A 72,089-nucleotide genomic window follows, 5' to 3' on the forward strand; every position below is an offset into this window, starting at 1 on the left:
TATAAAACATATAAAAAAATAAATAACAACTTCAAAAAAATGAGTATGAAAAGATGCTCAACATCACTAGCCTTCAGAGAAATGCAAATCAAAAGCACAAGGTACTACACTTCACATACATTAAGATAATTATTTTTTAAACAGAAAGCAAGTTGGCAAGGATGTGGGAAAAACTTGTGCACTGTCGGTGGGAATGTTAATGGTTTAGTCACTGTGAAAAAAAATAGTGTGGCAGTTCCTCTGAAAGCTAGATGTAGAATCCATATGCTCGAGCAATTCCACTCCCTGGTAGATGCCCAAAAGAATTAAAAGCAGGGACTTAGAGTTATATATAAGTTCTCATAATAGCATTTATGATCACCAAAATGTAGGAAAAAAAAACAAATTTTCAAGAGATGAGTAGATAAACAAAATGTGGTATGTACAGGCAATGGAATATTACAGCCTCAAAAGGAATGAAATTCTGAAATATGCTGTAACATAGACAAACCTTGAAAACTAATTGAAATTAGCAGAAATAAAAGGACATTTTATGATTCCAGGTATATAAAGTACCTAGAATAGACAAATTTATAGAGGCAGAAAGGAAAATAGAGATTACCAAATGCTAGAGAGAGGGAGAAACAGAGTTATTTATAATGGGTACAGAGTTTCTGTTTGGAATCATGAAAAAGTTATGGAACTGAATAGTGGTGAAGACTGTATAAAATTATGAATACCACAGCTCCCCCTTATCCATGAAGGAAACATGACTCCCAGTGGATGCCTGAAACCATGGATCATACCAATCCACATATACACTATGTTTTTTCTTATATATGCATACATATGATAAAGTTTAAATTATAATTTTATTATACCTAACTTACCACAATACACTAAGTTACATGAATGTGGCCCCTCAAAATTATCTTATTGTGCTTTACTCATCCTTCTTGTGATGATGTGTGATAAAATGTCTACAGGAGAAGATAAAGTGAGCTAAATGACATTGTGATGTAGTGTTAGGCCATTATTGACCTTAAAAAAATACATCAGGACAAGCATTATCTGCTTCCAAACCACAGCTGACCAAAGGTAACTGAAACCATAGAAAATGAACCTGTGGATAGGGGGGTGCTACTGTATACTTAATGCCACTGGATTGTACACTTAAAAGTAGTTAAAAGGGAACCAGAAAAACATCAATAATGAGAAAGGAAATTTGAACAACAGACCAAACATATACAGAATACTCAAATACAGAAAACACATTTTTCTTGAGTGCACATGGAACATTCTCCTGGATAGACCATGTATTAGGCCACACAGTAAGCCTTAATAAACTTTAAAACACTGAAATCACTGTATCTTCTCTGATCACAATAGAATGAAATTAGAAATCAGTAGCAAAAAGAAAAATATGTAATCCACAAATGTGAAAATTAAACAATAGTCTTAAACAACTAAAGTGTGAAACAAGAAACTGCAAGGAAATTAGACAAGAGCTTGAGACAAAAAAGATGAAAATGTAACATACCAAAACTCAAGAAAGGAGTACTAAGAAAGTAATTTAATTATAAAAGCTCCTAGGTCGTGATCCTGAGATCAAGTTCCACATCCTCTCCCTTCTGCCTCTGTCTATGTCTCTGCCTCTCTCTGTGTCTCTCATGAATAAATAAAATCTTTTTAAAAAGCTCATAAGAAGAATAAAGATCTTAAATCAATAACCTAACTCTAAACCTTCAGAAACTAGAAAAAGAACAAAATAAACCCAAAGCTAGCAGAAGAAAATAAAGATTAGAGCAGATAAAGAAAATTTAAAAATAGAAGGAAAAAAAATCAGTGAAACCAAGAGTTGGTTCTTTGGTGGAAAAAAAACCATAAAATTGACAGCCTTTAGCTATATTAACTGAGGAAAAAAAGATAAGAGTCAAACAACTAAAATCAAAATGAAAGAAGGGACATTACAATTTTACAGAAATAAAAACAATTATAAGAGAATACTATAACCAGTTATATACTGACATATTGCATAACCTAGATCAAATGGACAAATTTCTAGAAACATACAACCTCCAAGAGTGAATTGTGAATAGCAAATAGGAACAAACCTGTTACTAGTAAAGAGACTGACTCGGTAACCTACCTCCAACCCCCACCCCCACCCACCCACCCAAAGAAACCCCAGGAACACATGGCTTCACTGGTAACTTCCACTTAACATTTAAGAATATTACCAATCCTTGTTAAATTCTTCCAAAAAATTGAAGAAAAACTTCCAAACCTATTCTAGGAGGACAGACAGTATTACCCTGATGCCAAAGTCAGACAAAAACAATACAACTATAATATCAATACAGATATTGATCCCTAATGAACATTGATGCAAAATCCTGAACAAAATACTAGCAAAGAGAATTCAGCAGCACATTAAAAGGATCATCGTGACAAAGAAGGACTTATTCCTAGAATGCAAGAGTGATTTAACATCCAAAAAGCTATCGGGCAGCCTGGGTGGCTCAGCAGTTTAGCACCACCTTCAGCCCAGGGCATGATCCTGGAGACCTGCGATCGAGTCCCACATCAGGCTCCCTGCATGGAGTCTGCTTCTCCCTCTGCCTGTGTGTGTGTGTGTGTGTGTGTGTGTGTGTGTGTGTGTCTCATGAATAAATAAATCTTTTTTAAAAAAAGCTATCAATGTAGTATACTACATTAACAGAATGAAGAAAGAAAACTACATGGTTATCTTAATTGATGCAGAAAAAAATATTTTACAAAATTCAACACCTTTTGAGTGATAAAAACTCTCAAACTAGAAACAGAAGGAAACTACCTTAACATAATGAAGGCCATATATGGAAAGCTCATAGCTAACATACTCAGAAGTGAAAACCTAAAAACTTTTCCTCTAAGAACAGAAGACAAGGATATGTTTTCACTTCTATTCAACATAGTACTAAAAGTCTTATTCAGAAAAATAAAGCAAGAAAAAAGGTCTCTAAATTAGAAAGGAAGATATCTCTGTTCACAGATGATATTATATATATATGTATATATATATATATAAATCTTAAAGATATACACACATGCACTGTTAGAAGAAACTAATTAGCAAAGTTGCAGCTTAAAACAAATAAAAGCAGCTGCATTTTTATACACTAACAAATGAATAATCTGAAAAGGAAATAATTCCATTTACAATAGCATCTAAAAGCATAAACTGGTTAGGAATAAACCAAGGAGGCAAAACCCTTGTACACTGAAAAATATAAGACATTCTTAAAAGACATTAAGGAAGACACCAGTAAGAAAAGGTATTCCATGTACATGAAAGACTTAATATTGTTAAATGTCAATACTATCCAAAGTGATATACATATTCAATGTAATCCCTATCAAATTCTCAATAGCAGGAGGGGGAGGGCAAGATGGTGGAAGACTAGGTGCCTCAATTCACCCAACCCCACCAACTTACCTAGATTACTGTCAAATCATCCTGAAAACCTACGAATTCGACCTGAGATTTAAAGAGAGAACAGCCGGAATGCTACAGAGAGAAGGGTTTTCACTTCTAACAAGAATCATCTAGGGTGAAATTTCCTTAGGTCATGGTTGATATTCTTGACACAGCTCGCTCATACAGCCACTCTGCACTGAGCAAAAGGACTAGAAAGAAGAACTCACCACAAAAGAAAGAATGAGAAACAGTACTCTCTGCCACAGAGTTACAGAATTTGGATTACAATTTGGTGTCAGAAAACCAATTCAGAAGCACAATTATAAAGCTACTGATGTAGTACTGGAAGTCCTAGCCTCAGCAATCAGACAACAAAAAGACATTAAAGGCATTCAAATTGGCAAAGAAGAAGTCAAACTCTCCCTCTTCGCCGATGACATGATACTCTACATAGAAAACCCAAAAGTCTCCACCCCAAGATTGCTAGAACTCATACAGCAATTCGGCAGCGTGGCAGGATACAAAATCAATGCCCAGAAGTCAGTGGCATTTCTATACACTAACAATGAGACTGAAGAAAGAGAAATTAAGGAGTCAATCCCATTTACAATTGCACCCAAAAGCATAAGATACCTAGGAATAAACCTAACCAAAGATGTAAAGGATCTATACCCTCAAAACTATAGAACACTTCTGAAAGAAATTGAGGAAGACACAAAGAGATGGAAAAATATTCCATGCTCATGGATTGGCAGAATTAATAGTGTGAAAATGTCAATGTTACCCAGGGCAATATACACGTTTAATGCAATCCCTATCAAAATACTGTGGACTTTCTTCAGAGAGTTAGAACAAATTATTTTAAGATTTGTGTGGAATCAGAAAAGACCCCGAATAGCCAGGGGAATTTTAAAAAAGAAAACCATATCTGGGGGCATCACAATGCCAGATTTCAGGTTGTACTACAAAGCTGTGGTCATCAAGACAGTGTGGTACTGGCACAAAAACAGACACATAGATCAGTGGAACAGAATAGAGAATCCAGAAGTGGACCCTGAACTTTATGGGCAACTAATATTCGATAAAGGAGGAAAGACTATCCATTGGAAGAAAGACAGTCTCTTCAACAAATGGTGCTGGGAAAATTGGACATCCACATGCAGAAGAATGAAACTAGACCACTCTCTTTCACCATACACAAAGATAAACTCAAAATGGATGAAAGATCTAAATGTGAGACAAGATTCCATCAAAATCCTACAGAAGAACACAGGCAACACCCTTTTTGAACTCGGCCATAGTAACTTCTTGCAAGATACATCCACGAAGGCAAAAGAAACAAAAGCAAAAATGAACTATTGGGACTTCATCAAGATAAGAAGCTTTTGCACAGCAAAGGATACAGTCAACAAAACTCAAAGACAACCTACAGAATGGGAGAAGATATTTGCAAATGACATATCAGATAAAGGGCTAGTTTCCAAGATCTATAAAGAACTTATTAAACTCAACACCAAAGAAACAAACAATCCAATCATGAAATGGGCAAAAGACATGAACAGAAATCTCACAGAGGAAGACCTAGACATGGCCAACATGCACTTGAGAAAATGCTCTGCATCACTTGCCATCAGGGAAATACAAATCAAAACCACAATGAGATACCACCTCACACCAGTGAGAATGGGGAAAATTAACAAGGCAGGAAACAACAAATGTTGGAGAGGATGTGGAGAAAAGGGAACCCTCATACACTGTTGGTGGGAATGTGAACTGGTGCAGCCACTCTGGAAAACTGTGTGGAGGTTCCTCAAACAGTTAAAAATATACCTGCCCTACGACCCAGCAATTGCACTGCTGGGGATTTACCCCAAAGATACAGATGCAGTGAAACGCCGGGACACCTGCACCCCGATGTTTATAGCAGCAATGGCCACGATAGCCAAACTGTGGAAGGAGCCTCGGTGTCCAACGAAAGATGAATGGATAAAGAAGATGTGGTTTATGTATACAATGGAATATTACTCAGCTATTAGAAATGACAAATACCCACCATTTGCTTCAACATGGATGGAACTGGAGGGTATTATGCTGAGTGAAGTAAGCCAGTCGGAGAAGGACAAACATTATATGTTCTCATTCCTTTGGGGAATATAAATAATAGTGAAAGGGAATATAAGGGAAGGGGGAAGAAATGTGTGGGAAATATCAGAAAGGGAGACAGAACGTAAAGACTGCTAACTCTGGGAAACGAACTAGGGGTGTTGGAAGGGGAGGAGGGCGGGGGGTGGGAGTGAATGGGTGACGGGCACTGGGGGTTATTCTGTATGTTAGTAAATTGAACACCAATAAAAAAAAATAATAAAAAAAATAAAGATACTGATGGCTCCTGGAAAAAAGCATAAAGGAATCAGGAGACTTCATAACTGCAGAATTTAGATCTAATCAGGCTGAAATTAAAAATCAGTTAAATGAGATGCAATCCAAACTGGAGGCCCTAACAATGGGGGTTAACGGGGTAGAAGAAAGACTGAGTGACATAGAAGACAAGTTGATGGCAAGGAAGGAAGCTGAGGAAAAAAGAGAAAAACAATTAAAAGACCATGAGGAAAGGTTAAGGGAAATAAATGACAGCCTCAAAAGGAAAAATCTACATTTAATTGGGGTACCAGAGGGCGCCAAAAGAGACCGAGGGCAAGCAAGCATATTTAAACAAATCATAGCTGAGAATTCCCTAATTTGGGGAAGGAAACAGGCATCAGATCCAGGAGATAGGGAGGTGCCCCCATAAAATCAATAAAAACTGTTCATCACCTCAGCATTTAATAGTGAAAGTTGCAAATTCCAAAGATAAAGAGAAAATCCTTAAAGCAGCAGGATACAAGAAATCCCTAACTTATACGGGGAGAAATATTAGGTTAACAGCAGACCTCTCCACAGAGACCTGGCAGGCCAGAAAGGGCTGGCAGGATATAGTCAGGGTCCTAAATGAGAAGAACCTGCAGCCAAGAACACTTTATCCAGCAAGGCTCTCATTCAGAATAGACGGAGAGATAAAGAGCTTTCAAGATAGGCAGAAACTGAAAGAATATGTGACCACCAAAAACTCTGCAAGAAATATTAAGGGGGACTCTAAAAGAAAGAGGAAGCCCAAAGAAACAATCCACAAAAACAGGGACTGAATAGGTATTATGATGGCATTAAATTCATATCTTTCAATAGTAACTCTGAACGTGAATGGGCTAAATGATCCTGTCAAAAGATGCAGGATTTTTGACTGGATAAAAAAGCAAGAACCATCTATTTGCTGTCTACAAGAGACTCATTTTAGACAGAAGGACACCTACAGCCTGAAAATAAAAGGTTGGAGAACCATTTACCATTCAAATGGTCCTCAAAAGAAAGCAGGGGTAGCCATCCTCATATCAGATAAATTAAAGTTTATCCCAAAGACTGTAGTGAGAGATGAAGAGGGACACTATATCATACTTAAAGGATCTATCCAACAAGAGGACCTAACAATCATGAATATTTATGCCCCGAATGTGGGAGCTGCCAGTATACCAATTAATAACCAAAGTAAAGACATACTCTTTTTTTGCTATTTTATTTTTTTATAAATTTATTTTTTATTGGTGTTCAATTTGCCAAAATATAGAATAACACCCAGTACTCATCCCATCAAGTGCCCCCCTCAGAGCCCGTCACCCAGTCACCTCATCCCCTCACCCACCTCTCCCCTTCCACTACCCCTTGTTTGTTTCCCAGAGTTAGGAGTCTCTCATGTTCTGTCTCCCTTTCTGATATTTCCCACTCATTTTTTCTCCTTTCCCCTCCATTCCCTTTCACTATTTTTTATATTCCCTAAATGAATGAGACCATAAAATGTCTCTCCTTCTCCAATTGACTTATTTCACTCAGCATAATACCCTCCAGGTCCATCCACGTCGAAGCAAATGGTGGGTATTTGTCGTTTCTAATGGCTGAGTAATATTCCATTGTATACATAGACCACATCTTTATCCATTCATCTTTCGATGTACACCGAGGCTCCTTCCACAGTTTGACTATTGTGGACATTGCTGCTAGAAACATCGGGATGCAGGTGTCCTGGCTTTTCATTACATCTGTATCTTTGGGGTAAATCCCCAGCAGGGCAATTGCTGGGTCGTAGGGCAGATCTACTTTTAACTCTTTGAGGAACCTCCACACAGTTTTCCAGAGGGGCTGCACCAGTTCACATTCCCACCAACAGCGCAGGAGGGTTCCCCTCTCTCCACATCCTCTCCAACATTTGTGGTTTCCTGCTTTGTTAATTTTCCCCATTCTCACTGGTGTGAGGTGGTATCTCATTCTGGTTTTGATTTGTATTTCCCTGATGGCAAGTGATGTGGAGCATTTTCTCATGTGCTTAAGGCCATGTCTATGTCTTCCTCTGTGAGATTTCTGTTCATGTCTTTTGCCCATTTCATGATTGGATTGTTTGTTTCCTTGCTGTTGAGTTTAATAAGTTCTTTATAGATCTTGCATACTAGCCCTTTATCTGATAGGTCATTTGCAAATATCTTCTCCCATTCTGTAGGTTGTCTTTTAGTTTTGTTGACTGTATCTTTGCTGTGCAAAAGCTTCTTATCTTGATGAAGTCCCACTTTTGTTTCTCTTGCCCTCATGGATGTATCTTGCAAGAAGTTACTGTGGCCAAGGTCAAAAAGGGTGTTGCCTGTGTTCTCCTCCAGGATTTTGATGGATTCTTGTCTCACATTTAGATCTTTCGTCCATTTTGAGTTTATCTTTGTGTATAGTGCAAGAGTGGTCTAGTTTCATTCTTCTGCATGTGGATGTCCAATTTTCCCAGCACCATTTATTGAAGGGACTGTCTTTTTTCCAGTGGATAGTCTTTCCTGCTTTGTCGAATCTTAGTTGACCATAAAGTTGAGGGTCCATCTCTGGATTCTCTATTCTGTTCCATTGATCTAGGTGTCTGTTTTTGTGCCAGTCCCACACTGTCTTGATGACCACAGCTTTGTAGTACAACCTGAAATCTGGTTGTGATGCCCCCAGCTATGGTTATCTTTTTTAAAATTCCCCTGGCTATTCGGGGTTTTTTCTGATTCGACACAAATCTTTTTTTTTTTTCTTTTTTTTTTCCACACAAATCTTAAAATAATTTGTTCTATCTCTCTGAAGAAAGTCCATGGTATTTTTATAGGGATTGCATTAAATGTGTAAATTGCCCTGGGTAATATTGACATTTTCCCAATATTAATTCTTCCAATCCATGAGCATGGAATATTTTTCCATTTCTTTGTGTCTTCCTCAATTTCTTTCAGAAGTGTTCTGTAGTTTTTAGGGTATAGAACCTTTACCTCTTTAAAAACCAAAGACAGGGTATCCCTGGGTGGCGCAGCGGTTTAGCGCCTGCCTTTGGCCCAGGGTGCGATCCTGGAGACCCGGGATCGAATCCCACGTCAGGCTCCCGGTGCATGGAGCCTTCTTCTCCCTCTGCCTGTGTCTCTGCCTCTCTCTCTCTGTGTGACTGTCATAAACAAATTTTAAAAATTAAAAAAAAAAAAACCAAAGACATACTTAGATAATACACTAATACTGGGAGACTTCAACACGGCACTTTCTGCAAATGACAGATATTCTAGGCACAACATCTCCAAAGAAACAAGAGCATTAAATGATACACTGGACCAGATGGATTTCACAGATATTTATAGAACTTTACATCCAAATGCAACTGAATACACATTCTTCTCAAGTGCACATGGAACTTTCTCCAGAATAGACCATGTACTGGGTCACAAATCAGGTCTCAACTGATACCAAAAGACTGGGATGGTCCCCTGCATATTTTCAGGCCATAATGCTTTGAAAGTTGAACTCAATCACAAAAAGAAATTTGGAAGAAACTCAAACACGTGGAAATTAAAGGGCATCCTGCTAAAAGATGAAAGGATCAACCAGGAAATTAGAGAAGAATTAAAAAGATTCATGGAAACTAAGGAAAATGAAGATACAACCATTCAAAATCTTTGGGATACAGGAAAAGCAGTCCTGAGGGGGAAATACGTTGCAATACAAGTATCCCTCAAAAAATTGGGAAAAAAACTCAAATACACAAGTGAACATTGCACCTAAAGGAACTGGAGAAAGAACAGCAAATAAAATCTACACCAAGCAGAAGAAGAGAGTTAAGATTCATGCAGAACTCAATGAAATAGAGACCAGAAGAACTGTAGAACAGATCAACAAAACCAGGAGTTGGTTTGTAAAGAATTAATAAGATAGATAAACCATTAGCCAGTCTTATTAAAACAAAAGAGAAAAGACTCAAATTAATAAAATCATGAATGAAAAAGGAGAGATCATAGCCAATACCAAGAAAATGCAAACGATTTTAAAAACATATTATGAGCAGCTATACACCAATAAATTAGGCAATCTAGAAGAAATGCACACATTTCGGGAAAACCACAAACTACCAAACCGGAACAGGAAGAAATAGAAAACCTGAACAGGCCAATAACCAGGGAGGAAATTGAAGCAGTCATCAAAAACCTCCCAAGACACAAAAGTCCAGGGCCAGATGGCTTCCCAGGGGAATTCTAGCAAACGTTTAAAGAAGAAACTATACCTATTCTACTAAAGCTGTTTCGAAAGATAGGGACGGAATACTTCCAAACTCATTCTATGAGGCCAGCATCACCTTAATTCCAAAACCAAAGACCTCACCAAAAAGAAGAGTTATAGACCAATATCCCTGATGAACACAGATGCAAAAATTCTCAACAAGATACTAGCCAATAGGATCCAACAATACATTGAGAAGATTATTCACCATGACCAAGTGGGATTTATCCCTGGAATGCAAGGCTGGTTCAACATTTGTAAATCAATCAATGTGATAGATCATATCAACAAGAAAAAAAACAAGAACCATATGATCCTCGCAATAGATGCAGAGAAAGCATTTGACAAAACACAGCATCCATTCCTGATCAAAACTCTTGAGAGTGTAGGGATAGAGAGAACATTCCTCAGCATCTTAAAAGCCATAACGAAAAGCCCTCAGCAAATATCATTCTCAATGGGGAAACACTGGGAGTCTTTCCCCTAAGATCAGGAACACGACAGGGATGTCCAGTCTCACCACTGCTATTCGAAATAGTATTAGAAGTCCTAGCCTCAGCAATCAGGCAACAAAAAGAAATAAAAGGCTTTCAAATTGGCAAAGAAGTCAAACTCTCTCTCTTTGCAGATGACATGATACTGTACATAGAAAACACAAAAGACCACCCCAAGATTGCTAGAACTCATACAGCAATTCAGCAGTGTGGCAGGATACAAATTCAATATGCAGAAATCAGTGGCATTTCTATACGCTAACAATGAGACTGAAGAAAGAGAAATTAAGGAGTCAATCCCATTTACAATTGCACCCAAAAGCATAAGATACCTAGGAATAAACCTAACCAAAGAAGTAAAGGATCTATACCCAAAAAACTACAGAACACTTCTGAAAGAAATTGAGGAAGACACAAAGAGATGGAAAAATATTCCATGTTCATGGATTGGAAGAATTAATATTGGGAAAATGTCAATGCTACCCAGGGCAATTTACACATTTAACACAATCCCTATCAAAGTACCATGGACTTTCTTCAGATATTTGGAACAAATCATCTTAAGATTTGTGTGGAATCAGTAAAGATCCTAAATAGCCAGGGGAATATTAAAAAAGAAAACCAGGGGATCCCTGGGTGGCGCAGCGGTTTGGCGCCTGCCTTTGGCCCAGGGCGCGATCCTGGAGACCCGGGATTGAATCCCACATCAGGCTCCCAGTGCATGGAGCCTGCTTCTCCCTCTGCCTGTGTCTCTGCCTCTCTCTCTCTCTCTCTGTGACTATCATAAATAAAAAAAAAAAAAAAGAAAAAAGAAAACCATAGGTGGGGCATCACAATGCCAGGTTTCAGGTTGTACTACAAAGCTGTGGTCATCAAGACACTATGGGACTGGCACAAAAACAGACACCTAGATCAATGGAACAGAATAGAGAATCCAGAGATGGACCCTCAACTTTATAGTCAAATAATATTTGACAAAGCAAGAAAGACTATCCACTGGAATAAAGACAGTCCCTTCAATAAATGGTGCTGGGAAAATTGGACATCCACATGCAGAAGAATGAAACTAGGCCATTCTCTACACCATACACAAAGATACACTCAAAATGGATGAAAGATCTAAATGTGAGACAAGAATCCATCAAAATCCTAGAGGAGAAGATAGGCAACACCCTTTTTGAACTTGGCCACAGCAACTTCTTCAAGATACATCCACGAAGGCAAGAGAAACAAAAGAAAAAATGAATTATTGGGATTTCATCAGGATAAGAAGCTTTTGCACAGCCAAAGAAACATTCAATAAAACTAAAAGACAACCTACAGAATGGGAGAAGATATTTGCAAATGACCTATCAGATAAAGGGCTAGTATCCAAGATCTATAAAGAACTTATTAAACTCAACAGCAAGGAAACAAACAATCCAATCATGAAATGGGCAAAAGACATGAACAGAAATTTCACCAAAGAAGACATAGACATGGCCAACAAGCACATGAGAAAATCCACCGCATCACTTGCCATCAGGGAAATACAAATCAAACCACAATGAGATACCACCTCACACCAGTGAGAATGGGGAAAATTAACAAAACAGGAAACAAGTGTTGGAGAGGATGTGGAGAAAGGGGAACTCTCTTGCGCTGTTGGTGGGAATGTGAACTGGTACAGCCACTCTGGAAAACTGTGTGGAGGTTCCTCAAAGAGTTAAAAATAGACCTGCCCTATGACCCAACAATTTTCCTACTGGGGATTTACCCCAAAGATACAGATGCAGTGAAACAGCAGGGTACCTGCACCCCAGTGTTTATAGCAGTGAAACAGCAGGGTACCTGCACCCCAGTGTTTATAGCATTAATGCCCACAATAGCCAAACTGTGTAAGGAGCCTTGGTGTCCATCCAAGGATAAAGATGAATGGATAAAGAAGTTGTGGACTATGTATATAATGGAATATTACTCAGCCATTAGAAACGACAAATATCCACCATTTGCTTCAACGTGGAGGGAACTGGAGGGTATTATGCTGAGTGAAGTAAGTCAATCGGAGAAGGACAAACATGATATGGTCTCATTCATTTGGGAAATATAAAAAATAGTGAAAGCAATTATAGGGGAAAGGAGAGAAAATGAGTGGGAAATATCAGAGAGGGTGACAGAACATGAGAGACTCTTAACTCTGGAAAACAAACAAGGGGTAGTGGAAGGGGAGGTCGGGGGGGGGATGAGGTGACTGGGTACAGGCTCTGAGGGGGGCACTTGATGGGATGAGCACTGGATGTTATGCTATATGTTGGCAAATCGAACTCCAATAAAAAATATATACACAAAAGAATTCTCAATAGCATATTTTTACAGAAATAAAAAGAAATCCATCCTAAAACTTATATGTCATCTCAAGAGACCCTAGAGAGCCAAAGCAATTCTGGAGAAGAATGCAGTTGGATGTGCTTCACTCATGTTTTTTGAATTCAAACTTCTTGCAAAACAATATATTATCATCAAAATAGTCATCAAAACATATTTTCATACAACAGTCATCAAAACAGTATATTACCATAAAAATAAATATGTAGACCAATGGAATAAAATATTCCAGAAATAAATCCTCACATACATGGTCATATGATTTCTGGCAAGAGTTCAAAGACCATTCAATGGGGAAAGGATGGCCTTGCAACATAAAGTGTTGCAAAATTGAATATCCATGAGCGAAAAATAATGAAACTGGATTCTTCCCTTATGCTATATACAAAAAACTAAAATTGAATAAAGACCTAAATGTAAGAACTAAAACTATAAAACTCTTAGAAGAAAAGAGAAGAGTAAGTTTAATAACATTAAATCTGGCAATAATTTCTCAAATAGGACCCCAAAAACATAGGCAACAAAAGAAAAAATCAATTGGGATTATTTCAAAATTTAAAACTTCTGTGCAAAGAACACAATCATTAGAATGAAAGACAACTATAACACTGGGAGAAAATATTTACAAGTCATCTGCCTGACAAGATGTTAGTATCTAGAACATATAAAGAACTCTACAACTCAATCACAAAGTGTGTGCCGTGTTTAAAAAAAATGGTAAAAGGCTTAGATTGACATTTCTCCAAAGAAGATCTACAAATTGCCAATAAGCACATGAAAAGATGCTTAATAATACTAATAATTAGGGAAATTAAAATCAAAACTCTAATGAGATACCACCTCATACCAGTAAGATGGCTACTATAAAAAAAAAGAGTAAGTTTTAGAAAGGAATTGGAGAAATTAGAATGCTTGTGCATTGTTTCTGGGAATGTAAAGTGACACAGTCACTAGAAAAGACAGTATAGTGGTTCCTCAAAAATTAAAAATAGAGCTACCATATGATCCAGCAATTCCACTTCTGGGTATATACCCAAAAGAATTGAAAGTAGCCATCTCAGACATATTCGTACACCCAAATTCAATGCAGCATTATTCACAGGAGTCAAATGGTGGAAACCAAAGTATTCATCAATTGATAAATAGATAAGTAAAATGTGATATAGTAATGGATTATTACTTATACTTTTGAAAGAAGGAAATTCTGACACATGCTGTAACATGGATAAATGAACCTTGAGGACAATGTGCTAAGTGAAATAAGCCAGTCACAAAAAGTCAAATTACTTTATGATTCCATTTATATACAGCATCTAAAGTAGCCAAACTCAGAGACAGAAAGTAGAATGGTGACGGGCACTGAAAGGGGCACTTGACGGGATGAGCACTGGGCGTTATTCTGTATGTTGGCAAATTGAACACCAATAAAAAATAAATTTATTATAAAAAAAGAAAGTAGAATGGTGGTTGCTACAGGCTGAGGGAAGAAGAAAACTAATGTTTAATAGGTATAGACTTTCAGTTTTGAAAGAGGAGTTCTGGAGATGGATTGCACGACAACACGAATGTACTTAGCACTACCAAGCTCTACACTTAAATGGTTAAGATAGCAATTGTATGTATTTTACAACTAAAATTTTAAAATTATAAATTAAAAAGAACAGGAAAAATGACCCCCCAAAATTATCTGAAATTATAGACATGGAAGCAAACAATAAAAATAAATATATCATCTCTGTTAAATACAAATGTTGTCTCTTAGTTTTTGGAATTTTTATGGGACTTATAGGGGTTTTCTTAAAGTCAGAATTAAAATTTTGATAGGGTTTCTTTTTAAGGCAAAATATTTAGATGAGAGGAAAGATCAAGGAAAAAAGTAAAGGGAAATGTGGAGTCTAGGCAGGGTTTGTGGGTTTGAGTTTGGGACTTTGCTTTTGATTGAGGTTTTTTTCATTTCCTTTTTCTTTGTTGTTGTTGTTTATAGAAGAGTAGAGATTTGGATATTTTTATAGGCTAAGGAGAAGTAATCAGTGGAAAGGAAGAGATTGAAAATATAGTAAAGAGATGAGTGCAGAAGGAAAAATTCTGAAAATACCACTCAGGAAGAACTTACACAAGTAGTTGAGACTCTCACTAAAAAATGTTTAAGATGTAGGCGACTCTCCTACCTCTCAAGTCAAACTCATTGTCAGCAAGGACAGTTTTACTAAGGGAGAAAGCTAAGGCCAATTTCAAGGGTTGCTGAACAATAGCTCTGTATGCAGCTTTCCAGCATCCAAAAAGTCTATTTCTCTCCAAGAACTCCTCACTTTGTGATTTAATACCCCTTGCTCTGGGTAATTGTGATCCTAAGCATGTGCTAAGAACCACAATGGCCAATTTACAGCCCTATAGTCCACCCTCTGACCATTGGAAGTGATAGTGCTTCCACCACATGGGTTGGTACATTTATAATTTCTGTAACCTGGCACCAAACAATTGCCTTACATCAGCACAATTCATATTGTTTGTCCTGCTTGAGTATTACCGTGGACTTGTGGTCTTGCATAAACTTGTTATAATGGACCATAGTCATTTACTTTTTTGAAGCTCACATTATTGGTTCAGTACACTCAAGTTCTCATGCCTCAAATACAGAATCAGCTCTTCTCCAAGGACACTTGGTTCCTTCTTGTAAAAATGATAGTAGAAACCCGAATGTGGCTTACTAGAGAAGTATACAGTTTCACAGAAGCGCATGAGATGGTTGATGACATCAGAAAAGAAATTATCTTTCCAAAAATGTGGTAGTTCATGTTGATACAGTATTCCCCCCTCATCCACAAGGGATACTTTCCAAGACTCCCAGGGCATGCCTGAAATCATGGATAGTACCAAACCCTATACACTGTTTTGTCATATACATACATGCTTATGATGAAGTTTAATTTATAAACTAGGCACAGTAAGGGATTATCAATAGAACAATTATGATAATATATGGTCATAAAACTTTGTGAACACTTTCAAAATGTCTTATTGTACATACTTACCCTTCCTCTTTTTATGATATAAGAGAATAAAATGCCTGCATGATGAATTGAAATGAGGGGAATGACGTAGGTGCTATGACATAGCATTGGGCCACTATCAACCTTCTGACATACCATCAGAAGGAGAATCATCTGCTTTCAGACTGCAGGTAACTGAAATCACAGAAAGCAAAACCATGGAATGGCAGGGGGCAGGGAAGGAGGTGGAAGAGAACCACTATATTTTCAATTTGCAAAACTCCCTCCAAAGAACCACCAAAAAAATACATAGGCTTTAAATACCTGGTACCTCAAAGTGATTCAAACTCATTGTCAGTGATGACACAGCTCCACTGGGGGACGAAGCTGAGGCTGTACCCAAGTGTCACTGAACACTACCTCTGCAATAAGCAACAATAGCAAAGAAAGGTAGAAGGCAGCCAATACCAGTTTCACAGGTTTTATTTTTTAAAAATCTTCTCTAATTCTTCATTTCCAGGATCACTGGAGTTACTATTTAATTTTTATCATAAGTAGCTGTAGTTTTGAACTACAACTTCCTGTGGATAAGTTGATATTCAATGTTTTTGCCCTGTGCCAGCCCAACTTTTCAAAATCCAACTCATATCAGAAAAACAACTAAAATTAAATTTAAAAATAAGTGACTTTTCATACTTTCCCCCAAAGTTCAGGTGGAACGACTTCTGTAAGGCCCCTTAAAATTTATGCAATATTGCCTGGGCTCCTTCAGAACAGACTCAAACAATCAAAGACATTTAAGGTGAATACACTTCAGTCTGAGCATCAGATTCACGTCACATTCTCACATCACCCAAAGCCGAATTCACAATCAAAATAGGTTTTAGCCACTTTGTTTTTACAAGTAAGAAACCCACATCCTTACACAGAATAAAGAGTACCATGATGAGTGTGCATTTTGTGCTAACTGCTCACCTATCAAAGAGAAGAAATGTAGTCACATTCTTCAGGGTAACTCCATGGGTAGGACACAACTAGATATACAAGTGAGAGAGACTGTTGCTAAATCCAAATATAGTTGATCAGGTATTAAATGCCTTTGAGATGTATGAGACTGTGCCCACTATTTTTATTTTTTGAGAAACTCTCTACTTATTTGGTCCCTGGAAACCTAGTTATTTAGGATAAACTACCTCTTTAGAAGCTAATAGTAGAGTTTCCCTTTTTGCATATCCAAATAGCTCTAAATGAAGAGATTTTCTTGGTTATTGGTATTATGAACTTAAGGGACACTATCATTCACTTCCACTGGGAGCCATTAAGCTTCTCATAGGTAAAGAAGCCTGATGACCTAAGCAGACTTGCAGCCTAACTTTGGGCAGACTCAGTCAGCCTTCTGTCATAGAGATCAACTTTCTCAGCAGACCCTCATCTAAGCCAACAACTGTCTACTTTCTCACTTCTTTTTCAGAAGCTAGAGAACATGGCTTCTTCACCATGTTCCATCAGATTCCTCCAGCATCTAGCTCTTTGCCTCTTTTTCAGCTAAGCCAGGTAGGTCATGGTATGAATCTGTCAGACAGGACGGAAACTGTCATCTTAAGTTCGGAAGTTGCAGAAGCCATGGCCTCAGTCAAGATTCTAAAGTGACTCAACTGAAGTGGGAGAGGGATGTGACCTTCCTAAGACCACTAGTCTTGGAGATGAACTGATGATGATTATTATCCAGGTTTGTGGTCACCTCCTCTTGTGTTCTCACTCCATTCCAAATACAGACATCTTTTTCTAAACCAGATTATGGCCAAAGTTAGTTACCTAACACTTATAGCTGAGCTATCTTGAGACTACTTCAATTTGGTATTTTTAATATTCTACTTAAAAGTCACCTTTGTGAAGTTTAGAATTATTTCTGAGACTCTATCCTCTGAAAGCCATTTTAAAAAGCTCATTTGGCTTGCACAAGAACAGTGAAAGCCAAGGTCATAGCTCTCAAAAGACTTTTCTATAAAAACAAAGATTAACTCACACATGTTAAAGTAATAACAGAACACTAGCTCTTCAGTTTTCTCTTTGAAGTCAGCCTCCCTATTTTAAGGGGTCCCTGTGGCTCCCATGCAATAGCCTTGATTAAAACATTCTCAAGACCACATTTCCTCTTCATTTTCCTGACACTCCCTCCAAAACCTAAACATGGCGGGGGGGAGGTTTGGTGCCAATCATACTTCTGGCACCAGCTGCAATTTCTAAGGACTCCAGATCAGCAAGAAGAAAACACACAGGTAAAAGTATCAATGTAGTTAGCCAAAGATACAGAATCTTATCAGAAGATGACCCATGTGGAGCCTCTATCTGAGCAAAGGCAGCAAATCTCAGCAGGATTTTCTCTGCCCTCAATGGGCAGTGACATTAAACACACAAGTTAGGATCTTATCAGATTTGAGAAGCTTGTTTCTTGCATGCTTTTAGCCACTATGCTACTGTCTTGTACAGTTGCACTTGTCATTCTACTACCCCACTCTTATGCTCCACTCTGTGTTGGGGCTGACCAGCAAAAGTACATCCTTTTGTTCTAAAACTTAACACTTTCAAGCACTGTGCCAGTCACTGCTTCATAGAACGCCTACAACTGGAAATTGGTGAAAGGAGAAGGGGAAACTACTTCCAACCATCCCAGGCCAGGATTGCTAGACCTGGATCAGCTAGTAGGGAAATAACTGATCGCATATCTGAGGAAATACTACCAGGTAGAAAATGCCCAACAACCAAAGAACTTAGAAGCCCTACGCAATCATGAAAATATATCCAGCTTTGTCATGTCTTACAAGGGCACCTTCTATGCCATCTTGCCTCTACACATATACTTCTATACTTCTATTCCCCCCACTTGCCAAACTCAGAATAAGGTAAATTTGTGAAGGCTGGAGTTATAACCACCCAGCGGGTATGTGCCTTCTGACTGAAATGAAATGAAATGCAGCATTTCTTGAAAAGCCAATTATTTCCAACCTGTTCCATTAGAGTCAAACATGCTAAATGAGCATGTAACATATTGACTTTTGTGCCCTGTGGCATCTGGGGCCATAAATGTCCTGCTTATCATAACACTCATCTCCATAGCTCTTATAAATCGGGACCCTCCTCAGAAAAGCACACATCGCCCATTCATAACTTAGAATAGCAAGGAGACAGGCTGCCTGATGTAACAGAGCAGATCTCCCCTGCCCTCTGCACTTCTGCCCATATGGCTGGACCTGCTGCACCCACCCACCTGACTGTGCCTGAGTCAGGAAGCCTCCCCACCTGTGTCTGAACAGATGGCAGACAATACCATGCAGGCAGTGCCATTCCCTGTGAGAAGGCAATCAGGCTGCCAAGGGGATTGCCCTAGGCTGAGAAACAGTGAGGGGAGCCCTGATGAAACCCAGCAAAAATGAGCTTTGGAGGCACCAATCTGCATTTGAATCTTGGTATTCCCTACAAGGCATTGAACAAGTTATTTAACCTCTTTAAGCCTCAGTTTCCTTCTTGGAAATTGGAGTTGATAATGCCTATTATACACTTAGCGTGATGTTTAATAATATAATGTGTACAGAGCTTTTTATAGGGTACCCAGAAGGCTATAGGCGCTTGAGAAACAGTAAGTATTATGTTTTGTGTTTTATAAATATTTACTATCTAGTGGATTTCAGATTGCTAAGGGACCACGTTCTCAGTACATCATGTCATCACCTCTGCTGTAGGTGTGAGCAAAAGGCGGAAAATTAATTTCCTGGAGTTCTTTAAAATTATCACTTGCTGTGCTCCCTCTGGAAGATGCATATCCTCATATTCTTCTCCCTACATTTCTCCACTACCTTCCCATTGATCCCTGCACAACTCCTAGAGAGCAGGTAGGAATGAGTGTCCTAAGCTCTTCCTGTAGTAAACTCTCCACTCCTAGCAAGTTTTCTCTATTTTCTGCTGTCTACTGGTTGAATCCTAATGGCTCTGGCTCTGATGATCAGTGAAGAGCAGAGGCTCTGCTTTTCCCAGATCCAGCAGGGAAAACCCAAGGCATCTAGCAGAGGTGAGTGCAGTACTCTCAGCCCACACCCTGAACTTTTACACAGGTGTGGCATTTGGGATTCACCAAGGAAGCTGCATAATTACTTAGAAAGAATGAAGTCTGATTGTTCCTTTCTCTCCAAGTGCAATCTCTCCTAATAACATCACCCAACTGAATGCCTCCTAATTCTGTCGGAATGCATTTTAATTATCACTGCTTCTTATGTTGGTGAGCTGTCGCTGAAGTTTTTGATTTGTGATGGAAAACAGGGAAGCCATAAAGTATTTTGGTGACAGCTCCCTGATTAGGCAGCATTGCAGCAAAACAAGTTGTCACAATAAAACTGATTAATCAAGTTGTCAGAGTAAAACAAATTAATGTCACAAAAACCTTTGCTAGAAATTACCTCTGTATCTTGGGGTATTCATCTGATGGATTCCTTCAATTAGCAGAAACTTCTATCTCATGAGCACTTCTGAGTCTGCACTTAGGATCCCATTTGGACCAATTGCCCTAGAGCAAAACAGTAGATCTTAGAGAACCCAGGGGCATATTTGAAAAAGACAGTCACTGACTTGCTTTTCAAGATTCTTCACCCCTAACTACTTGGGAGACTGTTAAGACCAGAAGTATAATCTAGAGCTAAAATGTTCTAATACAAGATAAATACAAAAGTCATTACCTACAGTCCTACCAGTGGGTCTAGATTTAATTTAAGATGGATTTAAGATTAACTTATTTGAGAGAGAGAGAGAGAGAGAGAGAGAGAGAGAGAGAGGAGGGGCAGAGGGAGAGACTCCCCAGCAGATCCGAGCACAGAACCCAAACTGGGGCTTAATACCATGACCCTGAGATCATGACTTGAGCCAAAACCAAGAGTTGGAGGCTTAACCAACTGAGCCACCCAGCTGCCCCTGTCTGTCAAGAGGTTTAATCACAGTCCTCTGGCTGGAAGGACACTGCAGTGCTTGTACATTCCTATCTCAAGGAAAGACTGCCCATACTGGAGATGTCCACCACAGTTCACTGTAACTCAGATGAGGATGTTTGGTTATACAGAGCCCCAGCCCCTCATGATCAGAGGTGACGGGATAGAAGTGGGCATAACCAGTGATCCTGATATAAACTGATGCACTAGGCCAATCACATTCCATCTCCAAAGATTTCAACCAGGAAATATGGATAGAATGGATCAGTTAGCTGTGGGAACTGAAAGTGGAAAAGTACCATAAGGTAACAGTGAGCCTTTAAGTATCTCAGCAAATGATAGCTTTGAGGTAGGGAAAAGATAGAGTAGGGGAGGAAATCAGTGGGTAGCAAGGAGAGAAAAAGACAATAGCCCATGACTAAGTTGGGAATCAACAACAATCACTAGGGCAGCCTCCATTCTAGAAGGATCAGGTCTTAGAATAAAATAAAGTCTTAGAATAAAATCCCCTTCACTTGGGAAAGCTGGAATAGGTCTCTCTCTTGCAAACACTATAAGAAGCACAGAGGACTGTGAGGGGAATAGACTGTGTGCAAAAAAGGGAGGTATGTGAATGAATGACGTTCAAACTACTCCTCAGGAGAGATACTACCCGGGATGCCATACCAGAGTAAATCAACTGCATAAATATGTGTCAACTGGTGCCAGTATATGGGAGGCCCACAGCAATGCAAGGCTTCACAAATTACCTCTGCATTGCACAGAGGCCTGAAATGGAAAACGCTGCTTCTTGGCCATCTTCAGAATCTTCTCCTAGAAGCCAGTCATTGTAACTGGAATAGGTGGATACTTGATACTGCATTACCAATGTCTAGCAGGAGCCTCCAGGCCTTAAAGGCACTGAGTACACCACTCCTTTCTCTGACATTAAAATACCACCCTCAGGAGACTTTGGCCTCACTGCCTTTGAGGGCAAAGATCCACATTCTGGAGGGGAGGAGTGATACACGGTGTGGAGAAATAAAGGTATTGTTCTGGTCTAGTCCCAAATAATATTCTAGGATTAAATAAACTGTGGTTTTGGTTTTTTTCAGCTTCCTAAAGAATAAAGGGTCAGCACCTATACACAGATGGAACCCTCATTCCACTGTAAAAATATATACCATTATGTTCTCCACCTTTTCTTAAAGCACCCCCTCTACCTCCTAGCCTTAATGGCACCTGAATTTCTCTCTCCCAGGAAGATGATCCTCTGCCCACCTACATAGAAAGACCCACTTTTTTTCACTGTGGTTTTCTGAAAAGGGCCTGTTGCTTTATACCACCTTACCTTTGCTCATGTTGTTCCCTCTGCCTAAAATGCTTTTTCTGCCACTCTATGCCACCCTCACTCCCATCTGTCAAGAGTAATTCATGTCTCTTCTCTGGAGTCTCTTCTGACCACCTCCTTTGGTCATAAGCCCTGCAGAGGTTTCTTTCATAGACACAATGAGCATTTATAGTCATTTGTTTATATATCTCTCCCCCTACTACACTAGGAGATTCCAGGGGGCAAAGATCCTATATTATTCATCTCCACATCTTATGGCAGTGCCTGACACACAATAAATGCCTAACAAATATTCATTGAGTAAAAGAAAATGAATCAAAGTGGCTAATCTAGGGATTCTAACCTAATCTTCCAATGTAAAAACCCATGGTCTTTCTGCTACAACAATCAGGCATACCCAATGGCAACAGCTGAACCAACCAATGGGATCTCAGAGAAGCAGGATGGAAGCAGGAACCACTTACTGCTGTCCTGCTCTAACCCTCACCGGCAGCTTCATCTGTGGAGCTGTGCCAAAGGCATCAAGCCCCAAGCAGTATTGAAGAAGGTGCTGAAGCTAGTGCCTTCCCACTGCCCTGGACCTCTTCAGCTCACTCTAACATTTCTGATGCATCAGGGATGAAGTACAGAATCACCTAACTTTCAAAAGGAGAAAACGAAGACCATATGGTTCCTCCTCTTCATTTTAAACATGAAGGATTAGAGGCACAAAGAAATGAAGTTGTCCTAGGTCACCCAGCAACTTAGGGGTAGAGCCCAGACTCAAGACCCCCATCTCCTCCCTCCTGGTCCATTCTTCCTTTTACAGTACCCATGCCTCTCATGATGTTGGAGACAGGAGATCATACCCTAGACTTCATTAAATCCACAGGACTAGGATCAGGCACACACAGACGTCATGGGAAGGATCTCTGCTTCCTTTTTTCCAGCCCTAATCTTGGACTCAGACAAACCCAGGCTTAAATCCAACCGTTACCACCTACTAGTCTCGTGAAGTGGTACAAAGGAGTTAACCTCTCTGAGCCTCAGATTCTTCACTTATATACTGAGAATTTGATATCCTTCTCTTAAGTATTGATGTGAAAATAGGTAAATATGGTCTATACCAAAGCTCTTGGCAAGAGTTTGGCATGCATTAGGTGCTTAATAAACTTTTTTTTTTTTTTTAGTTTTTCACATAATTTTATTATATCCTTTAAAGACAGCATTATTATTGTAAATAAACATCTTAAATTGGTTCTGCAACATAAGATTCATTTTGAAAGGTGGTTTCTTTGAAAAGTCCTCCTTAAAAGCATTCTGCCAACAGACACCATTGATCTGCAGCCTTTTGTCCTAGAGTCTTCCATATTTTGCCCAAGTCAAAAATGCTACTTCTTTAACATGACGGACATTTCACTTTCATAACTTCTTTTATAAATTCACTAGAAATCAAAATAATTTCCTCAGTCAAGCAGTAAAAAGTTATTTCATGGAGAATAGAAGAAAAGCACTTCATTACCTTCATCGTTTTGTACTTTCATATTCTGTTCTAAATCCGTGTTCTGATATTTTTAAATTGGTCACATGCTTTTGCTATCACTTGGTTACTTTACCAATTAAGTTTATCTTTTCATCAAAGAATTACATGTAGATAGTTTAAGGAGGAAATAGTTCTATAAGGCTTATTATTCAAAAACAGCTTGTCCCTCCACCACAATCCCCATTTCATTTCCCACACCCTAGAGGCAATCACTTTCAACTCTTACCTGACGTCCTTTTGAATTTATTGCTATGTCACTAAATAACCTGCTTGGAATACTATTTTATTGACTTTCAGACTCCACTGGCTCATCTGAAAGATGAAGATTTAACTCCTCAATCTCCTCCATATCCTTTTGCATAGGTGCACACCTTCCCACCTCCCTATTCACATTCTCCTCCCACAGCCAGAAGTACATTTGGTTTCTACATTCCTGTTAGGGTACAAATGCTCTTCACAGCCAAGCCATTTGTATACCATTATTGCTCTTCCATTCCTGCACCAACACTGTTTGCCCTGTACTTAATAACAGTCATTTTGGTTCTTAATGTACTTATCACTAGTTCACCCCTGAAGTCTTCCCCAGTTGTATAAACCCCCAAATACATTCAGCCACATTAGGTGCTCTGTCATTTTTTTTGGTCCAAAGATGAAATCGCTGTGGAGACTTCTAGACTGATCACAATTGTTATGTTGGGCCCTCCTTTTCACCACTATGCTGAGTATTTCCTTCTCCCTTGGTCCTGGGTTAGAGCCAGTTTCTTAGATGCTAGGCATTTGTTTTTCTTGGATTACTTCTTGTCTTGGTAAGCACACCCTTTAGTGGTTTCATACAAAAAGAAAGGATGTACATAGGAAACAAATGTTTTGAAATCTTGAATATCTAAACATATCTTTAACTCTACCCTCATATTTAATTGAGTATAGAATTCTTGGTTGGAAAGTATTTTACCCTCAAATTTTGAAACTATTTCCCCATTATCTTTTAGCTTTCAGTGTGGTTGTTCTTGATGTTCTGAAGTTTTACAATAAGAGATCTTGGAATAGCTCTATTTTCATACACTGTGCTGATTCTGAAATTATCATTTTGAGGAATTGTTACTGAATAATTTTTGGGTGATTAGTTTTTCCCATCTGATTTATTCCTTCTAGAGTTCCCATTATTCAGATGTTAGATTCCCAGAAGTCTTTTTCTTGGCTTTGCTTTCCTAGCTTCCTGCTCTACTACAGGGAGATTTATCCAACTTTTTCATTACTCATTCCTTCTCTCAAGTTTTTACTGAGTGTCTACTATGTACAAAGCAATGTTCAAGGTACTGGAAATGCTTCCAAGGAAAAAAAATCCCTGTCATCATTGATCAGTTTTTAGACCCTACCATTGAATTGTTTCTGCTACCAAATTTTCAATTTCCAAGAGCTGATTATGATCTGACAGTTCCTTCTTCATAGTATCCTATCTTACCTCTGAGCATTTGACAGACTTGTCATTTTTTCCTTCCTCCACAGTGCCCATTTCCTCAAAGTTGACTTTGTTGGTTTGGTTAATGTCTTTCATATTACACACTCTCCCCAAATATCCATGTCTGCTCATATTTCAGAGTGGCATGCTAACATACTGAAAGTTCTATATGTGTATAGCTAGGGCCTGTCAACGTTGGTTTTCACAAATGGTAAACAAAAGAGGTCTGTACTATCCTTGCAGAACCCCTGATGTTAGTCTCTTTAGGTCTTTCCTTTTGGACTGGTCAGATTTCCCAGAACATTAGGACAACAACATTCAGTATATTAACTTTTACCTTAACTCCCTATGTACAGTAATCTTCCCTTCAACTGTTCTGTGCTGTGTAGTATTAGTTATTTATTGCTATATAGCAAGTTACTCCAAAATTTAGAAACTTAAACATTATCTCAGTCTGTAAGTCAGAAATCTGGACACAACCCAGCTCATGCCTCTGCCTCTACAGCTTTACAAGGCTGCAATAAAATGTCGGTTGGGGGCTACAGCATTATCTGAAGGCTCAACTGAAGAAAAATCCTGGCGGTGCCCTGGATTTGATCTTTGCTCAGAAGATATTTCTTATTTTTTTAATTGCTTGCCATCCAGAGGCAGAATTTTCAAGTTTATCAATACCCTAGGCTTTTTTCTATTTATCAGTACTTCCCTCAATTTATCTGTCCTTTTTATTAATATATAAATTTATTTTTTATTGGTGCTCAATTTGCCAACATATAGAATAACACCCAGTGCTCATCCCCTCAAATACCCCCCTCTGTGCCCATCACCCAGTCACCCCCACCCCCCACCCCCCTCCCCTTCCACCACCCCTAGTTCGTTTCCCAGAGTTAGGAGTCTCTCATGTTCTGTCTCCCTTTCTGCTATTTCCCATTTTTTCTCCTTTTATCTGTCCTCCTGTGTGCATTTTACTATAAGAAACAAGAAGAAACCAGGCAATACCTTCAACACTTTGCCTGATCACTCAGTTCATTAGGCTCATCTTCTACTTCCCTATCATTGCAGGCAAGAAGGTTAAGTTTCTGCCATGACATCAAAGATCTCCTTCTAATTTCCTTAATAGTGTTTTTCACGTCCCTTTGAGACCTCATTCACTAGCAACATCCAAGTTTAGTTTTCTACCTTCTGACCAACTTAACTTAGGTTTTCTCTAATGCACACATCAAAAATCTTCCCAGGCTTCATCTACTGGCCAGTTAGGTAGCCATATTTTTAGGTATTTATTATAGTATCACCTCACTGATGGTACCAAAACCTATAATGGGTATCGAATGCTGAGTAACAAACTATCCCAAACTTAGAACTTGAAACTTTTATTATCTCATCTTTCCTATGGGTCTAGAATCCAGACATGGCTTAGCTGGATGGCTCTGCCTCCAGGTCTCTCACAGGCTGTAATCAAGGTGCCAGGTGAGGCTGCAGCCTCAACTGAAAGGATAACTGGGGAGGATCCACGTCCAAGCTCTCACGCATGCTGTTGGCAGGATTCAGCTCCTCATGGACTGTAGTTCTTTGCTCACTGTTGGGTAGGGGCTTCCCTTGATTCTTTGCCATGTCTCTGCCTCTCCATAGAGCAGCTCACAACGTAGTAGTTGGCTTTCCCCAGAGCAAATGAGTAAGAGTGAGAGACGGGAGCCCAAAGCAGAAGCACAGTCTTTTTTAGAACCTAAGAAGGGACATGCCATCACTTTTCCCATATTCTATTGGTTAGTTATGAGACACTAAGTCCAGTCCACACTCAAGCAGGTGGGGCAGATCACACAAGAGCAACTATTTGAAGACCAAACTATAGGAATCATTGGGAGTCATCCCGGAGGCTGTCTACCACAACACTATACTATAGGGGGATAATCACATATAAAAGTCAACATGAGCCAAAATAGTGAGAAGTCAGAGAATAACAAACATAGAATAGAGTGTAAAGGCCTGCTCTTCAAGGTAGTTATTGCCAGTTTCACATTCTGGCTTTGCAGTATTGACACATTGGACTGTTTTCTTTGTTGGAAATGCAAGTTTTTTTCCAAGACCTCTAAAATCTAATTATGGGTGTTGTATAACCACTTTTCAGGATATTAAATTTGAGTATTGTATTACTTGGGGAACTATTGTAGTTTGGAGGAGAAAAATATATGCCGAGAAATGTAATCATAACATCCATGAAATCCATGGCATAGAAAGAACCTCAATTTCCTAGGGTGGCACTGACAGCTCCTGCTGTGACTTGCCCAGCTTTCCTGCTGGTCTCTATTTCATCCTGACTTCTGCTCATAAGATTTATCACTGACTAGTATCTAAGCCATTCATCCACTCACTGGTCAGCCACAAAGCACTAATTGAGAACCTGCTGTGTGCTAGACCCTGCACCAAACACCCCAGAGAATTAGTCACAATCTCTGCCCTTCACAGAATATAGTCTGATGGGAGAGGTGAACAAGTGAACACAGACAAAACCTTTGAGGTGAGTGGATGGGATTAGAAACAGCATTCCAGGAGGTGGACATGGCAAGCGTATAACATAGCCAAAAATTGTTGGAAAGTTCTGCTCAGACTGAGTCAATGGAACGAGGAAACTCCTGGTTATTTGTCTTAATCTCATGAAGATTTTTGTCTACCTGGGAACATCAGAAGGCCATACATGGAAAGGTTAATGGTCAGGGAGGACTTTCTGGTTCACTGTTGTCAAAGATTAGTTTCCATGGAAACCCTTCTTTCATCCATTCTCTTTCTCTGCTTCAGCCATGTTAATCTCTCACTTTCCCCACTAAGTTTTGCTCCACTTTCATTTTTGGATCCTTGAGTATGCCATTCCCTCCACCTATGACACTCTCTCTACTGCATCTTCCTTCATCTTGCTAGCTCCCACTCCTTCAGCTCAGCTTGGAGGTTACCTGCTCTGGGAACCCTTCCAGGACCACTACCACCCACAAACCAGAGTGGTCCTCATTAGCCTCAGAGCTTTCCCTGCTCTAACACTATTCATACTTGTTCCATGTTTGTCTTTTTAGATTACCAATTGTAAGTTCCTTGTGGACAAAGGTGTCATTTGTCTTCATCATCAAATTCCCAGAACCTAGCAGAGTACATGGCATATGGGACAACACAGGTGAATGGATGAATGAATAAACAGAGCATTTTCTGTCCCTGGAAATGGCTATATGGCCATTTGATGGGAGTGTTCTAGAAAAAATTGTGGATGAGGCAACAGGAGTTGTTAAGGTAGACTATTGAACTTTTAGCACAGTTCCAACTCTATAGTTTTAGAATATAGCAAAGAATAAAGCAATAGTAATTCCATCCTTCGTATAGGAGGAAAATATTCTGCTCTTTCAATCAATAACAAAGTTCAATAGTTTAGTATTTCAGTTGCAAATCAACCCACAAACAAAACTAAATACAAAGGAAATGATTTTTTTTAAGGTAGAATGAAAGGTCAAATGTGACTATTGGTTTATTTCTTCACAGATGCCCTGAGATGGTAAGTAAGCCTCCTGATTAAGAGAACTTAGTACTAAGATGCCTGTTCAGAGCTGAATAAATTCTGACTCTCTTCTAAGTCACTGGGCTCCCCTTCTTTGGCCTCATTGGTTGGGGTAGAAGGTTATTCTTGACAGTATCTAGCCTATGATTGACCTTGAGAATACAATGAGTTTTGAAAGATGTTTACACCAAAGATGTATATGCACACATATTTTAAAACTTGCTTACTATTTCAGAGACTCCCTCATCCCCCTGAAGCTCATGCATAGACTTCAAGCTGAGAAGCCCTGGCCCAGCATGAAGTAATTACCAAGATTCACAGACAGCTATGTGTTCTTAGGACTTAGGTCACAAAAAGCACGGTTTTTCTTTCCTTCTCAGAATCCTTAGGGTGATCGCAATAAAAGCAAACATGACAGCCATCAGCTGCATCCAGCCACTGACAAATACTGAACAATATGCAAAGAGCATACTGCAAACTTCTTGAGGTCTCGTCTGTATCTGCTCTATTTCTTGCAGCATCCCAAATGAAAACAGAACAAAAGGGAAAGACTGGTAGAAATTTAAGAGAATGAGAAAAGACACATTGATGAAAACAAAGAGATAGTATTATTAAAGAGAACCAGGAAACAGTAACAATATATAGAGAGACAGAGCAAAGTCATGGGGAACTAGGACCCAAGGCATTAAGTTTTGTCACCTCAGGCATGGCCTTCCCCACAATTAGCTGCGGAACTGCCACGAGAAGATGCTAAGCTGGCCAACTGTAAAACTGTTTGATTTGTTAGGACTTAAATCAATAGGAACCAGTGTAACATTTGTGCTTCGTGTTCCTCTTATTTACACAAAAGACAAACTGAAGAAAAACTCTATTTCTCCAGCCTTAAACGTTCCCTCCAGGGAGTTGAGATCCTTCAAAATCAACAATGAAATGGTGAGAGGAAAAAATTAAGCACATTGGCAAGGCTATATTTAGATCCAGCTCAAAGACCCTCTTTGCTTTCTCCCTGTCTCCAGCTGGTTCCAATCTCAGCAAAATTCAATTGCCACCGATCTATAGCTTCCTATTGGGGTTTCTGGCCTGTCTTAATACAGGAACCAGGAAGAGTGGGAAGAAGAGGACATTGCTTAATTGGCAAAGGTCTCCTCCAACCCCCACCCCTCCAGAGCAGACATCCCTCAGACAAATCCATGCTGACCAACACTGTGAGGTGTCCTACCTGCCTTCAAGGCTCACCTCGGGGGTCTCAAAGCCTTCTCTAAACCTTTGCAGGCCAAGGTGGGAAATGCACCCACTGGCTGGCTTTGGGTCCCTTTCTGGCATTCAGGATGTTGAAGTGTGGATGTGGTGAGTTCCCCAATGCAAAATTCTGGATTTCCCTGGGTCTTCCAGTAGGAGCCATGATTAACTGTGCTGACAACACAAGAGCCAAAAATCTGTGTATCATCTCCGTGAAGGGGATCAAAGGATAACTGAACAGACTTCCTGCTGCTGGAGTGGGCGACATGGGGATGGCCATAGTGAAGAAAGGCAGACCACAGCTCAGAAAAAAAAGATACATCCAGCAGTAGTAATTCAACAACGGAAGTCATACTGGAAAAAAGATGGCATGTTTCTCTATTCTGAAAGTAACAGGGGTCAGAGTAAACAAAGGCAAAATGAAAGACTGCTATCACAGGACCAGTTGCAAAGGAGTATACAGACTTGTGGCCCAGGATTGTATCCAATGCTAACAGTATTGCCTGATTCTTTGGTGCATTTGTTTTGAAAAATTAAAAAATTGGGCAGCCTGGTGGCTCAGTGGTTTAGTGCTGCCTTCAGCCCAGGATGTGATCCTAGAGATCCAGGATTGAGTTCCACGTCGGGCTCTCAGGATGGAGCCTGCTTCTCCCTCTGCCTGTGTCTCTGCCTCTCTCTCTCTCTCTGTGTATGTGTCTCACATGAATAAATAAATAAAATCTTTTTTAAAAATTAAAAATTATTTGCTAAAAAGAAAAAAAAAGCACAGGGCTGACTTTTGAACCCCAGCTCTGCCTCTCGCTACCTATATGGCTTAACCAGTTATTTAGTCGAAGTTCTGTTATCTGTAAAATGAGCAGAATAAAATCTTCCACCTAGGGTTGTTGCAGCACATGTGACTGTTGGAAGAATGCATTGAGCATAATACCTGTTGCATGGCAGAAATTTGTCAGACATGGGCTGGTATGATTAAACCCCCTACTCCCACAAAACCTGAGCTATGCCTAAGTCTGAACACATGACCACACTAGATTGAAATGATCAACAGCAGGTCTGTTTCACAACTACCCGGGGGACGGAAGCCGACCCTCCACCTCCAAAGCCTCCGACGCTACCTGGCTCCAAATCTCTTTGGCAAAGGAACCAAGTTAGAAGCTATGATGGAAAAACTGTTTTCCTACTTGACTTTAACGAGCTCTCAAACCTTCCAGCCAACAAATGTGTGGAGCTCCCCCAGGCAATTGTCCCACACCAGCTGGCTGTCCCGTAATTTTAACTCAGTTCTCATGCTACCCATCTGGAGAGGCAGGGGATTCCACAGGTGAAGGGCTCGGTCCCCCAGACTGTCCCCTTCCCACTTTAGGCCCCGGCTATTGTCACCTGTCCCACCGTGTGGGAACACGGGATGGCTACAGGGCAGGGTTCCCAGCACCGCCCCCACCTCGGATCCGATTAATCTGCTTTAGTGGCTCACAGAACCCAGGCAAACGGTTTACTTGCTAAGTTACCGATGTAGTCCCAGTTTACTATAATCATTAGAGGATATGCAGTACCCCCCCCAACCCCCCGTTATCCTCCGAGGGATGCCTGCAGATAAACCGAACCCGATACAGACTGTGTGTTCCATACGTACCTCCCTACGATAAAATTTATGAATTAGGCACAGTAGGAGATTCACGACGACTACTCATAAAATACAATTGGCAGCCCAGGTGGCTCAGCGGTTTAGCGCCGCCTTCAGCCCAGGGTGTGATCCTGGAGACCCGGGATCGAGTCCCACGTCGGGCTCCCTGCGTGGAGCCTGCTTCTCCCGCTGCCTGTGTCTCTGCCCCTCTCTGTCTCTGTGTCTGTCATGAATAAATAAAGTATTAAAATAAAATACAATCAAACGATAAGCTGTAATCAAGGTCGCGTGCATGTGGGGCTCTCGCGGCCTCCGGGCCCCCGCCCCCCTCCCCAGCTGAGCCACGCAGGCCCGGGGAGGTACAGTCAGGCCACTACTGCCCTTCTGAGGATTCTCCGGGAGGATGAGCTGCTTCGGGACCTCTGTAAACCCCAAGGGACTAAAGCTGTGGCAGGGGAAACTGCCCCTAAGGGTGGCGGGGGGCAGCCGCTGAAACTAGGGAACAGCCAAACCTAAGAGACCTCGGGCCACCTGGAAGCAGCACCCTCCCCGCCCTCTCCCAGCGCCTCTACATTTGCCAACCGGAAGCTCTCCTAGGCTTTTATAAGGGCGCCATTTTTGATGACGCTATTGATTACACGATTGGCCAATGGCGACAGAACCCTCCGCTAGCCCCTCCCACCCCACATTTGCCAACCGGAAGCTATCCTAGGCTTTTACGAGGGCGCCATTTTTGATGACGCTATTGATTACATGATTGGCCAATGGCGACTGAGCCCTCCGCTAGCCCCTCCCACCTCCGCGCCCCCCCAGGCTGGGGGAAGGGTGAGGCGGAACGTTCCAACCCATTCATGAGCTGCTTGGGTCCCCCGAGAACCCGTTTCCACCTGTGGTTACCTAGATACTTTCCAAAAATTACCTCATCAACATAAACTCAGGTGTGGGTAGAAGGGGCTTGTTATAAATAACAAGACTCCTTTTCCCTCCATTCCTCTGATCACTTAGGAAATTCTAAGAGTTTTTGGAGCTTGGGGCGAGAAACAGGATGAAAACGAAATATTATATTTCTTATTATAAATCACCATATCACGGGAGCATACTACACTTAGGGTTGGCTCACATTTTCCCTACGAATTTAGACTTGGGACAGATCCGACGAGCCTACTCGGGCTTCTGCAAATTTCTGTAACACGGTATTCTTTGTGGTTGGTTCTCTCCCTTCTTGGCCTATTCAACCCATTGAAACTGAATCTATCACTTAGGGGAAGAGGTCCCCTGCCCTCTCACCACCCCAACCCCCACCCACCACCACCACCACCACCACCACCACCACCAACCCGCACTGGGGTCCCTGATCTTGGTAAAACCTTCAGCAGTCAGTGGAGGCGGAATTAACATACGCAAGGGCAACCCCTCCCGGCCAGGCAGCGGTCTGGAGGCCTCATCTGCATGGGCCATAACATGCCTTGTGTTGTCTTCAAGGCAGGAATGGCCCAAAGAACTACTCAACCGGCTCCAGGAAATGGCTAAATGGCAGGTCAAATTGCCCATAACTTTGACGAGGAGGATGGCTGGATAATTCCATCGCCTCTCTAGGGAGAGATGAAATGCAGAATTCAAGCGTCAAGAAAAGGAATCATAAAAAATAAAAAAAATAAAAAAAATCCCCGATGCAGAATTTACATCCTGCTGTAAAACGGGGAAGAACAGAGGATGCAAAGGTATCCTCATATTAGCAGAGTGCCTTTGTCAGGAAACAACCTCCTCCAGCTGGACCAGACTGTTTGCCTTTCAGATGATTCCTGTCCGGGCCAAACAATCCAGACATTTGCAATTATAGCATATCAATTTGTTTTTAAATTATAAGGCTGCCGTGAAAGGTTGACTCCTTGCCAGAAATATGCTTCGAGGTGCTCTGGGGCAACTGCTATGCAATGTGGTGAGACCACCAATCTGTCCAGACACAGAGGATTTATGCACCTGTGTGTGCAGCCCACGTGGAGCCATGGAGCTGGGCAAGCTCTGAGCTGGCCTCTCGCACTCTGATAGCCCTGGGTCCACATGAAAATGAGTAAACGAAACCTCATTTAAAATGGTGTTATGCTATATGTTGGCAAATCAAACTCCAATAAAAAAAATATACAAAAAAAAAAAAAAAATGGAGTCAGGAAGCCCTGAAGGGGGAGCACTTGGTCCCACCATTCACTGCAGCCTGCAGAACCAGCCGGAAGGAGGATGATCACTCCTGACTCCAGCAACAGTGCACAAACCACCACTTGCAGCCAACAAGAAACCACCACACCCTCAAACTCCTGTTCTTGTCCAACGAACTTTTGTTCAACCCTCCTCAATTATCCCCTAAAACCTAAAAAAGTTTGCCCTTCCTTTTGTCTCTTCAGACTCAACTATGGTCTTCCATAGTTTGCTTATCCCAAATTGCAATCCCATGGATATTCCTGAATAAGCTTATTTTGCTAATAAAATAGTTGGCTGTTTTGCTTTTTAGGTTGACATCTGCAGATGTCTAACGTGGCCTCATTCTGGCACATGTACAAGACCCTGGAGGTGTCCTCCTCAAAGAACTGGCGGGGTGCTTTTTCTTCACCTGTTGTGTGTGTTTGCATCCTCTGAAGAGATCCACGTGGGGAGGATAGCCAAGGAGTCGGCCTCCCAGGCTCTCCTGCGTGGAACCCACCTTCCTCTTCCTTCACACAAGAAGGGCAATGTCTTGTCATTTGATACAGGTGAGTGTCACCTCTCACATGGAAGACCCCTATGGCCATCTTCACAGATCAAAAGCATAGCCTCTGTTCCAACAGAGTCAACTCCCTTTAATGAAGGCCTCCACAAAGTATCCCGGTAGTGTCAGAGGAAAAGGTGAGGGGACATTACCTGGCTACTTTGCCCCTTATACCACCTGGCATAAGGGGAATATCAGGTATAAACCTGGGGGAGGTTTACTTAACTGTACCCTCAGTCTGCCAGCCATCGCTTCTGGAAGCCCTCGCCATCCAGTGTCCCTCCTCTCCTCTCTGAGGACATTCCACCCATTCCACATTTAAGGGGTGCCCTGGTCCTGAATCCTTTCTGTGGGAGCCTTTGATGTCAGCTGGGTGACAGTAAAGTCATTCGCCAGCTGGGTTTCTGCTCACTGTTAGGAGTGAGGGGTGGCAAGAGCAGGGATTGTCTCATTCCCTAGGGTGGGTCTGTTCCCCGGACAGAGGGTGGAGCCAGCCCTGAAGGAGCAAGGACAGGCACACACTGCACTGTACCTGCTGGGTCAGCTATCTGTAGCTGGAAATGTGGAGCCAGAATTAACAAGTCTGATGCAGCCAGATGCCCCAAAGGAATTTTTTTCCTATTTTATTCTCACTTATTAAATTTTAAAGAGCCCTCAAAGACTCCAACCTAACACGGAAATCAAAGACAACAAAACAATGCGTTTATTTCCTATTAATACAGTAAAGCAGTCAGTCCTGCTGCAGCAAAGTTGTGAATTACTGGAGAAAAATCAACCATCTTCTCGGAGGAGACTCAGAGCTCTACCTGCAGGTAGCCCCCAGCTGGGCCCAGGATTCCATGAAGCTCACACCCTCGCTTCCAAGATCCCCAGCTGCCCACACACCTGCTGGCTATGGCCAGGACCAAGAGCCCTTGGATAGATTCTGGCTGCCTGGGGAAACTCAGGGGTTCAGGGGGCTTCCCCAAAACAGCTCACTGCCAACCTAATTAATTTTATTTTTTTTATTAAGAGTGTATCATTAGTTTCAGATTTAGAATTCAGTTATTCATCAGTTGCGTATCACACCCAGTGCTCATTACATCACCTGCCCTTCTTAATGTTCATCACCCAGTTACACCGTCCTCCACCCACCACCCCTCCAGCAACCCTGAGCTTGTTTCCTAGAGTTAATAGTCTCTTAGGGTATGTCTCTCTCTCTCTGATTTTGTCTTATTTGCAGAGAGTATTCTTTACTCATTTTATTTGAGGATCTTGATACTTTTTTGAGGAGGGGGTGGCAGGAATCAAAGTAATGCATGCACGTGGTTTTAAAAAATAAAGTATATCAGGGTTTATAGTGAAAAGCAACCTGGCACCAGCTGAGCACCCTGAAGACTTAATAGTTCCGGAAGGTGGAGTTCTTTAAGAATTTCCTGTAAAAATGGACAGGAAGCTCCCAGAAAGCCAAGTGTGGTCTCCAGGGCTATCATGAGGTCACTTGTACTCCTGCCTCCATCCTCCCTACCTGAGCTGGGCTCTGCTGATGGCCATGAGACATTCTGTAGCAACCTTTTAGATACAGGGACATCTTGAGCTAATAGGAAAACAAGTTATGCAGGCCAATGGTAAGTAAAGTGGGCTTTAAACTGGGTGATCATGTAACTCATCCAAATTAGGATACTTTTGAAAGCAAGAGTGCTGTAAATCATTAAGCCAACAATATATACAAATGTCAGATCATTATGTTATACACCTGAAACTAATATAATGCTATATGTCAATTAGACCTCAATAAAAAAATCATTAAGCCTAGACAACATAAGTAAATTGTGACTAGTTTTAGACCCTTTCATCCAATTCCTGAGGTTTCAACCTACCCCAGATGCTCCATCCAGCCTCCCTGTGCCAGGAGCCTCACCCCAAAGGCAAGGGGTCAGGAGGGAAGGGGCATCTGGATGAAGTGCAGGCCAAGGAAGGCATGAGGGTCAAACAGAGGTGGTACATATTTGATGGGAATTTTAAAGGGTGTTTTCATTTGAAATCTGGTTTGACAAAATGATTAAGGCATCAGTTTCTATTCTGAATGTTCCCCTTTGTGAATTTCCCTGCCTCCTGCAAAAACCAGCACAAAACAGAATTTTGTGGGGAGAAAGGTTCTGAAAGGGGAGAGGGTGGGGGACCCAAATCAAGCCACCTCCCAACCCTAGTTTGTCCAGATCTTGCTCCATGTTCTGTATTCAGGGCTCAGAGCAGCAGCTCTTGCCCCCCAAGCTTCTGTTCCCTGATCATCCTGGACCAAAAAAGGTTTGGATCCTCATGGGAGTAAAGAGACCAGAGGCCACTGGTCCATCACCCACTGGCAGCTTGAACAGCTCAGAAGTCATCCTAGGGAAAAGTGGGTGCTGAGCCCCAGACACTGAAGCATTAAGCTTGTGTGTATTTGTGTGTGTGCACGTGTGCTTCCTTATTTGCACTGAAATGACACAGGGTACTTTCAGACAGCCTAGTTGGAGCAGAATTTTCTCTTTCACTGCTTACAGAGACCGGGAGAAGCCAAAACACCAAGAGGACAACCCCCTTCTCTCTTTAGCATAGCCTCGGAGGGGATCTTCCAGAAACCCTCCCTTCTGCTACCCCTTGAACAAATCATTGTGCAAAGGGCCCAGAGGCTGAGAAGATGGCCCAGACAGCTCCACAAGCAACCTCTGGGCACAACTGGCTGATCAGGGACTTGTCCCAGTGGTGTCAGACCGAGCAGACATTTGAAAGGGGGGTTAACAGATGACAAAACTCCAGAAGTAGGCACCATCCCTCTGCCTCCTGCAGACATCTATTTGAGTGAGGGTATCCCCCATACTTTCCAGGCAAAGCTGCTGAGGCTGACCACCTTAATCACCCACCCAGATGCCTGGGTTTCAGGACTGGCAACTCCATTGGCCACTATTCTCATAGGAAGCTTCAGGTGTTGCCAGCAGAGGTACTAGTTAGCTGTTCCTTCAAGGAAATTGAACTGATAGTTCACTGGCATGCTGTTGACACAGAAGGCCAGTGTGCTGGCCAGGTCAGCTGACCAGGTGGTCACAAAACTGAAACCTGGACAGCATATGTCAGCCCCTCAAACCCCTGAAGGCTCATTTCCCCCCAAGATCAAGCCCCAAAGGCTCCTGTCTGGGTCAGAAAGTGGAACATTCCATGCAGAAGAGCAAAGAGTAACAAAAGGAAGCCCTCTGGGGGCAGATACCACCTCAAGCCACAAATCCAAGTGCACATCCGCCCTGGTGACACTAGTTGAGAAAATTGCTGCCAAATTGCACCTTGTTGCTAAGGACCCAAAGGATTCTTTGCCAACAAGCCACAGCAATGGCAAAGGCTAGGGGGAGGCCAAGCTGGCTGAATGTGGATGGGCAAGTGAGAGGGTTTCCAGAGGGGTGGAGGGTGGCTGATGACTGCTGCAGGGTATAGAGATGCTTTATGAGGTGTAACACCCGTGCTTCCACAGTCCATAAACCGGCCAGGCCTGAAGGCTGTTCCCATGGAGAAGCTCTCAGTACTATTCTAAGCAAGGCTGCCCTTCTGGAATCAGTGCATGGCCTCAGGCTGAGAGAAGGGATTGGGCACGTGTCTACTGAGATGTATGTACTGAAATAATTTTTCAAAATACAGCTTTACACCCTTGTCTCCTCATGTAGCTCTGCTTACCTGTAAAATTCTCCTACTTCCCCTTTGGAACCTCTGTTGTACCTGTTCTTTGAACCCACAGAGTTCTAAGGGGAAGAATGAGGGTTACCCTACATCCATACCTCCCACTCACCTTGAATAACTTTTCCCATTAATTTCTCACCTCCCTTCCTGCCTGGGCAGCCAAACCTGAGAGACCTGGACCTCCTGCCATTTCCTGAGTCAGACCACATCCTGACACCAGGGCTTGTCAGCTCTCACGAAATGGCTGGTGACCTTCTCAGGTGCTTCAAAGGCAAAGCCCCAAGGCCCCCACATGCAGGAAATGAGTTAATCTCACAAAGTGTCTGACTGAATTTTATCCAGCTCTCCCAAGCATGCGTGAACATGGAACCCAGCACAGGTCACCCATCTACACAGGTCAGCAAAACACAGTGATTGAAGGGATAACCACTATCCTTTTTATAATATAGGATAACTGCCCTGTGCCTTTCCATCTGTGGTTTCCCCCAGATTGGCTCAATACTAATTATTGTGGGGAGCATCGTGCTGGGTACTAAGAAAGTAGGTACCATAAGACTGACTCACCAGCTTGGCCTCAAGGTGCTTCTAGGAACTGACCAAGTATGAATCCAAATGATAATAGAGAAGGGACCAAAGCACAGAAAACAGAGCTATAGGGGTTATAAGAGGAGCACATGGGCTGGTTGGTTTATCAGGAAAACTTTAGGAGGAGGCCCCAAAGGGCAAAGCAAGCATGTCCACCTTTTAGAGCAAGACGCTGTGATGGAGGGAATAGCACCTGCCATTGGACATCAGCAAAACCTGGGATCAAATCCTGTGCATATCACTCACTAGCTGAGCAATTTTGGCCAAGTTACTTCTGTGCCTTTTCTTCACCTCAAAAGTGAGAATAATAACACTAGCCTCACAAGGGGGCTACAAGGATCAAATCCATGAACATTTGTAAAGAGCCCTGTCTGGCACACAAAAGTGATCCAGGAATATTAATTTATTAATTCTGAGCATTGCACTAAGTCATCTCAGCTCTAACCCCACACAGTCTTCCTTCTGAGATGCTTCCAGGCTAAGAAGATGGGACAGGGAAGGGAGCGCAGAGTTCACAGCTGACATTCTAGGCCAGGCGTTGTTCCCCAGTGGAAAATGATAAATAGCTTTCACTTGATGTTACCCCAGAATCCTTCCCCAGGAGCAGTTATTACAGAGTTTAAAAGCAAACTGAAGTGAACATCCAGAACAGAAGAGGCAATATGCATGTATACACACACACACACACACACAGACGCACATGTACGCATGCCCTCCCTCTTTGTAAGAAAGGTTGCCATGGAGATTAAACAGAGAAACAGCAAAGACACAGAGGAGCCACTGAAATGGCTATAATTAATTTAAAGCATTAGAAACAATTAAAATTGTATTAAAGCAAGTTCATTTGAACAAGGCATAAATCGGGTGAGCTGATCACATCAAGCATGAACAAAATAAAGCATTGCTTTGGGGTGTTAGAATACGTGCCTTCAAAGGAGGGAAATAAATTATTGCACAGTTTTCAGGAACAATGAAATATGTAACCTAATTTATCCAATGTTTCTGAAAACAAGACGGTTCTCCAATATTTCCATTTCCTCTAATACCTTTATGCCAGGTGCAAAAACAAAATGGGGATAGAAAGCTACGCCTTATCAAGCAAATGGATCCCCATGTCTCTTTGTCAGTCACTGTGGCCACAGATCACTCACCAGAAGGGAAGGGGAGAGTGGGGGACCAGCATTATGGAATGCCTACTGGACACCAGCACTCTCTGGGCACTTCACACCATCTGTCTCCTTTACACCTCCTCCAAACACCACCAGGAAGGCCTGAGTGGTCTGTCCTGCCAACAGGAGACTCAGAAAGATTGGTAACATACTCAAGGTATCATAGCAACTTGGAGGCCAAATAAGCACTTGAACTCAGATCTATCCGGATTCCAAACTACATGTGCTTGCCACTGTGTCACACCACTTCTCATGGAAGAAAGGGAAATGTGACATGGGACCATGGACAATGAGTACCATTTTGAGCCCCTGTGTGCCAGGCCCTGTGCTACACAGTTTATAAACACCATCTGATTTGATTCCCACACAGATCATTTGTTTTTCAGTGAAGGAAACTATAGCACTCACAAAGTTCAACTTGTCCAAGATGACACAATCAATGATGAACAAAGCCAAGATTCCCACACGCCCTGCCCCCACCAAGAATTAAGACTTAATTCTTTAACATCTCAGCCCTCTGCTTTTGCTCTGTGTTCCTCTACTCCTATAGCACATATCACTACTACCATGTGTCACAACCTGCTTCAGACTAAGTAGTACTTAGGGGTGGCTGGATATTTCATTTTTCCATTTAGACAACTAGGAATAGCAGAAAAAACTTTCCACAGGAGGCAAATTCCAAGGCAGATTTTGACTTAGACAAGTGAGCTTTGAATGGGCAGATCCCCTTCCTGTTCCCGAGACCAGTTGAGACTGAAACTTAGAGCCGAGATTGGAGAACCCTAAGACAAGGACAAACACCAGGGGTATTTGCATAAGGCAGCCTGAGGCCCCAAGGGCTAGCAGCAGACCCACCTGTCCAGGGAAGACAGACCTGTGGCCAGGAGAGTGATGCCGAGTGTCATATCCAGTGATGAAGGGAGAACAGAAGTCGGAGAGGAAGTGAGATGGGGAGAAGGCATGTCAAATGTAGGACGGAACTGGGAACAAGGAAGAGAAGTGCAGAGTTAATGCAATGACAGAGTATATTCTGTGGCCTCTCTCCTCTTTGGTGTCTGACTTGTATGTTCCAGGGAAGGTGGATGGCTCTAAGGAGCTCATCAGAAAGTGCCAGAGGAACATTAGCCAGGACTCTGCAGTACAGTCATGCGTGTTGCAATACTGAAACATGTCATACTGGCTATATAGACACAACCAGTTGCCTGAAACTCACAAGGGTCCCATCACTCTAGCCACACCAACATTCCCTCCTCCAAGACTTCTCAGGGTTCCCCACCTACCAGCAGTGACAATGCCGACACCTGCTTCAGCACCCCAGGCACAGTTGTGATTTACCAGCCTGGGCCACTTTAGTGGGTAAATATTTGTGCATACCACCCCCTTGCACTATGATAAGGACTTACAAAGTGACATATTGAATCCTGACCATAACCATGAAATGGATAGTATGGTCTCGATTTTTCTGACGCTGGCTTTGGGAGGTTAAGCAATGACCCAAGAGAAGTGGCCTTGGGAGACAGGGCTAAGAGGCTGGCATGAGCTGAGGGAAGAACCAGGAAAATGAATGGCTGGCATCTGCTCTCTCATGGCTCAAGGAACTGAGCTTGGAATTATTTCCTATGGGGAGAAATTTCATGGGTCACAGGGAGAATGCTAGGCCATAAGCTGCCTACAAAGAGGCCATCTAACTATGTGTTTAATTAGCCCACTCCCTGGACACATTAAATACAGATGGCCATGTAAGAGAGATTTATTGATCAAATGAAAAATCAGATAAATGATAGAAGTTGCAGGAGCACCTACGGCAGCCTCCTGCCTGTGATTCCAGAAGGGAAGTGAGGGGGTAATAAATGGTCTCCACCCCACCTGACAGGGAAGATAAAAGGCCTGTCTGGGCAACTCGGGTATCCAGAAATATTTATTCCTCCATGTAATTCATTAGTGCACACCAATGTGGTACAAAAGCAATATGTATTTCAGGTTATGATTTCCCAGAGAATCCTTTCCTTTGCCTTCATAAACTAAAGCAAAATATCCAGACCACCCACCCAGCAGAGCAGTCTGAGCTGGAAGAAGTTGAAACAGAAAAGCAGCAGGCTAGAGCTGACAATGTGGAAAGCAGGGTCGAGCAAGAAGAGGCTATGGGTTCATTTGTTGATTCATTCATTCTTTCAGCAAATATTTAATGGGCACCTACTACGTGGCAGACACTGTTCTAGACAGTGGGGGTATGGAAGTGAATGAGACAGAGTCCCTGACCTCATGGAGCTTCTAATCTAGCATGGGAGGCAATTTTAAAAACATACAATCTGATGTCAGGCTAAAAATAGGTAGAACCAGTGGAAAGATTCTAAGGCCAGAATGTTTTTGGTATATTTGGGAAACAGCAAGAAAGTAACATGGCTAGAACAGAGCATGTAAGAAAAAGAATGGGTGATAGGGTATAGAAAGCCTGGGCCAGCAGAGTCTTAAAAGCGATAGAAAAGAGTTTGGATTTCATCTTGGGTATAATGGGGAGTTTGAAGCTGCTAGAGGGTTCTAAGTAGAACAATGACATAACCTGATTTACATTTTAAAATGTCTCTAGTTGCTGAGCAGCAAATGGATCATAATAGGCCAGAGATCTGGGGACATCAGTGAGGGGCCATTGCAGGACAAAGAATCTTATTGAAGGCTTATTATGTCATGTAGTATCATGTATTAAGTCATATAATCCTTGCAAAAAAAACGCCTTTATTACCTCAGTGGAGGAACAGAGGCAAAGAGAGGTTAAGCAGGTTCTGAGCCCAGGTCCCCTGCCTCTAACCTGCTGTGCTGTGCTGCCTCTCTCAGTAGCCCAGATGGGAGAGACTGTGGCGGCTTGGAAAGTGATGAGGGCCAATAGAGTAGTGAGAAATTGTAGGATCCCAGTTATATTTTTAAATTAGTGCTGACAAGATTAGTATCTTAATTAAATTAGATGGGAGATGAGAAGAAAATAGTTTGAGTTTGTTGCTTTGAAAGCACTGATTTCAAAGTTCTAGAAAGAGCCAAACACAGCCTTTAAGTCAGTGGTTCAGAGACCTAGAGACTCAGCAGAGGTTTTCACAAACACAGACTTTAGGACCTCACCCTGCAGGCATTGAAGGAGACATTCCAGATGTGGGCCCAGGAACCCGCATCTTCCAGCCACTTGTCAGGCGATGTTGAGGCAGCTGGTCCCTGGGCTCACACTGGGGTCTCTGCTCTTGGTTTTATGTCCTAAGTCCCACAATGTGAGAGCTGAGGACACCTGAGAAGTGAGAGTGCCACTACCACTGCAGATGAGGATTTCAAGGCCCAAGAAGGAAGTTGGTCAGGCCCAGTCCATGAGGGGGGCCGCACTGGTGAGAGAATTTCCATCCTCTGATTCTGGGGCAGAGCTGCGTACCCTACCCCAGGATGACTCCTTTGGACAGCACCACATTGCTTACCTGTATCATTCCTTGCAAGGACAGGCAAAGGACCTGAATGACTTCTGTGGGGTCATAAGATGTACGTTCGGGATCTGATCTTGCAATCCACCCACTGAGAGATCCAGGGAAAGTCACATTACCTCTCTGCACTTCAATTTTCTGGTTTCTAGAATCAGAACTTCAGGTCCTCATGCTATTGCTATTTGAGTAAATGAAACAATACATGTGAAATGTCTAACAAGACTTCGATGTTAGTTACTCTCTGTGGTTTTATTACAGTTCACCCAAATCTCCTGGCTCCCAATGCCATGTCTTTCTCCTACAGCATGTTCATTAGGATTTTCATGCCTTTGTATCTCTAGGATAAGATGCATGTGCTCCAGGAGTGAGGAGCAACTCTAGATGTTATAAACACATGGCTTCAGGGGCCTATGGGTGGATCCTCAGGAGGAGAGCCCACCTAAGCTGGTGGAGAGTGGGGAGGGAGCGCGGAAGGGCACACACGCCAGCGCTGCCATGAGCCCCCAAGGATAGATTGGTGACAATGGTGGAGGGCACTACATAGCCCATGTCCGCAGGTGGCTGAACCACAATAGCAGTCATATCTGTGTAACAACTTGCACGTCACAAATGCTTTCAATGGATTGCTTCACTTGAGCCTCAAAATAACTCAATGCAGTAGCTGTTCTTACCGCACCTCCAATTTTAGAAAGGAAAAATTGAGGCTTAGTCACACCATTTGCCCAGATAACACAATAATAAGCAATAGATCTGATTTTTGACTCACAATCTAACTCCCATCTGGACCAGTGCTATCCAAAAGAAAACGAACATGAGCTACTTACATGGTTTTTACCTTCTTGATTTTAAGAAGAAGGAACACGTATCATTCATTTTAATCATATACTTTATTTAGCCCAATACATCCGAAATATCATCATTTTAACATGTAATCAATATAAAACATTTAAATGGGATGGTTTTGGGCAGTCCCAGTGGTTTAACGGTTTAGTGCCACCTTCAGCCCAGGGCGTGATCCCGGGGGGCCCAGGATCAAGTCCCACGTCAGGCTCCCTGCATGGAGCCTGCTTCTCCCTCTGCCTGTGTCTCTGCCTCTCTCTCTCTCTCTCTGTGTCTCTCATGAATAAGTAAATAAAATCTTTAAAATAAATAAATAAATAAAAATTAAATGGGATGGTATTTCATTATTTTTTATGCACTCTTTGAAATCCAATGTCTATTTTACACTTACAGCACATCTCAATTCACTAGCCACATTTCAATTGCACATGTGACTAATAGTGACTGGCTAGTGGCAACTCTAGACCAGGGATTAACAAAAATCCTTCTTCAAAAGGATCAGATAAATATCTTGGGTTTCACAGGCCACCTTCATATTCTGCTACATATTCTTTTTCTTTTCTGTTCTTTCCTTTTTCTTTCTTTCTTTCTCTTTTTTTTTTTTTTTTTTTTTTTTTTACAATCCTTTAAAAATGTAAAATCTACTCTTAGTTGATAGGTTATAGAAAAAAGGCCACAGGAGCACCTGGGGAGTTAGTTGTTAAATATCTGCCTTCGGCTCAGGTCATGATCCCAGGGTCCTGGGATCAAGCACCGAGTCAAGCTCCCTGCTCAGTGGAGATCTTGCCTGCTTCTCCCTCTCCCTCTGCTCTTTTCCCCTGGCTCATGCTCAGGCTCTCATTCTCTCTATCTCAAATAAATAAACAACAATCTTAAGAAAAAGAAAAAGAAAAACAGCCCACAGATAAGATTTGGCCTGTGGCTCATGGTGTGCCTACTTCTGCTCCAGACTATAAGCTCACTGAGGACAAGAATGTATGCACTACTATATCCTCTAGTAGTGCCTGGAATAGAGCGAGCACTCCATAAATAGTTTGGAATTAAATTTAACTGAGTCAAGTCAGACAGGATTTATCATTGCCACCTGAGAGATGACAAAAGTGAAATCAGAGAGTCCAAGCAACTTATCTGAAGTCATATAGTTACCTACAAACCCAAAGCTGTGTGACTACCAGTCACACTTCCAATATAAGACGACACCTGTTTCACAGCTACATTGACAGTCACTCTGATCCCAATTCTTTCATCTCTTTTCCTTCTGGATTTGATCTCGGGCTCCCAGACCACATGCCCCCTAGGGGCCTAGCAGAGAGGAGGAGTGGAGGGGTCCTGCACATCTTAGGAGACCCTGGCGGAGCTGCCAGCAGGTACCTCTGTTCATGATGAAGAGCCCCTATTGTACTGCTCTCCCTCTGTTCCAGGATCTCTCTGAAAAGGAGTGCTCTTATAAGGTTAGAGGAAATGCATTTCTCTTCTCCCTTCTGCCTAAAAGCATCTGCCTGCTTCACAAAGAAGGTAGTGAACCAGTTATAATTACACACCATGCACTGGGGAGCATGAAAGTGACATTTAGCAACATAAGCCTCAGATATGTGGTGGCTGCAGTAAACATTACATAATTGCTGCAGCATCGATCCCAACAATTAACACCAAAAAGCAGAGACAGAATGGAATTTCTCCAAGAAACTGCCACAACCTGGGAATAAAACAGAACCCAAAATCTCTCTTGGAGACAGCTCCCCCTCCTTCACATGTTAAGACATTTTGAGGGGGGAGGGTATAATGTTTTCTGTCCAAACAATTTTCCACAGTTTTTCCAGAGCCCAGGTAGGCAGGGAGCAGGTGGGGGGAAGGTGGAGATGAAGACACCAGAAAGTCCTCTGATGGGGTGGTCTGCCTCCCAGTCCCCTCAGGTCTAACCCACAACATTGGAGAATTGGGAGAACTGCAAGGTCAGGGTGGCTGGATCATAGAAGGCCAGGAGCAGCCTCAGGAGTGGCCCAGGGAGGTTAAAGATCAGTCTTCCCTAGAAGCAATGCAGAGTCACTAGTGGGCTTTATGATGAGAAGAAGCAGGGTCATTTTGCTTTTTGGCAAGAAGCAAAGTGAAAAAGAGAGGATGACAACAGCCCAACTATGGCAGTGGGGGTGGGGAGAACTGGACAGGTCCAAGAGGTATTTAAGACATAAAAATGAGAGGACCCCACGATGATGATAGATGTAGGTGAATCAAGGATGATCCCAGGCTTCTGGCTTTGCTGACTGGGAGGTTGTGGGAACTGAACCTTGGAAGGAGGGGAGACAGGTTTGGAGGAGAAAGACAACATGTCAGAGTGTTGGGTGCATTAATCATAAGGAGGATTTGGATAAAAAGAGAAAGTGGAAATATGGCTCAGAAGGAAGGCTGCGGTGAAGACACAAAAATGTGAGTCACCTGCATCCAGGAAGTGCTGGACTACAGTGGTAGATGAGCTGTTTGGGAAGGAGAAATAGAGCAGTAGTAAAGAAGACCAGGGACGCACTAGGTAAGGGGCAGAGCCTCCAGCAACGCAAAGAGAAGAACAATCAGAGAAGGCAAAAGAGAAACAAAGAAGGGGGTTTTGGAAAACAAGGAAGAGGAGTTTGGGGAATAAAAGAGGTGCACATGGGCAGCCTGGGTGGCTCAGCGGTTTAGCACCGCCTTCAGCCCAGGGCTTGATCCTGGAGACCCGGGATTGAGTCCCACTCGGGGTCCCTGCATGGAACCTGCTTCTCCCTCTGCCTGTGTCTCTGCCTCTGTGTGTGTGTGTGATGAATAAATAAATACAATCTTAAAAAAAAAAAGAGGTACACAGCCATGTCTAATGCGAAACAAGAAGAAATGAGATCCTCCTGCTTATTTAACTAAGATTTATTAATACCTGCTATGTGCCTGGCACTATTCTAAGTACTAAAGATAGAGCAGTGACATGACTATAATAGACAAAACTCCCTACCCTTATGGGAATTTCATGCTACTTGGAAAGAGACAGAATTTAACTAGAAGTAAGTGAATTTGTTTGGCATAGGTAGCGGGTTGAACAGTGGTCCCAAAAAACATGTCCAAGTCCTAACCCCTGGTGCCATGAATGTGATCTTATTTGGAAACAGGGTATTCATGGATATAATTAAGTGAAGGATCTCAAGATAAAACCATCCTGGATTTTAGATGAGCCATAAATCTGATGACTGAGATATCCTTATAAGAAAAAAAGTAAGTTAAAAAAATAAAAATTTAAAATTTAAAAAAAAGATTTTTTTTTTTTTTTAAAAAGTAAGTTATACTGGAGACAGACACACAGGAGAGAGGACCACATGAAGATGGAAGCAGAGACTGGACCAATGCATTCACAAGCCAGGAAGCTGGAAGACAGTCTTGAAACAGATTCTCTTGTATCTTCAAACCTGTCTTTCTTTATAAGAACACCACTCATTGGATTTTGAGTCCACCCTAATCCAATATGAGCTCACCTTAACTTGATCGCACTTGAAGTGACCCAATTTCCCAGTAAGGTCACATTCTCAGCAACTGAGATTTAAGACTTCAACATATACTTTGTTGGGGAGGATAAAATTTAACCCACAACAAATACCGCATAACTAACTTAATGCAGAAGAAGCATTTGAAAATTCAACACCCACTTGCAATAAAAACTCTCAGCCAACTGGAAATGAAACCAACTTTTCTCAGCCTGACAAAGGACAACTGCAGAAAACCCCTAGCTTGTATCATACCTAACGGTGAAAGATTGAATACTTTTTTCCCCTGAGGTAGGGAACAAAGCAAGGATGGCCGCTCTTGCTATTCCTATTCATCACTACACTGGAAGTCCTAGCCAGCGAAATGCGTGAATGAATGGAGGAGTGAACGAAGATTGTAAAAACAAAAAAGGAAAGGAATAATAAAGCTTCAGGGATCCCTGGGTGGCTCAGCAGTTTAACACCTGCCTTCGGCCCAGGGCATGATCCTGAAGTCCTGGGATTGAGTCCCACATCAGGCTCCCTGCATGGAGCCCGCTTCTCCCTCTGCCTGTGTCTCTGCCTCTCTCTGTGTGTGTCTCTCATGAATAAATAAATAAAATCTTTAAAAAAATAAAGGAAGAATAAAGCTTCTACTTGTAGACAATATGATTGTCCATGTAGAAAATCCCAAAGAGGGATCCCTGGGTGGCGCAGCGGTTTGGCGCCTGCCTTTGACCCAGGGCGCGATCCTGGAGACCCGGGATCGAATCCCACATCGGGCTCCCGGTGCATGGAGCCTGCTTCTCCCTCTGCCTGTGTCTCTGCCTCTCTCTCTCTCACTGTGTGCCTATCATAAATAAATTAAAAAAAAAAAAAAAAAAAAAGAAAAGAAAATCCCAAAGAATTTACAAAAACTTACTAAAACCAATACAAGTGAGTTCAGCAACATCACAGGACACAAAGTCAATATAACAAAAGAAAAAAAAAGGCATTTTCATTTGCATTTACTATCAGTGAATAATTAGAAATTCAAATTTACAAAAATACCATTTATAATAGCACCTCAAAAGCACGAAATACTTAGGTAGGAGACTAATAAAACATGTGCAGGATCAGTATACTGAAAACTAGAAAACAAATGAAAGAAATTTTATTTATTTCTTTTGGAAATAAATTTTAAAAGATGAAAATAAATAGAGGGGTATATTATTCATGGGCTTGAAGACTTGGTGTCATTAAGATATCAGTTTTCCTCAGAGTGAGCTACAGTTTCTCACAGAGTTTCTGCAGAAATTTTTGTGGAAATCAATATACTGATTCTAAAAGTTTTTATAGAAAGACAAAGGAACTAAAATAGACAAAACAATTCTGAAGGCGAACAAAGTCTGAGGAATCACACTACCTCATTTTAAGACTAAACATAATGCTTCAGTGATTTAGACAGTGTGGTGTTGAAAAACAGGGTAGACATAGTGCTGTGCTAGAGCCAGTTCCTACCAGCTCATGAGAACGAAATGTTAAATTTTTAGGAGTTTTACAGGTTAACTGATGTCAAATTGGTCACTTGAAATGATGGTATTTTAAAAAAAAAAAAAAGGAAAAGAAAGGAAAGAAACCCAACAAGCACTACAAATTGAGACTCCCCCCTATCTCTCCAGTTTTCAAACATAACCAGCCTACCTCTACATCTAGATCAAGGGAACAGAACAGAGAGTTCAGATGCTGACCCACATATAGTTGGGCAATTTATTTTCAACAAAAGTACAAGGGCAATGTAACTGAGAAAAGATAGTCTTTTCTAATCAATAGTGTTGGAACAGTTGGGACCTCCATATGCAAAAATAAACAAATCTCTAATTCCTGCATCTTATATAAAAATTAACTCAAAATGGATTGCAGATCTAGTTGTAAAATCTAAAATTATGAAACTATTAAATGGTGGTGCGTGGGTGGCTCAGTCGGTTAAGCGTCTGCCTTCAGCTCAGGTCATGATCCCAGGGTGCTAGGTTGAGCCCCTCACCGGGCTCCCTGCTCAGCAAGGAATCTGCTTCTTCTTCTCCGTCTGCCCCTCCCCCTCCTGGCTCATGCTCTCTGTCTCTTTCTGGTTCATTCTCTCTCAAATGAATAAATAAAATCTTTTTTTTAAAAGAAACTATTAAATGAAAACATAGGAGCAAATATTTGTGAATTTGGGTTAGGCAAATATTTCTTAGAAAAGACACCAGAGTGATAAATAAGACCAACAAAATTAAGAACTTCTACTCTTCACAAGACACTGTTAAGAGAAAGAAAAGACAAGTCACAGACTAGAAGAAAATACTTACCAATCATAAATCTAAAAAGGACAATACAGAATATATAAAGGATCCTCAAAATGCAACAGTGAGAAAGCAAGTTTTTAAAGGGGCAAAAGAATTGAACAGACACTTTGCGTAGCAGTAAGTACATGAGATGTTCAACATCATTAGCCACTAGGGAAATACAAACTAAAACCACAATAAGATACCACAACACATCTAGTAAAATTGCTGAAATATTTTTTTAATTGATAACACCAAGCACTGGTGAGGATGCAGGATATCTGGAACTCTCATTCATTGCTGGTGGGAATGCAGAATAGTACAGCCATTCCAGAAAGCAGTTTAGCAGTCCCTTATAAAGTAAAACATACTCCTACCACACAACGTACCAATTCCACGCCCAGGTATTTACCCAAGTGAAATGGAAATTCACAATCACACACACACACACACAAACTGTATGTAAAATTTTAGAGCAACGGTATTCATATTTCCCCAAAACAGGAGAGTACCTGACATCCCTCAACTGGAGAATGGATAAACAACAATGGAGTATTCCTGCAACAGAACTCTACTCAGTCTTAAGGAATAAACTACCGACTCACAACAGCATGAATGAATTCCAAGTGCATTGTGTTAAGTGAAAGAAGCCAGACTCCAGGGCTACGTACTACAGGGTTCTGTTTATATAACATTCTGAAAGGCAAAAGTAGAATGACAGAAAACAAATCATAGGCTACCAGGAGCCAGGATGGAGAGGGGAAGGTGGGTACAGGAGAGCTATTTGAAGTGAAAGGACTTCTCTATCTTGATTATACTGATGGTTAAACTACTGGATGTGTTTGTCAAAACATGCAGAATCGTATACTAATATAGGTGAATTTGACTGTATATACATTACTCCTTAGTGAAAAAAATAATTAAAAGAATCACCATGGCTATTGGCTTGAGAATAGACTGTGGGGCAAGGCTAGAAGCTGGGAGACCATTAGAAGTCCAGGTGAGAGATACAGTGGCTTGGATTGAACATGGCACTATAACATGGCAGGACATAGGTCATCAGAGACTTGCGGACACAGCTTCAAAGAAGAGGCAAGGCTGAGGGGTGAGGTGAGTGTATGCAGACAGCACTGGATCCTGGACCACTGACAACTCTTTTGAGAAATCTGCATAGACCTGTCCCACTATGAGCCCCAGCTCAGAGATTGCCCTGGGACTTTCCCGATTTGAAGACTACAAGTCCCACATCCAGGGAAACGCTGCAGTCCTGAGCACACAGGGACAGGTGGTCACCTAAGCCTGGTCCCTGACCTGCCCAGGCCCAGACGTTGCTCTGGTCACCCTGCAGTTCTGGCTTCCCTGTGGGCTGCTGTCGCTGCCCTCTACCCCTTACAAACCTCTGAGCTCCTTTCTGATACTGCTCACATGTGAGGGGCTGCAGGAATGCTAATTAACAGAGCGGCACTCTGCTGCTTTTCATGTCACCCTCCCTTCAGCCCCTTCTATGAAGGCTGTCAGATGAGTCTGGATTTCAGCAAGAAATGAAAGAGTGGTTTCATCACTCCCCTACCAGGAAGTCGGGAGCACGGAGCTGGGGACACACCTTTCCCTCTCATCTCACTTTCGAAATGCCTCTCTTGAAACAGACTCTTTGACTTGTGCTTTGGTCTTACCCATCTTGACATCTCCATGGTTGTGCATATTGAAAACATTCCCTGCTTCTTAGCATCTCTCTGGATCTCCTCCTATCTTTCTGATATGTTTCTCAGCCTCCTGATTGCCTGATAAAGTGTGCTGGAGGAACAGTCTGGAGTAACATTTGAGGGTCTGGACTTTGACATTAAAGGGATCTGGGTTTGATTTCCAGCCTCCTTAATTTCTAGTGGCATGACTTCTGAGACATCACTCCTCTGAACTTCAGGTTTGCCCTCCGTGGAATGGGTATAGTGAATGCCACCTCATCGTCAGATTATCGTGAGAATGAAATGAAATGAGATTACATACAAAGGTAAAAAAAAAAGCTTAGCACGAATGTGTAAGAACAAGCAACACATAAATGCAGTTCTTGGTGTTAGAACATCTTTCCAATGGTTAGATCCAACAACAGAGAAGTGGTTAATAAGTTAGGCTACAGCATGATTTATTTATAGAATACTATACGATGAAGCCGTTAAAAATTATGTTCTGAAGAATATTTAATGACACAGAAAAATGTTCACAATATAATTTTAAGAGAAAAAAATCAGGCTCTAAAACGCAGGTCTCTATTCTGTTCTTAAAAAAAAAAAAAAAAAGTATGAGTGTATGTGCGTGTCCTGCATATGTATTTAGAAAAAAAAAGAAATCTAGAAAATCTTGGCTTTCTTCTTTTTCACTTCTTCACTTCTTCACATTCTTCTGAATTTTCAAGGTTTTGCTAATGAACATGTGTTACTACCATAACAATAAATATTTTTGAAATTCAGTCAGCAATTTTTTTCATTCAACAGATTTTTTTACTAGCACACATCATGTGCCAAGCCATATTTGAGACTCTGGGGATGCTACAATAAAAAAGCTAACAGGCAGGTTTTCCTCAAGATACCACCTTGCCTTGCACTGAATTCTCCTTAATTGTTTTAGGCATTCATTTTGTTTCCACAAATATATTAATTCCTCGAGGGAAGGAAGCACATGGTCCTCTTCTCTGTAGCCCAACCACATCATACTCCATGCACTCAGGAAGAACTCAGTAATAAGTTGCACTTCAAGACCTGGACATTGTTGAAAAGTGGCCAGTTTCCCACAATCCGTTATTAGAGGAAGTAAAGAAGAGGTGCCTTCTTATACAAAGCAACCTTCCGCCTTCCTCCCTGGTCCTGGGAGTGAGGGGGCTGAACATTCAAAGCTGCCACCTTCAGTGGGGTTTCTGGAAGCACAGGAGCCTCGTGGCTGTGGCGCCATATGAAGTGGTTCACTTTCTCTAGCCTGTGCCAGAATACATATCAAATCTGCCTTTTTCCACATTTGAGGAACTTGAGAGCAGGTTTGGTGATTCTATCATCTTAGAGCAGGGTGTTTATTTTTTAAGATTTTATTTATCCATTCATGAGAGACACAGAGAGAGAGAGAGAGAGAGGCAGAGACACAGGCAGAGGGAGAAGCAGGCTCCATGCAGGGAGCCCAATGCGGGACTCCATCCGGTGACCCCAGAATCAAGCCCTGGGCCGAAGGTAGTGCTAAACCAGTGAGCCTCCCAGGCCGCCTGGATTTTTTTTTTTTTAATTGTTTTTATACCAGGGATCCCTTGGGTAGCCTGGTGAAACTTATGAACCTATCTTAGAATAATGTTTTTTAATGTGTAAATATACAAGATTACAAAAAAAGAAAAAAGGTGGGGGGGATCTAAATATGCTGCAATATAATTACCAAAGTATTTTAAAGTTCTATTTACTATATTAATAGACTTGCTTCTTTCCACTACACTTAACAAAATTAAATTTGAAATACAGTCAAGTTAAAATTGAATTTTAATTTTTAAAGACATACCCCTATAAAGACCGCTTTGGGGGCACATGGGTGGCTCAATCCATTAAGTATCTGCCTTCAGCTCAGGTCATGATCTCCAGGTCCTGTGATTGAGCCCCACCTCGGGCTCCCTGCTCAGCGGAAAGTCTGCTACTCCCCCTACCCCTCCCCACTGCTTGTGTGTGTGTGCACGCGCTGTCAAATAAATAAAAATAAAATCTTAAAAAAAAAGAAAAAGACAGCTTTGGCTTACCTTGAATAAGAATATAAGATAGTAGAATGTTTTTTTTTTCAAGATAACAAGATAATACACATGTCCTGTTAGAAATCCAGCTGATTTTTATTTTTATTTTTTATGGTAACAATGTTGAAAACCCAATTCTCAAAGAAATAGCGTTGAAAATGGGATTAAAGCTTCCACAGCACTTTTGCAAAGATAAGTGTCTCCTGGAGACCACCAAAACTCCTCTAGGCTTTTTAGTGAAACACTAGTTATAGTGGGTTTGTGGTCCTAAGATCAATGAATTCATCTTTGGCTTGGTCAACATCTCAGATGCAATTTAAATCAGAAAGAAAAAGAATACTGCTCTAGCATTCAATTTTGTTACCATCAAGATAGAAATAACTTTTGAAAGAGTTCTAAAGTGCTTCCAGGTGTTTGTAGATTACTCTTTTCAAGTAAATTGACAGAATTTTGTAACTCAGCTCCATTGAGGTAAAGCACTTGAAAGTTTGCAAAGATGTCAGCCTCCTATCAGCTGCCTCGCCAAGACATCCATAATGGTGATATCAGAGAATTAAGAGTCATCTCATCCCTATGGTTAAAAATACCTGCCAAGGGAGCCAACCAGCCCACAGACAAAATTCTTTCTTTCAAAGTGCTCCAAGAATGGATTTTCTGTTTCTATTAGAAAAAGTAAAACTTGCTTCTTCAAAGTCAGTGAGCTTCTCTAAGGTAGAGAGAAGAGAGTTCACACCCTGTAAAAATATTATGATCCAGAGACAAGCTTTTGATAAAGTCGATGACTTTTATGACCACAAACTTCTCTCAGGATATATAGAAAAGCCTGATTATGTCTGTGCTAAATGCAGCAAGTGAAAACACAAGAATTCTTGTTTGTTGACGTTAGTGGAGTCATCCATGAACGAAACTGAAAGATGTCTATAGCTTCATTAAGAGGCTTACTGAGAGGAATGGCAAGGCCGCCAATCCCTCCATAATCCACTTCAAAATATGCCAACCTTCCTGCATGGAAGTACCTCCCATGACTAGAGAGCCACTTCCCTTTTTCTCAGCATCCCCAGTGTGTGTGGCTTTAGGTAAACTTCCTCCAGTACAATGAGCCTTCTTTTGATTGGCACTTGCTAAGAAACTTCAGGAGTGCTTCCAGAAGTTTTCACAAAATGGCAAATCCACCTTTTCGAAGTATCTTGGCTTTTTCAAACTGAGCTTTCTTCATCCACATACACACAAAGCTCTTCATTTTCTTGGATGTATTTTCTATATTGACAGACATGAGGTACTCTCTCAGTCTTTCTGAAATCAAAATTCCATTCTCAAGAATCTTTCCACAACAAAAAGGAAGTCACTTTTTTATGGCTTTTATGTCCCACTGCTTTATTAATGTAAAGAAACCAGGTACACTGATCACACCTTTCTTTTCTTTGCCAGCTCAAGATAAACTGGGTCTATACAGCACAAATAATACATAAAGCTAAAATAAAATATTTTTGTTCCTTGTCATTCTTTGAAATGTAATATTTTGTTTATGGTTCCTAAGTAATTTGTTTGCTAAATCTACACAATGGGAATAATTTGTATGTTAATTAAGTAAGGTATAAACATTCATTACATTTTATGAAAGGTAAGTAAAATAAGGCAGTTTTTATGATAAGCCAGAGTGCTTGCACTAGTAACATCTTTTCACCTTTGTGCAGACCAAGGGATTATACAGTTGATCATCAGTCCTATTCTTGAAATTCAGCTATTGCTTCTTGAAATTCAGCTATTGCTTTATGTGACTTTCTAGAATAATGGTTCTCATTTCTCATATTGTCATTGTTTCCCACAAAGGTATTCTTTTAAATGTGTGGCATTTTCACAGAACAATAACACAAGAATAACATGTGGATAATATCCTGTGCATGCACGACTTTACTTCAAAACACAAACATTGGGCAGAAAGCAAAAACAGAAAAATAAATCAGAGAAAGGACTTCCACTGCTCACAGAGCTTACCACACTGTGCATAACCCATGACACCATGCAATCTGTTAGCCATCACAAGAAGTTACTTTAAATATCACACTTCGACAGTCAGCTCAGCCATCAGACATGTTTGAACTCATCTTGTCACCAAAGGCTGCATTGCTGACAGAGAGTGAAAAACTCGTATTAAAGCAATTCAGATGGACAAAACTTGGGCAAACTATTAAAATGATTTGACTCCTGCAGCCCTGGTGGCTCAGCGGTTTAGTGCCGCCTTCAGCCCAGGGCCTGATCCTGGAGTCCTGGAGACCCAGGATCCAGTCCCACATCAGGCTCCCTGCATGGAGTCTGCTTCTCCCTCTACCTGTGTCTCAGCCTCTCTCTCTCTCTCTCTCTCTCATAAATAAATAACATTTTTTAAAAATAATAAAAATAAAAATAAATAAATAAAATAATTTTACTCCTTCTGCATATTGATCCTCAAATACACACAAATAAGGAATGTTGTAATGTGTGGGTCACCCTCTGGGAACCCCTAATTCATGGCTCAGTGGCCACCCTACCCATGTTGCCAGACAGCGGCTGGCTATAGTGGAAGACAGTTCTTCCGGAAGACTAATCCCACATTTCCAGGGGCCATCTAATAGCTTCTGTAATTTCAAAATCGTTGTGGGTATAATAAGTGACATCTCAGATATCTACAACAACTGTAACATGATATGAAAATATTTGTGATTTCCATTGATGACAAAAATCACAGGTCATGCTCATACTACCAGCTTGTTGTCACACTTGTAATTGAAGGAAATGCTATGTTTCAGATACAGGATAGTAAAAATGAAGCTATAATTTTTCCTTACCTACATTCATGTCCCTTCCAACTTCTATTCCACAGACCCCATGGGCCCATGGATCCAGTTAAGAACCTCTGTTTTATATTGTTCATAGTGGTCCAAGAGACTGGTTCCCAAATTTCAGAAAAGAGAAATGAGAAAAAACAGCAAGTTTTTATGATGCTAAATTTTTTAAGCTTAAAATTTTTTTTCTTCACTTTTAAAATATTCTTTTGATGAAATGATAGAGGTAGTAGATAACAATTTTTAAAAATGTCTTTACCAGCTAAAAATGAAAAGTTGGCAAGTCTATCACCAGTTGCCCCAACCACTCTTTTTATCATGTTTACTGATCTAAGAAATAAAAAATCTGGGATTTGTTGGTCAGGTCACCATGACAAATCCAGCGAGCCCCAATATCTAGTCTCACCTAACAGAACCCCCAGCTTAGTTTATTTATCCACTCCTCAGGTAAGGTGACCCATTCCCAGTCCAGAGCAAAATCCTGAGCAGTCTAAGCTCTCATGGTAAACCCACTGTCTGGGCAAAGATTGATTTACAGAGTGGAAACATGGCTCACTCTGGCCAGTTGAACCTGAAAATAATGGGATTGTGACTGGGTGTCTGTCTGGAAATGTGATCCCACCACCAGGAACTCCCACCACTGCTGCATTCCTTACTATATGCCATGGTTCCTAATTGTTTCTGACCACTGAGTTGGGGGATTTCTCTAACATACAGATGAAGTTATCCTAACTGACCCAGCTAGAAACTTTGAGAAGCTTTCAGAAAGGGCAGTACCTCTTTAAAAAAAAAAAAAAAAAATTCTGTATGTTAGTAAATTGAACACCAATAAAAAATAAATAAATAAAAAATAAAAATAAAAAATAAAAAAAAAATAAAAAAAATAAAAAAATAAAAAATAAAAAAACACTGTGTCAGGGTACTAAATGAACTTGCCTGCCCCTGTTTGTGGCAGTTATTTCTCCTTCAACCTTGGCTTGAGCCACTCCCGACCATGTTGCTGATTTCACCTCCTAAATATCCCCCAATTCTTCCTATTCTTTTCATTTCCACTGCCAATGCTAGCTGTTCAGTCTACACAATTGATGGGCATGGCCCTCTAACCGGTTTTCTTGCTCCCACCAGGGCCTCTTACAAACCACAGCCAAGTGATCTCGTTTCAATGCAGACCAGCTCACATCATTTTCCTGTTTAGAACCTTGCAATTGTTTTCTATTGCACTTGGAATAAAGTGCAAACTACTTAAGTTACCTACAAAGCACTTGGCCCTCCACACCCCTCACCCCTGCCCTCTCAGCTGCAGTCACACAACCCCCCACCACTACCCCAGCAGCATCTCCTTAAAGCCTTCAGATCCTTGAAATCTCTGCTCTGCAATCACTTCCTCAGGGAGATCTTTGATCACTACATCTTCCACCAATACCAGATCTGGCCCCCCGTATATATACTCTCAGCACTCTGTATAGTCTTTCCTAGTATTAAACACAATTTTTAATGACTCATTTATTTATGTGATCAGCTGAAATCTTTTTTCCCTACTAAAATGTAAGCTCCCTGTCTTGTTCACTACTGCATTCCCAGCCCCTAAAAGAGTATAGATATTCAAAAGATATTTGTGGAATGAATGACTTGATGTTCACAAATGGTCACAGATACTCCCAGGCAGGAGCTTGTCTCCAACAAGTATCTGGCTTTGTAAACACCATACAGGATCTCTGTTAACCAGCTCCCAGAGTCCTGCTCACAGGCATAGCATCTTTGTACCTAACTAATCCCTCTCCACACACTGCTGGAAGTGGAGAGCAGCGTGCCCTCCTACTGCTTCTAAGGGTAATTCAAGTCTCACCCACACTCTCTCCAAATCATGGAAGGAGGCAAGATTGCATAATGTCTGTGATGGACTGAATGAGTTTGTGTCCCTCCAAAATTCATACATTGAAGCCCTAACCCCACAATGCAGTGGTATTAGGAGTTGGGCCTTTGAGACAGGACTAGATTTAATGAGTTCATGAAAGTTGGGTCCTCATCATGGCATTAATGTCCTTAAAGAAGAGGAAGAGAGATGCCTCAGTGGCTCAGCGGTTGAGCATCTGCCTTTGGCTCAGGGCATGATCCTGGGTCTGGGGATCGAGCTCCCCATAGGGCTGTGAGGAGCCCACTTCTCCCTATGCTCTCTGCTTCTCTGTCTCTGAACCCACTTCTCTGTCTCTGCCTCTTTCTCTGTGTCTCTTATGAATAAATAAATCTTTAAAAAGAAAAAAAAAGAGGAAGAGACTAGATCTCTCTCTCTCTCTCTCTCTCTCTCTCTCTCTCTGTCTCTCTCTCTCCTCTCTTTCTCTCTCTCTGGCTGCTGTGGCAGGACACAGCAAAAAGGCAGCCATCTGTAAACCGGAAGAGAGATCACAGCAGACACAGAATCTGTGGGCATCTTGATCCAGTCTCCAAACAGTGAGAAATAAATGTTTGCTGTTTAAATTGTCAAGTCAATGGGTTTTGTTATAGCAACCTAAGAAAACAAATCAAACATGATTCAGAGACATGGGCTTATTTCAGTCCTGCCACTCACCAGTAACATTACCCTGGATGAGGTAGCTAATATCTCAGAGCCTCAGTGCCTCATTTGTAAAATGGGATAATAGGAGTGTGAACCATACAGAGTTGCCATGGGGATTAAGTGACAAAGGCTCTCAGCAGAATGCCTGGCACACAGTATAAACATCCAACCACGGTGTCTATGCTTGCCTGAATTACTGTCATAGAGCTGAAACACAACTTTAGAGATTAACTAGTAAACAGGCTGATTTCACAGATGAGGAGACATGATCCAAAGAGGTTCCAGTGGCAGAACCAGCAGGAGGAACCAGGGTGGTGGTTCCCAGCAGGTGTTTTTCCATCACAGTGGGTGCTCTGACAGCTCACGGCTTCGCAGGGCTGAGAAAGAACATGAAGAGGGGGCAGCCAGGGGATTATTTCCTCCAGGCACAGGGTAGTTGAGCTAATAAGTGAATGTAGAAAGGACTAGATGAGTGCTTCTCTGCCCCTAGAGAATATCCATCCTCCTGGGACCATGAAGAGACACACTCTAGGAGAATGTCCTAATTAATCCAGTACTGTCCATCTCATTTACTAGGCCTCCCTAGGAAGGATGTTCCAGACTGTTTACTTGGCTTTCTTTCAACACTGTGGACATTATAATATTAAATCTCCTTGTCCTGGGACCAATATAAATGTATTTTCTGCTAATAGTGTCCTCATCATGCCAACACCCAAAGGTTATTCTGTGAAGATGCAATACAGAGACAACCTCACATGAACACACAAACATCTGAACAAAAAATATATTCCTTGATGCCTGCCTGGTGTTGCAGCCGAGCAGCTGCTTGACAACCATGGGGAAGGAGAGAAAGAGAGAAAGAGCAAGAGGGAGACTGAGAGAAGAACGTGTAAGAAGTACATGTGCCCACGGGGAGAACACAGTCAATCACTTCTAAAGGGCATACTTCCCCTGGAGTAAAGCTTTGAGGGAATAAGCAAGCAGATATAATGAAGAATTCTGAATCTATTGATTGAAATCTGTTGTATTTTCTAACTACTTGAGAACACATCATTTGTGCATTAGGCAATCGATTTATGACTTATGTAAATAGAAAACAGAGAACCTTTCCAAGAGATGGGCCAGTTTAGCAGAGATGCCACATTCTGTTACACTGCAAAACTCACCTCTCCCTCCCTGTTGTCTTTGTGATGAGACACATCCAGGAGCCTCCAGGCAGAGGGCCCCCTGTGTTCCTCCACTTTTAATGACAATTTCCATGATGACTAGGAGCTGCTCCCAAAATGCACCACACTCTCTTTTGTAACCTGCCTCTGCTGGAGAAGCTCCCCTGCCTGGGACCCCTCCCTCTGGCCTCTTTACCCACCCTTGTCCACCATGATTCACCTAGAAGGTGGCCTTCCAACACCATCTCCACTGAAGCCTTATTGGTGTCCCCGGGCAGCGTTCAGAGCTCCCTCTGGTGTATCCCAATGATGCCTTGTCCCCGCGATGTTACAATGATGATCACACTGCTGTAACTACTCCTTCTAAGACAGACTTTCCCCCACATTTTTATGTTCTGATATGTCACTGTACCTACTGCTATTGCAATACCTACCTACTACCTGTAGTGCTCAATTTTAGAACATTCCCTTTTTTCACATCTGTATGTTTTAAAATTAGGATGTTTTGCAAACAATGTGTGCATTTAGTGTGGTACTGTTTCGGATTTTTCTTCTCAAAAACTCTTATATTGAGAGTGCATCTTAAAATCAAAGAAGTAAGTCACTTATTTGAGTGTCTGACCTCCCCCTCCACTATGAATTGTGGGAGCAGAACCCATGTTCTGACCATCTTTGTGTTTCTGTCCCTTTGCAGAGTGTCTGCTCAGCAGCCAGTTCTCAATAGATGGAGAAGGGAGGGAGGGACAAAAGGGGGAAAAGGAAGAAAAGGAGGAAGGAAGAGAATCTCTTACATGCTACAACCTATGAAGCACTTTTACATCCTGCTTTCACTTAGCTTGATTTCCCATCAGAGGGCATTGGAGTTTCTCTCCCAGAGATTTTCCCTGGAGTTCGCCTAGTTGCTGCTGTCTGGGCACTCGGTCTGCTATAGGTCCTTAGCACAACACAGGGCAGTCAACCACCTAGGACATGTGCTGCAAAGGGAGAAGCAGTCAGGAGGAAAGTCACAGATTCTGGTATTCTACAATTCAGCTTCACTGGCCAGATAACTTTTCTGTGAATCCTGCACCCCATGGGTAAGAGCTTACCCCAGTGAGTTCCAGCATGTTTCAGCCTCTGTCAGGCCCACCAAGCATGCCAAACTCTGGCCTCACTCTTACCCATCCACCTATTTCCCAAGACTCCCATCAGTGGCTTTTCTCATTTTCCACAACTCATGCCATGGTAGTGATATGTCCTCTGGCTCTCAGCTTTTCCAGAGCATCTTCCTTGACCCCCCTGCTCTCACAGATTTCACCATCCTCTGAATAGCACCTGCCATCTGAGCTGGACTTATCAGCACTTTTTATACGATGACTGTTGTTTCACAGCACTTCCCACAGCAGAAAGCTAAACATATCTATGATCAGAGTTCAAACACGACTGAAACAAATTAATATGACAATCAGCTTTCCTGGGCTCCTCTGCCCTTTTTCATATCCTTGGTCCACCATTCCTTCTGCTTCTAGCCCAAACAAATTCTTCTCTTGGAATGAGAAGAATTCTTCTTCTTCTCTGACTGGTTGCAAATTATGCTCCTTGCTTCTGGTTTTCCATGAAACCATGCTCCAAGCAGCCCCCTGCAGCTCAGGCCCTGTCAGAAATCTCTCTGTCTTTATAGGTTCTTCTCTGTTCTGGTCAGATAACTACTTTTATGGGGTCCTCTGCAACGCTTTAAATATCAAGCTGGCATTAGAAGTGGGAGAAGGGCTGCTATGTGACACTGTTGGCCCGTGCCGAATCCACAGCTGGCTGTATTAGGCTCTGTTGACATGAGCTGCTGCTGTCAAGCCCGGTTTTCATTCTTTACATTGTTAAAAAAAAATTCAACTGAGTAAATTTGAAGATCTAATTGGCTTCATTCAATGATTCATGAGTTGAGCAGCATCCCATCTAGCAAGCAGAAAGGAGCTCAAAGAACTGTACAACATAAAAAGCTTCTATAGGTAGAAAGGGGGAAAAAGGAAGAGTGGACTGTTTCAGGCAAGGTCACCTTCCTTTGGGTAAAGGAGAGGGTCTATCAGGTAGATGACCTTGCTAGTACTGACCAGGTGATTCCAGCTTGACTGGTCAAAGGACACATTCCTGGAAAAGACTGAAACTGCACTTAGGTTGAGTGCTGGGTCTTGGTTTGTTGATGTGGGGCTTAGCACAGGTGACTTCAGTTTGAGCCTGTTGTTTCTTTGTTTATCGTGAACAATTGATTTGGGGGTTTGAGAGGGGGTTTAAAGATGTATTCAGGGATCCCTGGGTGGCGCAGCGGTTTGGCGCCTGCCTTTGGCCCAGGGCGCAATCCTGGAGACCCGGGATCGAATCCCACGTCGGGCTCCCGGTGCATGGAGCCTGCTTCTCCCTCTGCCTGTGTCTCTGCCTCTGTGTGTGTGTGTGTGTGTGTGTATGTGTGTGACTATCATAAATAAAATTTAAAAATAAAGATGTATTCATTTATTTTAGAGAGAGCATATGAGTGGGAAGGGCAGAAAGAGAGGGAGTAGAAGAGAAAATTTGAAGTAAATTCCATGCTAAGTACAGAGTCCAACACAAGGCTTGATCTGATGAGCCTGAGATCATGACTTGATCTGAAACCAAGAGTCGGATGCTTAACTGACTACGCCACCCAGGCACCCCATGAACAACTGATTTTGTAAACCTAAGGGGGGTTATTTACATTTGCCCTTATTAAATTCCATCATATTTAGCCTTATCATTCCACAGCTGGTGGTGACTGTTTTGAAGCTTCATTCCATCCTTTCAAGTCCTCAGCAGAGTGGAAACAGTGTACACAAGCTTTATGGGTAGCAACAATGAAACAATACCATGTCTATAGCAGGGTTTTAGTTCACTTCTTAGCCCTGAGATACCATGAGGCCTGGCCAGCTTGAACAGTCTGTGCTAAGAGTGGCACATGCCCAGTAATTACCATCCTATCCCAGCTTCCTCCTTGGGCTCCTCCACAGTGCTCCTTGTCTCAGTAAATAGAAAGCATTCATAATTCCTCCTTCCCCTTCAGCCTGCATGTTAAATCAGTTCTTTAGTCCTATCAACTGATGCTATCCCAATAAATACCACCATTAAGCCACCACTCTCTCCTACATTTTAGCCATACCCTCATACATTCTTCCCTTCCTTCATCTCTTCTCCAACTTCCATGCCTCAGGCCTCAGTTTGAAACCTCACTTCCTCCAGAAAGGCTTCTCATCCTGTAGATTTCTCATCCTGCCAGCAGCCTCGCCAGCATAGTACTTTCTCTATCATTATATCACCCAACCACAGCATGGTGCTGCTTATTTAACCCTTCTCAACTATATCTAAGTTCTATCAAAATGGGGAGAGTCTACTTTGCTCATTATCACACCCCCAGCATATGGAAGGTGTTAATAAATATTTCTTGAATTAGAGGCACCTGGGTGGCTCAATTGATTGAGTGTCTGACTCTTGGCTTTGGCTCAGGTCATGATCCCATGGGTCATGAGATTGGTGCCATGTTGGGCTCTGTGCTCAGTGGAGAGACTGTTTGAAGATTCTCTCCCTCTGCCCCACCCTCACTCTCCCCCCTCAAATAAATAAATAAATCTTTAAAAATAAATTCCTTGGATTACTGAATGAAATAATGATACCATGACCTTGATTGGGCAAGTTTTGAATCACTGGCAAGTGATTTGGCTCAACATCCATGAGGCTTCCTAGTGTAAAGGTTTCCTAGGGAAAGAACACTAGCTTTGGCCTCTAATTAGCAGTGATACCTGAGTCTTGTCACTTAAACTCCATGTGCCTCAGTTGTCTCATCTGAAAAGTGGGAATAAAAAATTATCATAGAGGGTTGTCATGATGTTCAAAGGAAATTGTACATATGAATGTACTCCCAAGCTGAAAAAGTATGATTCAATAACAGGTATAACCATAGACCCCAATCCCTCTGAGCAGCCCTGTACTGTCTGCAGAGGTTGTGCCAAAGACCTGAATGGGCTCAACCTTGAGCACTGACATTCATCAGTTTGGGTCCAGTACTAAGCCCAGGAGAGCTTTTTTATTCTTTCCCAACATTTTCAGCTATCTTTATTCTCCCACACTCCTGGGCCACTTCCAGAAGCTTTCATAACTGCCACTTCTACTGCACTCTCTTGGTGGAGGGTTTAATGATCCTGAAGGCCCTAGAAATACATTGAATTAAAACACAAAATGGATGGCATTGTGCATTTTAGTGAAACAGCAATTAGGAGCAGCAGTCACCATGTACTCAGGAGGGCAAGAGAGCTGGGGAGAAAAGGAATAAAGTGACCTCATAAAGACACTTAATTTCATTACCACCAGACACAGTTTCCCATTATTGCTCTTGGTGTTTAATGGTTTTATGATTCCATCTATTGATGCTTAGCTAGTTCATTAACTGTGCTGCTAAAAATACAATTATCTCCAACAAAACCTTTATCACTAATAAAAGGAAGGGGGGAAAAAAACCTTTGTCATTACCAGAAAGCAGTGGGGTGGACACACCTGTGTCCCAAAGTCGGCCCCAAAGTTTCCATGGAGATTAAGACTATAATCCACACACTACATGCAACTAGTTAAAAAAAATCCAAGCAACTCCAACTCCAAGCTCACTCCAACTCACTACTGGATGATTCTGTGCACTCCTATAACATTGGCTTTGACTGAGTCAGCTCAATCAATCTGCCATAATGCTGGTGACAAGTGAGAGGTACAAAGATCTTCTTAACCATTTCTTTATTCAGTAGGTATTTACTAAGCCCCTACTGAGTGCCAAGCACTGATTAGACATACAGAGACACTTAAAATAGGCAGGGTCATGTTTACAGGAAGCCTACAGTCCAGAAGACAATGTATGCTAGTTGGGATCAGAGGACAGAGAATGGGGCTGAGCTGGGGCTTAAGTGAGGGGAAAAGTGGGTACTGAGCAGGGCAGAAGGTGACAATGGTTTTCCATGTCAGTTAGCATAAAGCTCATTATGATGACTTGCACACTCTGCTTTTGTCACTCTGCTCTGATCCTTATTGTTCCTTGAATGTGGCAGACCCCAGGGCCTTTGCATCTGCTGTGTCTCTGCCCACATAGCTCTTCCTTCAGGTAGTGTCAAGGCTCACTCCCTCACTTCTTTCAGTGAAATTTTTCCTGCCCACCTACCCCCTCTCACCCCTCCCTACCCTTTCCTTGTTTCATTTCCCTCTAGAACCTTAACCACCACCTGAGATATTGTATACTTTCCCTTTTGTGTGTTTGTTCACTGTTTCTTTCCACTGGCACAGGGGCTCTGAGAGGGCATGGACTTTTCTGTTTTCTTCACTGCTGTCTCCCCAGCACCACAACAGTGCCTGGCATTTAGAAGGTACTTTAAAAACATTGGTTAACTACCCAAACGTGCTTATTATTTACCTATGTACACCTCTATAATGCTTAGGCTCCTTTCCCAGTTGACTTGCTCAGAAGTTTCTCAATGAAAGATGCTGGGGGCAAGAGGAAAGGAGAAGCCATTGTTCTTCCTCTTTCTCTGTCTCTGTCTCTGTCTCTCTCTGTCTCTGTCTCTCTCTCTCTTATTCTCTCATTCTTTTTTTGGTGATGTTTCTAAAGTGCTCTGTTATTCCCATTATTCCAACTCTAGTGCAACAGCCCCTTTTCCATGATGGCTGCACCTGTGGCGGCAAACCCTCCTCAGTACTTCCAGATTCTGTTAATGTACCTTCCCCCCATCCTTTTTTGCCCAGTCCCAGCTGTGGTAGCTTCTTCCAGCCATTAATTTCCAGCCTAGATCACCTCATGACCTCCCTTTTGCTGTCCTAGGCTTCCAACACCTATACATATGATAGTCTATAATAAATCTCTTCTGTTTGATATACCTAGTGTGGTTTGTGGCAGATACGATGAACATGGGAGGGGAAATCAAGGTAGAAGCACAATCCTATGAACTAAGCCAATGCAGGAAAACGAGGAGAGTTCTGACAGAAGCTGCCCCACCTTTCCCAAATCTAAGGGGAGCAAAGAAGCTCCAAGTGCAATGGAAAAGGCCAGTGGAGGAGGCTGCTCTGCCAGATGCCAGCTGAAGGCTAACCTCACCTGATGGTAGAGCAGATACAGAGGAGGGTACCTGGCCTGGATCAGGCTTGGCTCTGGAAAGCCCAAACCACATGTAGAACCCAGTAGATCCAGCCCAAACACGCTGGGCAAAGGAGAGCCAAGGGCTGAGTCCCTGACACTCTCTTTTCCAGGCCTGGGAGAGCCAGCAGTGCAATCCTTTGGGTCTATCGGCATCATGTTTGTATCAGGCTGATCATCGAGGTTGTCATCTAATTGCATTGGTGGTTTTTGCTTCGCACTTCTCCCTCAGCCATTCATCCCTGTGACTAGAGTTGAGACAATTCATGGCTCATTTGTGCACTCTTTAATGCGTCTGAGGTTGAGACATATGAATTTAATTGGTAAATGGCACTCAAGTTTTTCCTGAAAAAGCTGTTCATCTGTAGCACATCTCACAATCAATGGCATCTTAAAAGTAAAGGATTGTGGTATTAACAAGAAAAAGTGAGGACCTGAATGTGTGCCAGGTCCTACACTAGGTGATTCCACGGCCCTATCATTTCATCCTAGAAGCAGGCCTATGAGGGACACTTTATTGTTCCCATCTTTCTGAACAGGATACAGAGGTCAGAGGACTGTAGCTCACTAGTGTTGGAGCTGGCACCATGAAGCCCCTGCTTTCTTTCCACTATGCTCCCCATCCTCACATTTTGGCCAGGAGCAAGGGCTGAAGAGCAACTTTTGAAATAATCTCTTGGTATCAGGAACCCTCTAGTAGGCCAGCAGTGAGTCTGAAGTGAGACCTAGAAGCAGGTCAGAGACAACTCCTATGGAAATTCAGATTCTCCCCAGAGCCTTCTGGATGAAACCACAGCCCATCTGGCCAACCCACCTCGTAAGCATCTCATTGGCCAGACAGCAAGAAGTGTTAGAGCTGCCCCTGCCCTTGAAGGGGTGCCAGTGCAGTTAGGGGGATAGAGAGGTGCCTGAGAAAAAGATACATGATGATAGGCAGTACTGTCAAATACCACAACAATGGGACAATGTGTGTGCATAAGGCTGCAAGGGATGGACAGCTTTCCAGGAACTGCAGGCCTCATACTCCAGTTTGCCTTTGGAGAGAGAATTTCTGAGTGCTGGGAACTGCACTGGCTCTTCTACTCCCTTTGGATCCTCACAATGACCTTACAATGTAGGTCTTATCATCTCTATTATACAGAAACCCTAGATCACATAGCAGATGAATAGGCAAGCTGCATTTGAACCTCAGTGTGCTTAACCTTCAACCACACCATGTCATCAGTATGTGTATGTGTGTGTGAGCACGCATATGCACACTCACACATGAATGCACACGTGCATGTGCTCACACAAACAGACACAGGCACGCACCTTATCTACTGTCTACAGAGGCAATTATTTTTTGGAAAGCAACATAGAACATATTGCCAGATGCATTCAGAGAAGCCAAATCTTCCATAATCCTTCCTGGGTATTTTATTGTTTGTAAAAGAGAATGGATTTTTGTGGGTGTTTTGTTTTGTTATGTTTTAATGAGAAGTCTAGTTAGAAAGTAAACAAGTTGTAAAACTTGAGATTTATTCTTTACCTGGCAAGCAGCTTCATGAAGAAACAGGGTTTCACTGAAGAATAATTTGGTCCTCGGTGATGGCCTCACCCCCAGGGAACCTGCTCTGTTTGGCGTCGGGCTGAGGCAGGTGGAGAACAGCAGGCCTAATAAATGCCATCCACCAGGGATTCTACATGGCCACCAAATGCCCCAGGCATATCTCTTCATCCAGGTAACAGACATATATCCAACACCTATAGGGTACCAGGCATTAGAGAAAATAAAATAGCTGATGGAAGAGGATCAACAAAAGTTAATCATTACAATACTGCATAAGATATGACATAACACAGTCTGTAGAAGCAGCTCATTCTGTAGGAGTGGACAGGGCCAAAGAAGGTGTTAAGAAAACTCTAACAAAATTGGAGATATATAACCAGGGCTTTAAAGATGAAAGAAGACTTTCTTTCATAGACATATTTGGCAGGAGAACTCCTGACAGAGGGCAAATTAAGAGCAAAATCAGGTCCAGTAAGTATGATGATGAAATTGGACAGAGCTGGATGGAGGGGAGGGGAGCTGTGGGTCGTTCCCAAGGAATTAGTCCTAGATTGATGAGTTGTCATTGTTTTTATTTTTTGTTTTTTTAATTCATGCTCTAGCACAGCCTGATTTATTTCAGAACCTGGCTTAATTGATATTTTAATTATACGCTTATATCCTGCAACAATTTCAAATGAGAGCAGGTACATGAAATGAAATAATGTATGTGGAAGCACTTAGAGAACTGTGAAGTGCTGTACAAAGTACTGTTAACGCTGTTTGGTGTTGTTCTAAAATCCCCGAGGCAAAGAACTATTCATTCTCATACATGGTCATGGGCCCTCTCTTATGTGCCCAGCCTAAGCCAGGGGCTGGGAGGGCTGAGGAGAGGAAGGACACACAGTACTTCCCCACACACCCATCCCCCTGGGATGAGTGCGCATTAACCATCAGCGCATGCACGTCAGTACTTCATAGATACTTAGACTACAAACCTTTCCAGGGTAGGACCCGTTAAACCACACAGCATTGTGGCTGAAAGGCAATGGACTTAGTTCCTCATCCCTACTGCCATCTAGGTGGCCTTGGGTGTCACAGTCCTTCTCCAGACCTCAGTGTCCTCATTTGGAACACTTGGAGATCATGATGATGGCCCCACAGTCTCCTCAGCACACTGAGTATGCTCCGCCTCATGTGGTTGGCTGACCTAATCAGGATGAGATGGCATGGGAGCAGCAGGTAGAAAGAAGGAAAGGCACGGGTACTCCAGGATTCAGTTCCAATCTAGACTCTGCCTGTGGCCCTGGAGGTGTCACTGAACAGCACTTCACTGACTTGGTTTCATCCTCTTGCCAAAAAAAAAAAGACTGTCAAGGAACACCGAACACCAGCTTCTCCAATAGTGGATACCAAATACTGTATCTGTTCAGTGATTCAGCAAACATATATAGAACACCTAATATTTGCTGGCAATGTGCAATGCACTAGGATACAAAGATTTCTTTAAATAATGATATTTTAACATAAGACGCAGCCTCTCAGAATTCATGCAGAAATTCTAGCCAAGCTAAAAATATTAATATTTCCTTTTTATTTTTTTAAGATTTATTTATTTATTCATGAGAGACACAGAGAGAGAGAGGCAGAAATACAGGCAGAGGGAGAAGCAGGCTCCCCCAGGGAGCCTGATGTGGGACTCAGTCCTGGATCCCAGAATCACACCCAGCCGAAAGCAGATGCCCAACCACTAAGCCACCCACGCGTCCCTGAATATTTCCTTTTTAGAATCAGTTATTTACCTGATATCTTTAGAGTAGATAGTTAAAAAACAGAGATACAAGTGCTGTGAGAGAATCTAGATTTCAGAACAAGGTCCCAGAACAGAGCTAGGCACATAGTCCTGTTGAATGAATACCTGCTGAACTAACAGGGGTCATAAGAACCAGGCATCATGAAAGTACCTAGGAGAGGCACCCAGGCCATGGGGACTGGCGGGGGTCAAGGAAAGGATCCTAGGAAAGCAACTCCTGATGCCACTTTGCAAGAGAGCTGCCCTCAAGGGAATGTGAAGCAAGAGAGCAAGAGCTGCATTCCCACCATGCTTCTAATACTCAAAGGTAGGCTGAGATGCTGCAGAGTCAGTAACGCATTTGCCAAGAGATGCTCTGGAGCCTGAAAGATGTTTTTAGGTCTGGGGGCAGTGGGAGCTACAGAGGAGAAAACTTACAGAAGCAGAGACAGTCTCCAATCAAACAAAGTGTTCACAAACATGGCCACTTGGCCCACACCCACCTGCCGAGGGGGCCGATTGCTGGCACCTTATTTTCACTGTCACTGGGTGTCACGTTCAGTAGAAGCACAGCAGAATCCAGGCCTAAATTACTTGTTCTATTGCCTTCCATAACTTCCTGATAGAATCATCTTGTCACGCATTTGTCTTCATGCCAGAAAAATGAGCTTGCCCAAGGGCAGCTCCTCAACTCACTTTTTTATCCATGCAGAATTCCAGTCAGGCCCAAACTAGGATGATTTCATTTTTTCACTGGTGGCAGTACAAGCTACTTTGGAAAAGAACTGCTTTGGAAAAGGGGTTGATCATGCATGTGGACACAGAGCAGAGAGAAGAGTATTATTAACTTTGATAATAATTGGAGCTGGGTTTGACTCTGGACTCCACCACTCACCAGCTCTGGGGCTCTGGGTGAGTCACAGAACATCTCTGAACCTCAACTTCCTGCCCCAGTGCCCTCCAAAGCACTTGGAGAGGCAATGTGACCTCCAACAGAAGGGAGAGACCACAGAATGCTCAAGCATGAGAATGGAATCATAAGTCAGCAGTACAGCAGATGCATTGCCCACATCACTGGAAACACACATTGTTGGATGCTTCAGGCAGCGGGAGCTTCAAAGAGCCCACTGTATTAGTGGTGGCCTAGCAGGAGAAGAGGTGGTGCTCGCATTAGATAATTTGAGGAGAGTTTGGTAGACAGATGATGTATGAAGGTGTGGGCAGTATGGAGGGAGATCCTTGGGAATAGTGCAGTGCTCTGGACAATAACTGTCTGCACCCTAACCATCTGACAAGGCAAGGGGTGAGAGTGGTTACCAGAGCCCAGACACAGAGTGCAGTATGTGGAGAGAATTTCCCTACAGGAGCTGTGACCTTCAAAAGATCAAGGCAGCTGGACAGTGACAACACCACAGGGAGAGAACCAGGGATGTCAATACCCCAACACCCCTCTCCTGCCTCTCCCTAATCTCCTCCCAGTGCTCCCCAACAGCCAAACTCAAGCAGCAACTAAAAGGTAAGAGAGCACTTGGAGACAGGCTACACAGGTCACCCTACTGGGGCTAGAGCAGGTGGAACAGAGTAAGAGATTAGGGTCGAAGGTGCAAACAGAAGCTACCTAGCACACCCCACAGAAGCAATTCATGAGGGAAAGAGTCACCTTTAAATAGGTACCAAAACAACATGGGCACAAAAACAGCAAGCTCATGATGGTCCCAGTCAAATAAGACCTTTCCTGCCTCTGACCTGTCCTCTGTGCTCCTGCCAGTCCCAGAGAGGACAGAAACTATAGGTGATCAACACAGTTGAGGGCCAGAAAAGGAGGCACAAAACAGGAGATGAGAAAGTTGGCCATGCCTCCTTTCCCACTTCAGGCTTCAGTCTGAAGCAAACCTGAGCTGGAGAGTGTATTCGAGGAAGCTAGACTGCAGTCACAAATGGACCTGAATATTTAGTGACTCAACACAACCGAGGTTTATTTCTTGCTCATATAACAGTAAAGGAAAGTTCCAGGTCAGGGTAGTGGAAAGGGCAGAGGCTTTGCTCCTCATATTTATTCAAGGACCCTGCCTGATGATCCTTAACACATAACTTCCAACAACCACCCTGCAGCCACTTCCATCACAGTTAACTAGGAAGAGAAAACAGTATGGAGCAGCATACATGGGAAGTCTTTCAGAGACAAGCCTGGACATGACACACATTCCTTCCCCTCACATTCCATTGGCTAGAACCCAGTCATATGACCACTCCCAACTGCAAGGGAGACTGGGAAATGTAGTCCAGCTGGCCCGAACATGTCTGTGGACCAGAACACTTATTACAATGGAATAAATGGGGGAAATGGATTTGAGTGGACAGTTGCCAGCCTCTGTTACAGAGAAACTTTAAATCCTGAATTTGGCTATTACACAGAATCGACATTTAGATTACTGAAAAGGTCTGTTTTCTGATTAAAAGTTACAAGGGGA

At 42.1% G+C, this 72,089-nt stretch overlaps 2 long non-coding RNA genes and 1 pseudogene across 2 annotated transcripts; 2 read left to right on the plus strand and 1 right to left on the minus strand.

Moving 5' to 3' along the window:
* Window positions 1-26,586: 26,586 nt before the first annotated feature.
* LOC125755100 (uncharacterized) lies at window positions 26,587-32,179 on the minus strand. Its single transcript, XR_007410686.1, has 3 exons — window positions 32,115-32,179; window positions 31,612-31,825; window positions 26,587-26,927 (listed from the first exon to the last, which is right to left on the minus strand). It is a non-coding gene; the product is annotated as an uncharacterized LOC125755100 (long non-coding RNA).
* LOC118354853 (60S ribosomal protein L23-like) lies at window positions 30,038-30,485 on the plus strand (annotated as a pseudogene).
* Window positions 32,180-32,377: 198 nt separating the features above from the next.
* LOC125755045 (uncharacterized) lies at window positions 32,378-36,128 on the plus strand. The gene is made up of 3 exons (XR_007410548.1): window positions 32,378-32,540; window positions 34,109-34,346; window positions 35,065-36,128. It is a non-coding gene; the product is annotated as an uncharacterized LOC125755045 (long non-coding RNA).
* The last annotated feature ends 35,961 nt before the right edge of the window (window positions 36,129-72,089 follow it).

Source organism: Canis lupus, chromosome 5 (assembly GCF_003254725.2).
Source record: "Canis lupus dingo isolate Sandy chromosome 5, ASM325472v2, whole genome shotgun sequence".
In the NCBI taxonomy this organism is placed as follows: Eukaryota; Metazoa; Chordata; class Mammalia; order Carnivora; family Canidae; genus Canis; species Canis lupus.